The sequence below is a fragment of the Pelophylax lessonae genome (assembly GCF_965119305.1).
Source record: "Pelophylax lessonae genome assembly, chromosome: 11".
Classification (NCBI taxonomy): Eukaryota; Metazoa; Chordata; class Amphibia; order Anura; family Ranidae; genus Pelophylax; species Pelophylax lessonae.
Window position 1 is genome coordinate 214,801,157 of NC_138778.1, and position 60,948 is coordinate 214,862,104.

Below are 60,948 nucleotides of genomic sequence, written 5' to 3' on the forward strand. Positions count from 1 at the left end.
AGTCAAACACAAGGCCAGCGGGCCAAACCCAAATTTCATGTGGCCCTTGCATCTCTCCTGCAGCTGCGGTACCCCCCTTATGCAGCCGTGGAAAGGCTTGTCTCATTCATCAAAGGATAGCAACAATAGGGCATAATTCCCCCACACTGACACCAATGAAGGTGCACTATTCCTCCCACTGACACCAATGATGGGGCACTATTCCTCCCACTGACACCAATGAAGGGGCACTATTCCTCCCACTGACACCAATGATGGGGCACTATTCCTCCCACTGACACCAATGATGGGGCACTATTCCTCCCACTGATACCAATGATGGGGCACTATTCCTCCCACTGACACCAATGATGGGGCACTATTCCTCCCACTGACACCAATGATGGGGCACTATTCCTCTCACTAAAACCAATGATGGGGCACTATTCCTCCCACTGACACCAATGATGGGACACTATTCCTCCCACTGACACCAATGATGGGGCACTATTCCTCCCACTGACACCAATGATGGGGCACTATTCCTCCCACTGACAACAATGATGGGGCACTATTCCTTCAAATGACACCAATGATGGGGCACTATTCCTCCTACTGACACCAATGATGGGACACTATTCCTCCCACTGACACCAATGATGGGGCACTATTCCTCCCACTGACACCAATGATGGGGCACTATTCCTCCCACTGACACCAATGATGGGGCACTATTTCTTCAAATGACACCAATGATGGGGCACTATTCCTCCTACTGATACCAATGATGGGCCACTATTCCTCCCACTGACACCAATAAAAAGGCCACAATTACTTCCTTTGACACTAATGAGGGGGCACTATTCCTTCCATTGACACCAACAATGGGGCACAATAACTTCCATTGACACCAACAATGGGGCACTATTCCTCTCACTGACACCATCAAAAGGACAAAATTCCTTCCATTGACACCAATGATGGCTCACTATTCCTCCCTCTGACAACAATGATGGGGCACTATTCCTCCCTCTGACACCAATGATGGGGCACTATTCCGCCCTCTGACACCAATGATGGGGCACTATTCCTCCCACTGAAACCAACGATGGGGCAGAATTTCTTCCACTGATACCAATGATGGGGCACTATTCCTTCCATTGACACCAACAAAAGGGCACAATTCCTTTCATTGACACCAACGATGGGGCACTATTCCTCCCACTGACAGCAACGATGGGGCATTAGTTCTCTCACTGACACCAAAGATAGGGCATTGTTTATTCCTAATGGATGCCAGGACATTTTCTACTCCCACTGGCCCTAGTTCAGCCACCTAAAGCCTGTAGGACAGTAAACTGGCCCTTTAGTTAGAAGGTTTGGAGACCCCTAATTAGTGCTTTCACTCCTATGCCCTTGTGTAAAATCTTGAAATTTAGCTATAAATGTGCTAATTGCAACCCCTGAGGTCTGTCTATAACTTTGCAAAGAACGCCTGTGTAGAGCTAGCATTCGGGCACTAGAGGGCTCTCAGCACAAGCCAAAAACCATTACCAGCACGGTGACAAAACCTAACTTCCCCACTAGAGGGTGCTCCAGGATTAGTTTTATCATCACCAAGATGACTATAGTTTTCTATAGCTGCAATGTATCCTAAGTGAGAACATCCTTTAAAGTGAAACTAAACTCTGGTTCAATTACAAAAATATCCATTCATGTATCTATTCTTAACTCAGAAAAGTCCCCTCGTTTGCTCTCGGCTTCCTCCAAATCCTTAAATTCCTTTTGTTTTTGCTGCTGTGACATCCTAATAGAGGGTGGCTACGTTCATTCTCCATGGTCCCTCTGTATGTTGGAACGTAGCCATCCTGTCTTGCTTGCTTCTGAGATGGGCTACGGGACGTGCAGTGTACATAGAGCAGTGCACATAACTGCAATTGACTTTTTTACAGTAACTAATTATGGTGTTGTCAAAAGATTTGTCGATTTTCCATCTATTGACAGCCTGAACTTCTCTGGAGTCACTTCCTGCTCAGCAACTGAGGCACACACAGCCAGGCACATGGCATTTTCTTCACTCTTACACTGGCTCAAAGGAACAGTCTAGGGGTGTCTTTATTTTAGTTTTATTGGAACGTAGGACTTGGATGAGGATGAGAGGGGCACAGAATACCCCATAAAACTGAAGAACTGAACATCTTGGGGACTCTTGCTGAACTGTAACAAGAATGTCCCACAGAACCTCTATGCTGATGGTGGCTTTGACTTCTCACATGGACCAAAAGCTACACATCTTCCCTGACTTTCAAGCACTTAGGTCATCTACTCAGGTGGCTACAGGATCATCGGTTGCCTCCTTCCTACATCCACCAGGCTCTTCAACCTGGTGGAGATGCAACCTCACATCACTATAGGTTAGATGGACTTTTTCCCACCAACTTCCTCCTAGCTCTCTCCAGTGAGCTCCTTCAGACCCAACTTGATCCCTGGACTCAAGCTTGCAAACAACCCCCCCCCCCCCCCCAGCTAAGCATAGCTGGGACATCAGTGTCTTCCTAGTGGCCCCTCTTAGTATTTTGCCTCAGGGGTAGAGCCTCCTCCAGCAGGACTAGACCCAGGAATTCTGCTCCCGCTACCCCAGGCCTCTGACTATTTATGGGCTCCCCAACCACCAACTGCGCACACCTCCCCATGGATTCCATAAATATGCAGACTGTGCACCAGGGCTGGCCCAAGACATTGTGATGCCTGGGTCCGAGAATAAAATGCTGCCCCCCAAAAAAAAAAAAAAAAATTCACACCTTCCAAGAGGCCCCACATTCTATAGGACTATGAAAGCAGACAGAGGGGTGCGAGTGTGTACGGAGTGACAGCAGGAGCAGGACAGAGCAGTAGACACTGGGCAGATGAGCACACCAGGCTTTCTACTGTCTATAGTGCCACAGTGCCCTGCAGGGCTGCGGGCATGGTACAGGAGAATGCAGTACTGCGGGCATGGTACAGGAGAATGCGGGGCTGCGGCCATGGTGCAGGAGAATGCGGGGCTGCGGGCATGGTTCATGAGAATGCGGGGCTGCGGGCATGGTGCATGAGAATGCAGGGCTGCGGGCATGGTGCACAAGAATGCAGGGCTGTGGACATGGTGCATGTGAATGCGGGGCTGTGGGCATGGTGCAGGAGAATGCGGGGCTGTGGGCATGGTGCAGGAGAATGCGGGGCTGTGGGCATGGTGCATGAGAATGCAGGGCTGTGGGCATGGTGCAGGAGAATGCAGGGCTGCGGGCATGGTACATGAGAATGCAGGGCTGTGGGCATGGTGCATGAGAATGCAGTGCTGCGGGCATGGCTGAGGAGAATGTGGGTCTGCGGGCATGGTAGAGGAGAATGCAGGTCTGCGGGCATGGTGCAAGAAAATGCGGGGCTGCGGGCATACTACAGGAGATGCAGTGCTGTGGTACCATGCCCGCAGCACTGCATCTTCTGTAGTATGCCTGCAGCCGCGCATAATGACAGGTAGTGTGGCTGTGGAGCAGTCTCACTTACCTGTTTCTAAAGGCGCCTTAGGATTTAAAAATTGCGCCACCCGGCGCCAACACGTCACTGTGCATGCGCCGCCGCTCGGGAAAGCCCGCACATGTTTGGCTTTTTCCAGAAATAGCCAAACGTTTACGGGTTCTCCTGAGCGGCAGCGGCGCATGCGCAGTGTGCATGTGAGGCCGGCCGCAGACCCTTTTTTTTTTTTGCAATAGCCGAAGAAGAGAAGAGGTGGCCGGGGGCCGCCCCTCTCTAAGTGCCGCCTGGGTCCCATGGTCCCACCGGGATCCATGATAGGGCCGGCCCTGCTGTGCACTCTGTTCTTCTACTATAATTCTAGAATCCTCTAAAATACAAAGGAAGGTAATCAGAGCAGCAGCCTGTGAGACACTGAGCAGGCCTGAACAATCAACCCCTGCGCCACTGATTACAGAGGAGCTAAATAAATTTACCTAACAGCCTAAACTACTGTAGGAGGGTGCTACATCTATATATTAAGAAGCACAGATACAGTGTCTCAACACTGAAGAAATGACACTTTGCTACAATGTAAAGTAGTGAGTGTACAGCTTGTATAACAGTGTAAATTTGCTGTCCCCTCAAAATAACTCAACACACAGCCATTAATGTCTAAACCGCTGGCAACAAAAGTGAGTACACCCCTAAGTGAAAATGTCCAAATTGGGCTCAATTAGCCGTTTTCCCTCCCCGATGTCATGTGATTTGTTAGTCTTACAAGGTCTCAGGAGTGAATGGGGAGCAGGTGTGTTAAATTTGGTGTTATCGCTCTCACTCTCTCAAAGCCGCACACTGCATCAAATTGGTCTGCATGGCTGTCGTTCCAGAAGGAAGCCTCTTCCTAAGATGATGCAAGACAAGATGATGAAAGACAAGCAGACTAAGGACATGGATTGCTGGAACCATGTCTTGTGCTCCGATGAGACCAAGATAAACTTATTTGGGTCAGATGGTGCCAAGCGTGTGTGGTGGCAACCAGGTGAGGAGTACAAAGACAAGTGTGTCTTGCCTACAGTCAATCATGGTGGTGGGAGTGTCATGGTCTGGGGATGCATGAGTGCTACCGGCACTAGGGAGTTACAGTTCATTGAGGGAACCATGAATGCCAACATGTACTGTGACATACTGAGGCAGAGCATGATCCCCTCCCTTCGGAGACTGGGCTGCAGGGCAGTATTCCAATATGATAACGACCCCAAACACCTCCAGGATGACCACTGCCTTGCTAAAGAAGCTGAGGGTAAAGGTGATGGACTGGCCAAGCATATCTCCAGACATAAACCCTATTGAGCATCTGTGGGGTATCCTCAAACGGAAGGTGGAGGAGCTCAAGGTCTCTACCATCCACCAGCTCCGTGATGTCATCATGGAGGAGTGGAAGAGGACTCCAGTGGCAACCTGTGAAGCTCTGGTGAACTCCATGCCCAAGAGGGTTAAGGCAGTGCTGGAAAATAATGGTGGCCACACAAAATATTGACACATTGGGCCCAATTTGGACATTTTCACTTATGGGGTGTACTCACTTTTGTGGGATACTGTATATTGGGCACCAAAAATTATCGGCGGAAAATAGGGTTATGAGCGTTTTGCGCCTTTTGTGTACATAGAAAAAGTTTCAGCTCAGGAAAAATGGGGGCAAAAACAAAAGTGTTGCATTTATAATTTTGCTCAGTTTGTATACAGTATCTCACAAAAGTAAGTACACCCTTCACATTTTTGTAAATATTTTATTAGATCTTTTCATGTGACAACACTGAAGAAATGACACTTTGCTACAATGTAAAGTAGTGAGTGTACAGCTTGTATAACAGTGTAAATTTGCTGTCCCCTCAAAATAACTCAACACACAGCCATTAATGTCTAAACCGCTGGCAACAAAAGTGAGTACACCCCTAAGTGACAATGTCCAAATTGGGCCCTAAGTGTCAATATCTTGTGTGGCCACCATTATTTTCCAGCACTAACTTAACCCTCTTGGGCATGGAGTTCACCAGAGCTTCACAGGTTGCCAATGGAGTCCTCTTCCACTTCTCCATGATGACATCACCAAGCTTGTGGATGTTAGAGACCTTGCGCTCCTCCACCTTCCGTTTGAGGATACCCCACAGATGCTCAATAGGGTTTAGATCTGGAGACATGCTTGGCCAGTCCATCACCTTTACCCTCAGCTTCTTTAGCAAGGCAGTGGTCATCTTGGAGGTGGGTTTGGGGTCGTTATCATGTTGGAATATTCCCTGTGGCCCAGTTTCCAAAGGGAGGGGATCATACTCTGCTTCAGTATGTCACAGTACGTATTGGCATTTGTAGTTCCCTCAATGAACTGTAGCTCCCCAGTGCCTGCAGCACTCATGCAGCCCCATGACCATGACACTCCCACCACCATGCTTGACTGTAGGCAAGACACACTTGTCTTTGTGTAGCACTGTCCCCTTAAGGACTGCTGGATTTTCACACTTTCGGGTCCCCCTGGGTTACTGTTAGCAACTTTGACATTCACAGTCTATCATTTTACTTCTTGGCTCAGTCAATAACTAGTCCAGGGGTATGTAGTTGTTTTGTATTTTATTTTCTAAATTAGGGATGGGAGAAGGGAATAGTGGGATACTCCAGATTAACTATGCACAAGGTGTGGAGGACATCTGTCTGTTGATACAGCCAGGCTGTTGATCCAACTTGCCACTTAGGTGGATTTAGGGTTAAGTCTCTTTCCAGATGACTTCATGAACTAATGTTATCTTCAGGACACTCTCCTAGCATCCTCTTTCTTGACCACTGACACCCGTCCACTGACTACCTTACTCAGGTAAGGCCCCCGACACAATCCCCTACACTCACGATACTGTTTTTCTAGGGTCTCCAGTGTCTCCCCCTCAGTCAGCCCTCCAGGACCTCTGGGTTCAGCTCTGTTCCTCTGGCCCTCAGGATGACCTCCTGATGCCATGTGCCACTGCTACAGAGGAGGAGGCAGCCACCACCCTCCCTCCGGGTCTCTGCTCACCAGCCAAAGACCCTGCAGCACAGGTGCTCCTGGCTTTTATACAGTATCCCAGAATGCACAGAGACAGCCTGTCTCTGCCAATCACCAGGACTGTATCAAAGCCTATGTATCCATTGGTCAGGTTTCCTCCCACTGTCCAACATGCCTCCCAATTAGACCAGTGTGAAACACTCTCTAGACTCAATGAATCACATACTGAGCACACCGAGCAGACCTCACTAACAGATCCTGCTCTCTGCTAGATAGAAAGCAATATAGATTTGCCTGCTGCTCCTCTGATAGGCAGACAGAGCCAAAAACTATACTCTCTCATTAGCACCTACCTAGGAGGGTTCTACAGTGCCTTGCAAAAGTATTCGGCCCCCTTGAACTTTGCGACCTTTTGCCACATTTCAGGCTTCAAACATAAAGATATAAAACTGTAATTTTTTATGAAGAATCAACAACAAGTGGGACACAATCATGAAGTGGAACGAAATTTATTGCATATTTCAAACTTTTTTAACCAATAAAAAACTGAAAAATTGGGCGTGCAAAATTATTCAGCCCCTTTACTTTCAGTGCAGCAAACTCTCTCCAGAAGTTCAGTGAGGATCTCTGAATGATCCAAAGTTGACCTAAATGACCAATGATGATAAATAGAATCCACCTGTGTGTAATCAAGTCTCCGTATAAATGCACCTGCACTGTGATAGTCTCAAAGGTCAGTTTAAAGCGCAGAGAGCATCATGAAGAACAAGGAACACACCAGGCAGGTCCGAGATACTGTTGTGGAGAAGTTTAAAGCCGGATTTGGATACAAAAAGATTTCCCAAGCTTTAAACATCCCAAGGAGCACTGTGCAAGCGATAATATTGAAATGGAAGGAGTATCAGACCACTGCAAATCTACGAAGACCTGGCCGTCCCTCTAAACTTTCAGCTCATACAAGGAGAAGACTGATCAGAGATGCAGCCAAGAGGCCCATGATCACTATGGATGAACTGCAGAGATCTACAGCTGAGGTGGGAGACTCTGTCCATAGGACAACAATCAGTCGTATACTGCAAAAATCTGGCCTTTATGGAAGAGTGGCAAGAAGAAAGCCATATCTTAAATATATCCACAAAAAGTGTCGTTTAAAGTTTGACACAAGCCACCTGGGAGACACCAAACATGTGGAAGAAGGTGCTCTGGTCAGATGAAACCAAAATCAAACTTTTTGGCAACAATGCAAAACGTTATGTTATGTTTGTAAAAGCAACACAGCTCATCACCCTGAACACACCATCCCCACTGTCAAACATGGTGGTGGCAGCATCATGGTTTGGGCCTGCTTTTCTTCAGCAGGGACAGGGAAGATGGTTAAAATTGATGGGAAGATGGATGGAGCCAAATACAGGACCATTCTGGAAGAAAACCTGATGGAGTCTGCAAAAGACCTAAGACTGGGACGGAGATTTGTCTTCCAACAAGACAATGATCCAAAACATAAAGCAACATCTACAATGGAATGGTTCACAAATAAACATATCCAGGTGTTAGAATGGCCAAGTCAAAGTCCAGACCTGAATCCAATCGAGAATCTGTGGAAAGAACTGAAAACTGCTGTTCACAAACGCTCTCCATCCAACCTCACTGAGCTCGAGCTGTTTTGCAAGGAGGAATGGGCAAAAATTTCAGTCTCTCGATGTGCGAACTGATAGAGACATACCCCAAGCGACTTACAGCTGTAATCGCAGCAAAAGGCGGCGCTACAAAGTATTAACTTAAGGGGGCTGAATAATTTTGCACGCCCAATTTTTCAGTTTTTTATTTGTTAAAAAATTTTGAAATATCCAATAAATTTCATTCCACTTCATGATTGTGTCCCACTTGTTGTTGATTCTTCACAAAAAATTACAGTTTTATGTCTTTATGTTTAAAGCCTGAAATGTGGCAAAAGGTCGCAAAGTTCAAGGGGGCCGAATACTTTCGAAAGGCACTGTACATGTGTACTCCTCACCTGGTTGCCACCACACAGGCTTGAACCAAATAAGTTTATCTTGGTCTCATCAGACCACAGGACATGGTTCCAGTAATCCATGTCCTTAGTCTGCTTGTCTTCAGCAAACTGTTTGCGGGCTTTCTTGTGCATCATCTTTAGAAGAAGCTTTCTTCTGGGACGACAGCCATGCAGACCAATTTGATGCAGTATGCGGCGTATGGTCTGAGCACTGACAGGCTGACCCCCCACCCCTTCAACCTCTGCAGCAATGCTGGCAGCACTCAAACATCTATTTCCCAAAGACAACCTCTGGATATGACGCTGTGCACTCATCTTCTTTGGTCGACCATGGCGAGGCCTGTTCTGAGTGGAACCTGTCCTGGTAAACCGCTGTATGGTCTTGGCCACTGTGCTGCAGCTCAGTTTCAGGGTCTTGGCAATCTTCTTATAGCCTAGGCCAGTAATGGTGAACCTTGGCACCCCAGATGTTTTGGAACTACATTTCCCATGATGCTCAACTACACTGCAGAGTGCGTGGGCATCATGGGAAATGTAGTTCCAAAACATCTGGGGTGCCAAGGTTCGCCATCACTGGCCTAGGCCATCTTTATGTAGAGCAACAATTCTTTTTTTCAGATCCTCAGAAAGTTCTTTGGCATGAAGTGTCATGTTGAACTTTCAGTGACCAGTATGAGAGAGTGAGAGCAATAACACCAAATTAAACACACCTGTTCCCCATTCCCACCTGAGACCTTGTAACACTAACGAGTCACATGACACCAGGGAGGGAAATGGCTAATTGGGCCTAATTTGGAGATTTTCACTTAGGGGTGTACCCACTTTTGTTGCCAGCGGTTTAGACATTAATGGCTGTGTGTTGAGTTATTTTGAGGGGACAGCAAATTTACACTGTTATACAAGCTGTACACTCACTACTTTACATTGTAGCAAAGTGTCATTTCCTCAGTGTTGTCACATGAAAAGATAGAATAAAATATTTACAAAAATGTGAGGGGTGTACCCACTTTTGTGAGATATTGTGTGTATATATATATATATATATATATATATATATATATATATATTGTTAACAGTTTTCTATATTATGGGCAGATGTGTGCCGTTGATCCTGATTGGCTCAAATCAGAAACTCCCGCTCTCAGTCTGATTTCTGCTGTAAAGGGGATGACGCTATGAAGATAAGGTCACTGTAGTTATACTAGCTGCATTTAAAAATACATGTCTATTTATGTTTTGTTTTGATTTTCTTTAGTGGCCCTGAGCTTGGAGTTTCCTTACATCAGAATGCGGAGAAGGTGGAGCTGCTGCAGGTAGAAGAATTCAGTTTCAGTTTTGTTAGTGATGAAACAGAATAGAAACTGTTTGCAGAGATTACGTGAGCGGAACTCCGACCGAAACACACTGAGACTCAGATGGATGTCAGACTGATACTGGACAGAGCCGACTTACTGCCTGCCCAACTTTCCAAGGTGAGTGGAATCCTCAGCACTTCTCCAGAGGGTGGTAAATCCTGGGCTCCCCAAGTTACCGATCACCCCTTATTATTAGATACAGACCTAATCCTGAGAATGAATGGTTTCTCTTGGCAGTGGCGTAGCGTGGGGGGTGCAGGGGGGGCCGGCCACACCGGGCGCAACATCTGGGGGGGGCGCATCCTGCAGTGTCACTCTGTCTGACATTATATATATTACTAACACGGTGTCATCACACACTGTTTGCGGCTGCCGCCATCTTTAGGCTGGGAGATAGCCGGTGGGCGCCCTATGGCTGGAAATTGCAGGTCGAGGCGGGCAGAGCTTGACTGTGCCTCCCCTGCCCATTGGCGTAGCGTTGCAAGCCAGCGTGTTCTGCACAGCTCAGTCAGCTCAGCGAATCAGCAGCCTTCTTTTCACTTAGCCGCCCGACGCTGTCACAGGAATCATTCATCTCTATCTTTCCAGTTGCCAGCACAGCCTGAAGAGGACTGAAGAGAGAGTTGTGAGACAGTGTAGGTGTCAGTGAAGAAGGGGCAGTGAAGGGGGGCCAGTGTATGTGTCAGTGTAGGTGTCAGTGAAGGGGTCAGTGTAGGGGGGGGGTTCAGTCTAGGGGGGTTAGTGAAGGAGGGGCAGGGAAGAAGGGGGGCCAGTGTAGGTGTCAGTGAAGGGGTTAGTAAAGGGGTCAGTGTTTGGTGGGGGGGGTCAGTGTAGGGGTGTAAGTGTAGGGGTCAGTGAAGGTGTCAGGTAGGTCAGTGTAGGAATCAGGAATGTCAGTGTAGGGGTCAGTGTAGGTGTCAGTGAAGAAGGGTCAGTGAAGGGGGGCCAGTGTATGTGTCAGTGTAGGTGTCAGTGAAGGGGTCAGTGTAGGGGGGGGGGTTCAGTCTAGGGGGGTTAGTGAAGGAGGGGCAGGGAAGAAGAGAGGCCAGTGTAGGTGTCAGTGTAGGTGTCAGTGAAGGGGTCAGTGTGGGGGGGGGGTTCAGTCTAGGGGGGTTAGTGAAGGAGGGGCAGGGAAGAAGGGGGGCCAGTGTAGGTGTCAGCAAAGGGGTCAGTGTGTGGTGGGGGGGGGGGGGGGGGGTCAGTGTAGGGGTGTAAGTGTAGGGGTCAGTGAAGGTGTCAGGTAGGTCAGTGTAGAAATCAGGAATGTCAGTGTAGGGGGTCAGTGTAGTAATAAGGTAGGTCAATGTAGTGATCAGGGTTGGTTAGTGCAGGAATCAGGTAGGTCTGTGTAGTGGTCAGGTAGGTCTGTGTAGGTGTCAGTATAGTAATCAAGTAGGTTAGTGTAGGAATCAGGTAAGTCTCTGTAGTGGTCAGATAGGTCTCTGTCGGTGTCAGTATAGTGATCAGGTAGGTTAGTGCAGGAAACAGGAAGGTCAGTGTAGGGGTCAGTGTAATTGTCAGGTAGGTTTGTGTAGTGATCAGGTTAGTTAGTGTAGGAATAAGGTAGGTCTCTGTAGTGGTCAGCTAGGTCAGTGTAGGTGTCAGTGTAGTGGTCTAGTAGATTTGTGTAGGGGGCGCAAATTACTTACCTTGCCCCGGGCGCTGACAACCCACGCTACGCCACTGTCTCTTGGCTCAGAGTGTGGGGCACACCATGAAAACATTCTGTTTGGAAGGATTGATATCGGGAGTTGTGGTGGGACAATTCTTAAAGGTCATCATACAATCAAACTTCTACTTTCTATTTCAGGTGAAATGGCAGAAGTGTCCCAGGACGACCCAGATCATACACAGAAATTTCCCAAAAAATGTGAACTCACCAAACTACGTGAGTAGACCCAGCTCTGCGTACCTCTGTTACATCAGGAGCATGAAATGTCCAATGTAAAGATGATCATACACGTAAAGATTTCTCTCATTCAGCCCTGTCAGCTAAGAAGGAGAAATACAGTATCTCAAAAAAGTGAGTACACCCCTCTATTTTTGTAAATATTTTATTCTATCTTTTCATGTGACAACACTGAAGAAATGACACTTTGCTACAATGTAAAGTAGTGAGTGTACAGCTTGTATAACAGTGTAAATTTGCTGTCCCCTCAAACTAACTCAACACGCAGCCATTAATGTCTAAACCGCTGGCAACAAAAGTGAGTACACCCCTAAGTGACAATGTCCAAATTGGGCCCAATTAGCTATTTTCCCTCCCCGGTGTCATGTGACTCGTTAGTGTTACAAGGTCTCAGGTGTGAATGGGGAGCAGGTGTGTTAAATTTGGTGTTATCACTCTCACTCTCTCATACTGGTCACTGGAAGTTTAACATGGCACCTCATGGCAAAGAACTCTCTGAGGATCTGAAAAAAGAATTGTTGCTGTACATAAAGATGGCCTAGACTATAAGAAGATTGCCAATACACTGAAACTGAGCTGCAGCATGATGGCCAAGACCATACAGCGGTTTAACAGGACAGGATCCACTCAGAACAGGCCTCGCCATGGTCGAACAAAGAAGTTGAGTGCACGTGCTCTGCGTCATATCCAGAGGTTGTCTTTGGGGAAATAGACGTATGAGTGCTGCCAGCATTGCTGCAGAGGTTGAAGGGGTGGGGGGTCAGCCTGTCAGTGCTCAGACCATACGCTGCACACTGCATCAAATTGGTCTGCATGGCTGTCATCCCAGAAGGAAGCCTCTTCTAAAGATGATGTACAAGAAAGCCCACAAACAGTTTGCTGTAGACAAGCAGACTAAGGACATGGATTACTGGAACCATGTCCTGTGGTCTGATGAGACCAAGATAAACTTATTTGGTTCAGATGGTGCCAAGCGTGTGTGGCAGCAACCAGGTGAGGAGTACAAAGACAAGTGTGTCTTGCCTATAGTCAAGCATAGTTGTGAGAGTGTCATGGTCTGGGGCTGCCGGCACTGGGGAGCTACAGTTCATTGAGGGAACCATGAATGCCAACGTGTACTGTGACATACTGAAGCAGAGTATGATCCCCTCGCTTTGCAGACTTGGCCGGGGAGCAGTATTCCAACACGATAACCACCCCAAACACACAATACAAGACAACCACTGCCTTTTTAAAGAAGCTGAGGGTAAAGGTGATGGACTGGCCAAGCATGTCTCCAGACCTAAACCCTATTGAGCATCTGTGGGGCATCCTCAAATGGAAGGTGGAGAAACGCAAGGTCTCTAACATCCACCAGTTCTGTGATGTCTTAATGGAGGAGTGGAAGAGGACTCCAGTGGCAACCTGTGAAGCTCTGGTGAAAGAGGGTTAAGGCAGTGCTGGAAAATAATTGTGGCCACACAAAATATTGACAATTTGGGCCCAATTTGGACATTGTCACTTAGGGGTGTACTCACTTTTGTTGCCAGCAGTTTAGACATTAATGGCTGTGTGTTGAGTTATTTTGAGGGGACAACAAATTTACACTGTTATACAAGCTGTACACTCACTACCTTACATTGTAGCAAAGTGTAATTTCTTCAGTGTTGTCACATGAAAAGATAGAATAAAATATTTACAAAAATGTGAGGGGTGTACTCACTTTTGTGAGATACTGTACAGAGATCCCTCATCTTTGCAAAACAGTGCAAATCTCCCCGGCGCCCACAGCTGTCAGAATACCCAAACAGTGACTGCATCTGATTGGATGTAATCTCTGTTCGGCCGACCTTTTTTCCCTGCAGTTTCTCAAAGCCTGTTGAGCCAGGTGTTGTTGGTAGGGCCACCCATAGCTCCTGCGATTCTCAGGATCCAGAAGAAATGCAGAAATCTCTAAATCTACTTGCAGGCACAATCTAAGACTAACCTATCTAGCCCTGTAAAGCAAAACCCGCTATACATACCTGTTCTGAAGCCGATCCAGTCCGGTCCCCATCGGCCAAAGCTCTGTAATAAAAACCTGAGCACAACCGAAGAATAGCTGGATACTATATTATCCCTGGAGTCTGTAAGGAGAAATTGATGGAATATCTAGACATTTGGCTGCAGCTCTTCTATTGAGAATATTTGAGTACTTTTGTATACTAAAAATGAAAAAAGGAGGCGCAGCCATCTAAATGCATCAGTTTACCCACCTTCTGCCCACCCACCATCAAATGACGGCGGAGCAGTGCGGCTCTCATTTTGGGACAACGTCATATGAGGGCGCCCCAGAACGGCTGATCTTGTGCGCCCTCGGGGGGTGCACAGCTCCGCGTTAGCAGCCGTGCCATGTTCCTGGGACACGGCATGACCCTAATCTTGGTAAAGAGCCAATGACGCGGCTCATTACCCATGTGATCGGCTGTGTCCAATCACACCTGGTCACATGTAAATGTAGAAGTTCCGTTTATTAGCGCTCCTTGTCTCACACTGTCAGAGTGTGTGATGAGAAGAGCTGATCAGCGGGTCCTCCTCAAAGGGGAATCCAGGACAAGTAATCAGGACACTGATCATCAGTGCCCTGATTACAGTAAAGCCAGAGCAGTGCCCATCAATGACACCAAGCAGTGCCCATCAGTGACACCAATCAATGCCCATCAGTGACACCAATTAGTGCCCATTAGTAAAGCCAGTTAGTGCCCGTCAGTGCCTGCTCATCTGTGCTGCCTATCAGTGCCCTTCAGTGCTGCCCATCAGCGCCACCCATTAGTGCCCATCAGTGACGCCCATCAGTGACGCCCACCAGTGCGGCCTGTCAGTGCCCATCAGTGGCACCTATCAGTGCTTATCAGTGCCACCTATCAGTGCTCATCAGTGCGGCATATTAGTGCCACCTCATCAGTGCCCATCAGTGCCGCCTCATCAGTGCCCATAAGTGTAGCCTATCAGTGCCCATAAGTGCCACCTCATCAGCGCACATCAGTGAAGGCGAAAAACTACTTATGTACAAAATATACTGACAGAAACTAAGAAAAACGTTTTTTATTTTTTCAAAATTTTCGGTCTTTTTTCTTTTCTTTAATAAAAAATAAAAAACCCAGTGGTGACTAAATACCACCAGAAAAAAACACTATTTGTGTGAAAAAAATTATAAAAATTGAATTTGGGTACAGTGTTGCATGACCGCGCAATTGTCATTCAAAGAGCAACAGCTCTGAAAGCTGAAAACTGGCCTGAGCAGGAGGGGGGTGAAAGTGCCGTTATTGAAGTGGTTAATGAGCATTAAAATAAATAAAAATGAATGCACTCACAAGATGAGGCTTGTTTCAGGCTCCCAAGATGTGATGGAGGTCCGGGGGAGACAGAGGAGAGTCTGTAGCTCTCATGCGTGATGCAATGTCCTGGTGTCCCGCTGGGAATGGGGGGAATAGACAGAAAAGCTCCCGTCGGTTGTCCTATGGGATGCATGGAGTAAGCTGGGGCTGCTACGGAATCGGCCCAAAACCATGTTGAGACGCAAGTCAGCTTTCAGTTGGAGCCCAGGAAACATCAGAGTGGAAGTGACATCAGTGAATGGGAGGTAACATGGGCAGGATACATCCGACAACGGCTGTGAATTGCTTGGGAAGTGACGTCAACTATAGACTAACTATGGGGTTTCCGTTGTCGCTGCCACTTCTGCATCCACCTCCACAGAGAAGCCGCCACTGACAGCTCAGTGGTTAATCGGATCAGCTTCAGAACAGATATACAGTATATAGCGAGTTTCGCTTTTCAGGATTTGATAGATTATTCTTAGATTGTGCCTGCAAGTAGATTTAGAGATTTTAGGTTTGGGCTTCCCCTTAAAAGAGTTAGTTCACTTTTAACCACCTGACCTCCAGAAGTTTCACGACCAGGCCATTTTTTTGTGATTCGGCACTGCGTTACTTTAACTGAAAATTGCGCGTTTGTGCGACACTCTACCCAAATAAAATGTATGTCCTTTTTTCCCCACAAATAGAGCTTTCTTTTGGTGGTATTTGAGCACCTCTGCGGTTTTTATTTTTTGTGCTATGAATAAAAAAAGAGCGACAATAATTTAGAGAAAGAAAAATATTTTTTTCTTTGTGCTATAAAGAAACCCAATGAAAAAAATGAAAAAATGAAATTTCTTCATCAGTCTAGGCCAATATGTATTGGGGGCTCGTCCGGGATTTCCTCTGAGTTACAGCAGCGGTTGTTACCGGCAACAGCTGAGTATTTGCCCAAGTAGTGCTATGTCAGAAAGTAATGTCTGTTCTACAGCAACCAGTGAAAGAGTGCTTTTAAGTCATGGTCACAGCTGTGGTTGCTATCGGCAACGATCGGACATTTACCAAATAAACAATATGACTTCTCAAGTAAAGTGCTGGAGTGTGGATGGGGGAAAGATGTGCTGTATTGTGAGAGAAAATTGTGTCTGCTTTACGGTGATCGGTGCAAGTGTGCTTTCAAGTGATTGTCAAGAAAGCAGTGACCTGGTATGCGGGGATTGGCACGTCAGGGGTTGAGTCTGTACATGTACTGTGAAAAGAAAATGTCTGCCTTGCAGCCGGTTACAGTTGGACAATTTCTAACAACAGTAAGGGAGTTTGGTTGGTTCCTGAATGGAGAAGTGCAACTGAAGCTCATGTACAGATAGAAGAGGCAGTTGTATGTGTATCTGTGGCAGGGAACACAATGTGCATCGTAGTACCATTGGTGCAGGTTGGGCAGAGTTATGGCAGCAGCAAAGGCGTTACTGCACCGCACGTGAAAGTGCGCCCTAAAGAGATCTGCCTTGCAAGAGGAGCCAGCTAGTCTGAGGCCGTGGGTGGAGTCGCCATCTGCAGGCTGCCAATCGGAGTAGAGGAAGGGAGCTGAGATGTCACTTCCACCATCGGGTGTAGCTGAGGAGCAGACACGCGTGTGGAGGAGCAAGATGGTTTATGCCGCAGTAAGCCGGAGCGCAGGGGCTACCCAACGTGTTGGCGGAGTACCTGACGAGCAGACTGAGTCACCAAGCTCGACCCTGTGGGACACTGGGGTGCGATTAGTGCCAAAGGGAAACCTTGCCCTGTGCAGCGGAGGGGACATGGAGAATTGGGGACTAGTATGTAGCGATGCCTGAATGCGTCCATGCGGCTGCAGGCATGTGGTCAGTGTGCCCACTGCGGTGACAAGTTGTTGCAGACGGAGAGGAGTGATTGCCAGCCCAGGAGACTGTTTGTAAGCTGGGAGACAGGAATCACACAGGAGTTGTTGACACCCAAAGTGGCGGAAATTACCGAAAGCACCGCTGGGGCTGGGACCAGTGATGCGATCCTGTACCACCATCTGCAAAACCAGGGAGACTTACATTTCAGAGGTGCAGTGTATGCAAATTGTGAGGGCCAAGCAGCGGCCGCAAAATTCATTAGCAACAGTTGCAACAATAAACAGTCTGGTTCTTAAAGAGGCAAAGGGGAATCAATGAGCCTAGAAGTTGAAGGCTTCCAGTTCATCCAGTGAGGAGGAAGCCGGGGCCATTGATATAGGGTCACCCAGTTTCCAAAATCTGTGTGGGTCCCTGGCAGAGGGAATTGACGATTGGAAGTCTGAAGTAGAGACTGAATGAGACTGGGAAACTGAGGGAAGAAGCAGCCCTGCGAGTTCCATTTCCCTCAGTGAAGAGACTGAGGCAGTAGACATCCAAATGCAGTGTGCAGAATTTGGGGTTCTGTGAGGCCTACGCCACAAGGGTCCCAGATCTGTCCCCACCTCGCAACTACGCCCGGGCTCGGGTTCAAAACGATGCTTACGCCAGCCTCATCAAAAGAGTGGAGACCCTATATATCCCACCTAGAGGAGACAGGCAGAAACTTCCCAGGTTCTCCCACTTTCAGCGCCTGGTACAGAAGAAGGTGGCCGTGGAATATGAATATGACTATCCGTACGCTCCTCGGGAGATAATGGAAGAGATCAAGGAAAAGAGAGGGGCTTGGTGTGATGAAGCCGTTTGGGACTTTTTTTATGTCCCTAAACCATACAGAAATCAGTCCAAGTCTCAACTATGGGACACCTTCAAATCTGTCAAGGCAAATTGGAATCTGGGGCGGTCCATCTACATTGACCAAGTAGAAGTCAACCGCCCAGATGGAAAAGGCCATGCCTTCATCATCAGCATCAAAAATCCTGAGGGAAAGATCATCAGCATACCGCATCCTGATCATTACTACTGAAGTGTGTAGAGTTCTTGTCCCTGTCAGGAAACTTGAGTTAATAAAGGAGCTAGCTAGCCTGAAGAGTGTAAATTGTTGCTTGAAGAGAGAGCGTTATAAAAGGGCCAGTGTGCCTGAAGAGTTCTGTTGACATCAAATTTGCTGTTAGGGCGGTGGCTCTATTCCCGAATCCCCTTCCGTTCTATCCTTGCAAAAGAAGATGGGATTCAGTGAAACTGCTACAGTTTCTCCACTTGGGAGAAGGACTTCTGCAACAAAGAACTTCTGTTAAAGCCAAGGGCTGCTACCTGGAGGGGACAAGCCCCCTACTTCACAGAGACTTCCTGTTTAAAGGACTTTTGTAAAGATCTTTTTGGTCTTTGAACCAATGTTGTCGCAAGAAGGAGTGTTTAAAGGACACTTTGCTGAGATCCTTTGGGCCAACTGGCTAGGATAACTACGTGTTGAGAAGGGACACTCTGCGAAGATACTTTGTTTAAAGGACACTTTGCAAGGATCCCTTGGGCCAGTAGGCTAAAGAAATGCTGAAGGAAACTTTTTACGAGTTGCGAGTTGTGAGAGAAGGGTGGTGACTCATTGCATCCTCAGAGAAAGGGATACCAGAATGAAGGATCCCTTGAAGAGTTCTTACAGAGACTCACAAATAAGGCAAGCTTTGCTCAGGCTCCAGCAAATATAGCTTGCCGCCAGGAGAAGATGTGTTGCCTCAGTGTTATAGTGAACACTGTGAACACCAGTTGGGTGGACTCTGCATTTCTTCATCCTAACTAGGGATGATCGAACTTTTGAAAAGTTCGGTTCGACCAGAACACCCGAACTTCACGAAAGTTCGGCCCGGATTTCAGAACCCCATTGAAATCAATGGGACCCGAACTTCTGTAATCAAAAAACACCATTTTTAAGCCCTAAAACCCAATAAATGCCCCTAAAAAGTGCCTAGGGTTCTGGGTCATGCCCCATTAACTATTAATCACACAAAAAAAAGTTCTTAAAAATTGTCATTTTTGATAAAAAAGCCAATTATTTAAAAATTAATAAAAAAAAAAAAAAGAGATTTTTTTGATTTTTACTTTGGATTTAGTATCTGGGGGGTCTAAAAGGTGTGCATGTGAAGTTTCAGCTCTGTAGCATGTCCAGAACCATGAAAAAAAAAAAAGATAATTTTTCAGTAGAACAGGGATGTGGGTCGGGACCCTCCTTTAACTTTAACACCTATATGATCTTTTTTTCTGGTTCTGGACATGCTACAGAGCTGAAACTTCACAGGTACACCTTTTAGACCCCCCAGACACAAAATCACACAAAAAAAGTTCTTAAAAATTGTCATTTTTGATAAAAAAGCCAATTATTGAAAAATTAAAAAAAAAAAAAAAAAAGAGATTTTTTGATTTTTACTTTGGATTTAGTATCTGGGGGGTCTAAAAAGTGTACCTGTGAAGTTTCAGGTCTGTAGCATGTCCAGAACCAGAAAAAAAAAGATCGTTTGTATTAGAAAACTTTAAGCACAGGAATATGGCTTCTCTGCTGTAACACCTTGCCGGTTTAATAGCAGGCATTTTTTTGGGTTCTTTGCAGTCAGGAAAAACATCTGAACTTGTGTATAGTGGTACTGTGCACAAGTTCTGATGTTTTGCCTGCCTCCAAAACCCTCCAAAAAATGCCAGCAAAAACACACCTGGGCATTTTTTTTTTTGACGCTAGCGTTTTTTTGGCATTTTTTGGGGTTCTTTTGAGGCAGGCAAAACATCTGAACATGTGTATAGGGGGTATATATAGACATATATGTCTGAATATATACCCCTAGACATATATAGGTGTGATAGTAGCAGAAATAAATGCTTGCGCTAATGAAATCATTTACAGTAATATATTTCTGCTACTATCACACCTATATATGTCTAGGGGTATATATTCAGACATATATGCCTATATATACACCCTATACACATGTTCAGATGTTTTGCCTGCCTCAAAAGAACCCCAAAAAATGCCAAAAAAACGCTAGCGTCAAAAAAAAAATGCCCAGGTGTGTTTTTGCTGGCATTTTTTGGGGGGTTTTGGAGGCAGGCAAAACATCAGAACTTGTGCACAGTACTACTATACACAAGTTCAGATGTTTTGCCTGCCTCAAAAGAACCCCAAAAAATGCCAAAAAAAACGCTAGCGTCAAAAAAAAAAATGCCCAGGTGTGTTTTTGCTGGCATTTTTTGGGGAATTTTGGAGGCAGGCAAAACATCAGAACTTGTGCACAGTACTACTATACACAAGTTCAGATGTTTTTCCTGACTGCAAAGAACCCAAAAAAATGCCTGCTATTAAACCGGCAAGGTGTTACAGCAGAGAAGCCATATTCCTGTGCTTAAAGTTTTCTAATACAAACGATCTTTTTTTCCATGGTTCTGGACATGCTACAGAGCTGAAACTTCACATGTACACTTTTTAGACCCCCCAGATACTAAATCCAAAGTAAAAATCAAAAAATCTCTTTTTTTTTTTTTTAATTTTTCAATAATTGGCTTTTTTATCAAAAATGACAATTTTTAAGAACTTTTTTTTGTGTGATTTTGTGTCTGGGGGGTCTAAAAGGTGTACCTGTGAAGTTTCAGCTCTGTAGCATGTCCAGAACCAGAAAAAAGATCATATAAGTGTAAAAGAGGGGTCCCACCATCCCTGCTCTACTGAAAAATTATCTTTTTTCTGGTTCTGGACATGCTACAGAGCTGAAACTTCACAGGTACACTTTTTAGACCCCCCAGACACTAAATCCAAAAAAAGTCATGCCTGCCTCCAAAAATGCCCGATAAATGCAAGAAAAAGCGCCGTAGAGAAGCCGTATTCCTGTTCTAATAAAAATTATAAGAAAATGCTAATTTTTGGGGGGTTCTGGACATGCTACAGAGCTTAAACTTCACATGTACACTTTTTAGACCCCCCAGATACTAAATCCAAATATCTTTTTTTTTTTTTTTTTTTTTTTTTTTACATTTTTCAATAATTGGCTTTTTTTATCAAAAATGACAATTTTTAAGAACTTTTTTTTGTGTGATTTTGTGTCTGGGGGGTCTAAAAGGTGTACCTGTGAAGTTTCAGCTCTGTAGCATGTCCAGAACCATAAAAAAAAAGATCGTTTGTATTAGAAAACTTTAAGCACAGGAATATGGCTTCTCTGCTGTAACACCTTGCCGGTTTAATAGCAGGCATTTTTTTGGGTTCTTTGCAGTCAGGAAAAACATCTGAACTTGTGTATAGTGGTACTGTGCACAAGTTCTGATGTTTTGCCTGCCTCCAAAACCCCCCAAAAAATGCCAGCAAAAACACACCTGGGCATTTTTTTTTGACGCTAGCGTTTTTTTTGGCATTTTTTGGGGTTCTTTTGAGGCAGGCAAAACATCTGAACTTGTGTATAGTGGTACTGTGCACAAGTTCTGATGTTTTGCCTGCCTCCAAAACCCCCCAAAAAATGCCAGCAAAAACACACCTGGGCATTTTTTTTTTTGACGCTAGCGTTTTTTTGGCATTTTTTGGGGTTCTTTTGAGGCAGGCAAAACATCTGAACTTGTGTATAGTGGTACTGTGCACAAGTTCTGATGTTTTGCCTGCCTCCAAAACCCCCCAAAAAATGCCAGCAAAAACACACCTGGGCATCTTTTTTTTTTGACGCTAGCGTTTTTTTGGCATTTTTTGGGGTTCTTTTGAGGCAGGCAAAACATCTGAACATGTGTATAGGGGGTATATATAGGCATATATGTCTGAATATATACCCCTAGACATATATAGGTGTGATAGTAGCAGAAATATATTACTGTAAATGATTTCATTAGCGCAAGCATTTATTTCTGCTACTATCACACCTATATATGTCTAGGGGTATATATTCAGACATATATGTCTATATATTCCCCCTATACACATATTCAGATGTCATGTCTGACATCAAACATGTCCTCAAAAAAGCACTGGCAGTGGCAGCCCCTGCAGCATTAAAAAATGCTTGCTGGTGAGAAGCCACATTCCTGTCCCGAAGCAACACAGAGAAATGATCATTTCTCTATAGCGGTCACCCTGCTATGGAAGGGTTTTGTCACCCTGCCATAGCAGTCACTGTCAGTTAACCCTACACTTCACTACGGTCCCCTGACACTTAACACTTTCCCTACAGAAACTAAATTTTTGAAGCTAACTTAAGTGTAAAGGAGCACTCTAACTACACTAGATATCCCTTTCCTCACACTAAAAATAGCTAAATGACACTTTTAAAGTAAAATTAACAGAACTGCTTCCACTCTCTTCCATGTCCAGTATAACAATGCTGGGAATATGGCGGGGGCGATCTTATATACTGGGGGGCGTATTCACTAATGATTGGTCTAGGGACCCCCTAGTCACTCCAATCACATTCCTAGCATTCTCCTGCCCCCTCAATTGGCTTTTGCTAATGGTTCTGGTCCAATCACGGGCTTTTAAAGCCCATTTCCTGAAGCATTGCATTTTGGGCGGTTCTGGTTGCCGAATTCCGAACTTTTTGGGCAAAAAGTTCTAAATTCGGCCGAACCTCGAACACCCAATGTTCGGGCCGAACCGATGGTGGACCCGAACCGTTCGATCATCCCTAATCCTAACTTGTGGGTCTGACTAGAATAGGAAAGTCAGTGCCCTATTGTCTGAGAGGGACCGTGCCTATTACTAGTCAAACATGGTTCCCAGATGGAATCGGTGATAATGTGAAGTTAGCTTGGCAGGATTTGTTCTGTGCACAAGAGAGCGACGAGTCAAGCATGCCCATAGGGGGCTAGCAGTGTTGGAGGTCTCTACGGGAATGTTAGAGCTAGAGATGATGCTGGTGAGAAGGTCGCCTCTACGGAGAGGGCAGTCTCACTGTGAGCATATAGGATGTACACATTGCTGTGTAGTCATCTTTTCCTTTGCAGAGGATCTTCAGGTCTTGGAGAGGCCATTCACTGTCCTCATTGTACATATGTAAAGTCGTCATTGTAGTTTAGTCAGTAAGGATGTTTACCTTTACTTGTCAAGCAGATTTTGGTTTGGCGGGGGGTGCATTGATCCAAATGCACCCGGTACCTTTCTATGTGTAGATATTGTATAGCAGAGATATATATTTTTCATGTAATTTATTGTATTCGCTGGCCACAAATGGGGTTTGCCCCATGGCCCAGTACATATGTTATTTCCCTTTTCCCCTTTCCAAGTTTGGGGATACATTTTTGTAAATTTTTGTACAGGTATTTTTGTAGGGGCGGATGCCCAGAGCCAATAAGGACATGGCTCAGTTTGGCAGGGGATGGATGTAGCACCCTTCTAGGTAGCAGTGTTAATTTTGGCAGCAAATTTCAATTTTGTTTTAGTCTTAGTCTTAGGACTAAAATGGCATTTTAGTTTTAGTCCTATTTTAGTCTTCTGCAAGTGTTTTAGTTTTAGTCGTATTTAGTCGACTAAAACTCCAGTATATTTTAGTCGACTAAAACGCCCTACATTTTAGTCGACTAAAACTAATTTTAGTCATCTATAATCGAATGGGTGTAGTTCAATTGTAATTTGTAATGCATTATTTAAGCATTTCTCTACAATTTCCAAACTCATTATATACTACTGCTGGTCCTGGAGTGAAAAATCTAATATGTTATTATTTATGCTTTGAGCATGCACCAGTGTTAATTTTTGGCAGCAAATTTCGATTTAGTTTTAGTTATAGTCTTTTGACTAAAATGCCATTTTAGTTTTAGTCGTATTTTAGTCTTAAGACTAAAATACCATTTTAGTTTTAGTCGTATTTTAGTCATCTGAATTGTGTTAGTCGACGAAAACGTTTTAGTTGGTTTTAGTCGACGAAATTAACACTGCTAGGTAGGTGCTAGAGAGAAGGTATCGTTTTGGGTTCTGTCTGCTTATCAGAAGGACTGCAGGTAAATCAATATTATTCTCTGTTTACCAGAGAGCAGGATCTGTTAGTGTGGTCTCCTCATTGTGCTCAGGTTAAACTCACTCTGTCTGCAAAGTGTTTCATACTGGTCCAATAGGGAGAGATATTGGACAGTGGGAAGAAAACCTGACAAATGAGTGCACAGGCTTTTGATACAGCCTTGGTGATTTGGCAAAGGGAAAGTGCCTCTGTGCATGCTGGGATACTGTATAAAAGCCAGGAGCACATGTGCTCTGGGTCTTTCTGCTGGATAGCGGAATCCCGGAGGGAGGCTACGGCTACCTCCTCCTCTGTAGAGAGGTTGTGAGGCTTCAGGTGGTCGTGAGGCTTCAGGTAGTCCTGAGGGCCTAGAGAGAAACTGAACCCGGAGGTCCTGTGAAGCTAACTGAAAGGGGAGACACTGGAGGATCTGATTCTGCAGTACAGTGAGTACAGATCTGTGTCAAGGGGCCTGACCTGAGGCGGGTCCAGCCCTGAAGCTAGAAGAGTCAGTGGACGGGTGTCTGAAAAGGGGATGCTAGTGAGTGTCCAGAAGATAATATAGGTTCACCAAGTCTATTGCTGGAGAGAAAAGAGCAAGGAGACTTAACCCTTTCCATACATGTGGCAGTATGGATTAAGCAGTGCAGCTGCTTCCACAAACAACCTGGTGAGGCAAAGTGAGAGTTTTCCTTATCCATTGTGAAAAGTTACAGTTGGAGTATCCACTATTCTCTTCTCCCATCCAAGTTCCAAAATAAACGCTAAAAACCAATACCCCTGGACTAGCTATTGAGTGACGAGCCATTGGGAGTAAGGACGGATGTGTGAACTGTACCTCAAGTGGCTGTGTGCTTGTAATCAGAGGAGACCTGAGAGGTCATCTTACAGAAGGCCCTACAGGGACAGTGCTACATACACTATATAACCAAAAGTATTGGGACGCCTGCCTTTACACACACATGAACTTTAATGGCATCCCAGTCTTAGTCCGTAGGGTTCAATATTGAGTTGGCCCACCCTTTGCAGCTATAACAGCTTCAACTCTTCTGGGAAGGCTGTCCACAAGGTTTAGGAGTGTGTCTATGGGAATGTTAGACCATTCTTCCAAAAGCACATTTGTGAGGTCAGGCACTGATGTTGGAGAGAAGGTCTGGCTCGCAGTCTCCGCTCTTAATCATCCCAAAGGTGTTCTATCGGGACACAGCAAATTTTCGCAGGCACTTTTGAGACAAAGAACAGTCCCTGACTTTGTTTTTATTTATTGAGGGCAATAACTTGGGAGGGGAGGTTATAGGATGCCCATATGACTTTAACAACTTCAAGCGGAGTTCCACCCAAAAGTGGAAGCTCCGCTTATCTGCTTCATCCGCACATCAAGTGCCACATTTGGCACCTTTCAGGGGGAACGGGTACCTGTTTTTGACAAGTACTGGTCGATACTTCCAGGAAACCTGGCTGCGGCAAGGTTCACTGACGGTTTCCCTTACAGGCAATGGCGGTGGCAGCACCCGAGAGCCAATGGAAACATCGGCTGGGGTTTCAACATCGCTGGATTCCTGGAGAGGTACTGTAAGTGTCCTAATATTAAAAGTCAGCAGCTACAGTATTTGCAGCTGCTGACTTTTAATTTTTTCATGGGGGGACGGGGGGGGGGGGGGGGGGCTGGAGCTCCTCTTTCAGGGACAACTCGTCCTATATACAGTCTCTATATACAGCCCCACTTCTTCCTCTAGCACTCTCTTGCTGGAACACTGTGAATACCTGACAGTCACTCTGTCAGATCAAAGCAAAGGCCCATTACAGGCAGGAACCCGAGGCCCCTTTAGTTGTGTAGCAGAGTTTCAGTGTCCAGCTTGCATCACTCCTGTGGCTACTGATCCCGGCACCACCTCTTCAGGCACAGCCAACCCACCTGGCTGTAGCTGCCCCTTCCACTAGCCCTTCTGGCTAACTTCTCCCCATAGTCCTCCAGACTAACACTCACCAGCCCACCCGGCTGAGATCTCCCAGGCGTGCTGACCTGCTCCTGCTGTCCTCTTTTCTTGTTACTGTGCCACTGCCTTCAGGAAGGGTTTTGGGAGGATCCTTCCAGCGTCTGAGTGGGCCCCCCCCCCAGACTAGGGGGCACCCTCAAAGCCACTGACAGCCTTCTCTGCACTCCATCTTCCACCCAACTGCCCCTGTTGGCATGGCTCATATCTATTGATGAGGTGAACCTGCCCCCTTCCAGCTCCTTTTTGCTGGGTATTGGTCGAGGCCCTCATGAATATTTCAGGCAGCCCCTCCTTATTCCCACCCTCCAGCTCTGGAAGTTTCTACAAAGTTCCAGACCACAGGAAAGTGCCAGAGAGAGAGCTGCCAGATTAGTCATCCAGCCCTGACCTGAAGTAACCCTGACACAGCTCAGGCTTAGCCCTGAGCTAACTATGTTTAGCCAACTAACAGCAAACCTATTTACATCCAGCACACATCTAGAGGGTGCTACATACAGATCTGAAGGTAGCGGGCTGTGGGCCCATTCACAAAGGTATGTTCCTACACTTAATGTTGATGGCTTTTATACTGCTCACTGCTATACCCCCTTTTACCTTTTACTGCACACTGCTAGACTCCCTTACCATATGCTGCACCGTGCTATACACCCTTACCTTATACTGCACACTGCTATACATCCTTACCTTATACTGCACACTGCTATACATCCTTACCTTATACTGCACTCTACTTTACATCCTTACCTTATACTGCACACTGCTATACACCCTTATCTTATACCGCACACTGCTAGATCATTTTACCTTTTACTGCACACTGCTAGATTCCCTTATCATATACTGCGCCATGCTATACACCCTTACCTTATACTGCACACTGCTATCCACCCTTACCTTATACTGCACATTGCTAAACATCCTTACCTTATACTGCACACTGTTATATGTCATTACCTTGTACTGCACACTGTTATACAGCCTTACCTTTTACTGCACACTGCTAGATTCCCTTACCATATACTACACTGTGCTATACACCCTTACCTTATACTGCACACTGTTGGACACCCTTACCTTATACTGCACTCTACTTTACATCCTTCCTTATACTGCACACTGCTATACATCCTTACCTTATACTGCACACTGCTAAACATCCTTACCTTATACGGCACATTGCTATACACCCTTACCTTATACTGCACACTGCTTTACATCCTTCCTTATACTGCACATTGCTTTACATCCTTGCTTATACTGCACACTGCTATACACCCTTACCTTATACTGCACACTGCTATACACCCTTACCTTATACTGAACACTGCTAGATCTCCTTTACCTTATACTGCACACTGCTATACATCTCTACCTTATACTGCACACTGCTATACATCTCTACCTTATACTGCACACTGCTATACACCCTTACCTTATACTGCACACTGCTATACATCCTTCCTTATACTGCACATTGCTTTACATCTTTACCTTATACTGCACACTGCTATACATCTCTACCTTATACTGCACACAACTATACACCCTTACCTTATACTGCACACAACTATACACCCTTACCTTATACTGCACACAGCTATACACCCTTACCTTATACTGCACACTGCTATACACCCTTACCTTATACTGAACACTGCTAGATCTCCTTTACCTTATACTGCACACTGCTATACATCTCTACCTTATACTGCACACTGCTATACATCTCTACCTTATACTGCACACTGCTATACATCTCTACCTTATACTGCACACTGCTATACATCCTTCCTTATACTGCACATTGCTTTACATCTTTACCTTATACTGCACACTGCTATACATCTCTACCTTATACTGCACACAACTATACACCCTTACCTTATACTGCACACTGATATACATCCTTACCATATACTGCACACTGATATACATCCTTACCATATACTGCACACTGCTATACACTCTTACATTATACTAAACACTGCTATGCACCCTTATCTTATAATGCACACTGCTATACCTCTACATATTTCTCTAGTAAACATTTGCATAATTTTTGATTCACATAGATTGAAATAGATATTAAAGCTTGGCAACTGCATCAAAGTGAGCCCTCTCTGGCCAGTCCCTGCCCTACTCAGCGCAGAGGATCATTGTGACGCAGTTGGCAGGCTTACATATCTATTGCAGTCTATATGAACCCGACTTGGTTGGATTGGCCATTTAATAGATAGGATAATAATAATGCATTATTAATAAATTATAGTGTTGCTGGTCTCCATTTCGTTTGGTTTAAATCGCTGAAGGCTATCACTCACTGACATTAGACTCTTTTCTTACAGAAGAAGACATTTATGAGCTCTTGCTGAAGGATAAACCACAGAAAGCGCTCGCCATCGCCAAGGCCATAGGAAAAACCTGCGCTAGAGATGTTAATCCTGATTTGTACAAAATGCAAGCCTGTAATCTGCTTGACGTTAATAAGGACAAGCTCTGGAGCATAAAGGCAGAGAGCCTTGCCTCAGGTAGGCAAATATATATATACTGTATACAGTATATACTGAACTGGATAGAGACAATTTGGTGGGCACAAATGTATTAAAATACATAATGAATACAGATCTTTATGAATGTGTGGCCTATACAGTGCATCCGGAAAGTATTCACAGCGCTTTACTTTTTCCACATTTTGTTATGTTACAGCCTTATTCCAAAATGTATTAAATTCATTATTTTCCTTAAAATTCTACAATCAATACCCCATAATGAAAATGTGAAACAAGTTTGTTTGAAATCTTTGCAAATTTATTAAAAATAAAAAACGAAAAAAAAAAATCCCATGTAGATAAGTATCACAGCCTTTACTCAATACTTTGTTGAAGCACCTTTGGCACCAATTACAGCCTCAAGTCTTTGAGTATGATGCTACAAGCTTGGCACACCTATTTTTGGGCAGTTTCTCCCATTCTTCTTTGCAGGACCTCTCAAGCTCCATCAGGTTGGATGAGGAGCGTCGGTGCTCAGCCATTGTCAGATCTCTCCAGAGATGTTCAACCGGGTTCAAGTCTGGGCTCTGGCTGGGCCACTCAAGGACATTCACATTGTCCCGTAGCCACTTCTTTGTTATGTTGGCTATATGTTTAGGGTCGTTGTCCCGTTGGAAGATGAACCTTCGCCCAAGTCTGAGGTCCATAGCACTCTGGAGCAGATTTTTTATCAGGGATGTCTCTGTACATTACTGCATTCATCTTTTCCTCGATCCGGACTAGTCTCCCAGTTCTTGCTGCTGAATAACATCCCCACAGCATGATGCTGTCACCACCATGCTTCACTGTAGAGATGGTATTGGCCAGGTGATGAGCGGTCCCTGGTTTCCTCCAGACACGACGCTTGTCATTCAGGCCAAAGAGTTCAATCTTTGTTTCATCAAACCAGAAAATTTTGTTTCTCATGATCTGAGAGTCCTTCAGCTGCCTTTTGGCAAACTCCAGGCAGGCAGTCATGTGCCTTTTACTGAGGAGTGGCTTCTGTCTGGCCACTCTACCATACAGGCCTGATTGGTGGAGTGCTGTAGAGATGGTTGTTCTTCTGGAAGGCTCGCCTCTTTCCACAGAGAAATGCTGGAACTCTGTCAGAGTGGCCATCGGGTTCCTGGTCACCTCCCTGACTAAGGCCCTTCTCCCCCGATCACTCATTTTGGTCAGGTGGGCCGCTCAAAGACGAGTCCTGGTGGTTCCAAACTTCTTCCATTTAAGGATGATGGAGGCCACTGTGCTCATTGGAACCTTTAATGCTGCAGAAATGTTTCTGTACCCTTCACTAGATCTGTGCCACAATACAATCCTGCCTTGGAAGTCTACAGACAATTCTTTAGACTTCATGGCTTGGTTTGTGCGCTGACATGCACTGTTAGCTGTGGGACCTTATATAGACAGGTGTGTGCCTTTCCAAATCATGTCCAATCAACTAAATTTACCACAGGTGGACTCCAATCAAGTTGTAGAAACATATCCAGGATGATCAGTGGAAACAGGATGCACCTGAGCTCAATTTTGAGTGTCATGGCAAAGACTGTAAATACTTATGTACATACATGGGATTTTTTCATTTTCTATTTTTAATACATTTGCAAAGGTTTCAAACAAACGTCTTTCACGTTGTCATTATGGGGTATTGTTTGTAGAATTTTGAGGAAAATAATGAATTGAATCAATTTTGGAATAAGGCTGTAACATAACAAAATGTGGAAAAAGTTAAGCACTGTGAATACTTTCTGGATGCACTGTATCTCTGCCTGGAGTTTACTTTTTATCTTGTTTCTTTTATTCAGAAAATAAAGCAAAAATGGAGCAACCGAATAGGACTGGACCCAAAACAACCAGCCCATTAACAGAGCAACGTGAGTATCCCTACCGACCGGAAAGTTTTTATAAGATTTGTAAGATAAAAAAAATGGTCTTGTAATAATGGTGGGGCAGTCAGGCTGGGGAGGAAGGAGCTAGACCAGTGGTCTCCAAACTGTGTCACGGGGGCCAGATGTGGCCCTTTGCTGGCTTTTATCTGGCCTTTGGGGCACTGTTCATCAAAGGATAGCAACAATAGGGCACTATTCCCCCACACTGACACCAATGAAGGGGCACAAGTCCTCCCAATGATACCAACGATGGGGCACTATTCCTCCCACTGACACCAATGATGGGGCACTATTCCTCCCACTGATACCAATGATGGGGCACTATTCCTCCCACTGACACCAATGATGGGGCACTACTCCTTCAAATGACACCAAAGAAGGGGCACTACTCCTTCAAATGACACCAATGTTGGGGCACTATTCCTCCCACTGACACTAATGATGGGGCACTATTCCTCCCAATGACACCAATGATGGGGCACTACTCCTTCAAATGACACCAAAGAAGGGGCACTACTCCTTCAAATGACACCAATGATGGGGCACTATTCCTCCCACTGACACCAATGATGGGGCACTATTCCTCCCACTGACACCAATGATGGGTCACTATTCCTCCCACTGACACCAATGATGGGGCACTATTCCTCCCACTGACACCAATGATGAGTCACTATTCCTCCCACTAACACCAACAATGGGGCACCATTCCTCGCTTTGACACCAACGATGGGGCACAATTTCTTCCAATGACACCAACAATGGGGCCCAATGACTCCAGTAATGGGGCACAATTCCACCCAGTGACACCAACGATTGGGTAATTTTCTCCCACTGAAACAAACGACGGGATATTTTTTTTTTCCCCACTGATGTAAGGGCCGTTTCTATCCCACTGGCCACAGTCCAGCCCCCTTAAAGTCTGAAGGACAGTAAACTTGCTATATGTTTAGAAAGGTTGGAGACCCTTAAGCTAGATGATGCTGGATGTCCTCCAGCCAGAAAATTAAGCGGGCTCTCTCTGACTTGCTGCAGCTTCTAATGCAGATTGTGAGAAGATTACAGTTTGCAGTGAAACCAGAGTAAGCCATTTCAGTCCAGAGGAGGTTTCGGAACAACTGTGCAGGACTGGAGAGAACGCCTGGAGCAGGGGCGTAACTACAGGGGTTGCAGGGGTTGCAATTTCAACCGGGCCCCGTGCTCCAGGGGGCCTGTGGGGCTCCCCTGTACACCTGGAGGAGGGGCGGCGGGGGCAGCATGTAGAGAAATCATTGTTCTCCTTTTTCCTCCTGTAGCTGCCCCCGCCACTCCTCCTATCCAGTTCACTTGCGTTCTGCTGTCTCTGGGCCCCTGTGTGCTTCCCTGGTCCCCCCCCCCCCCTTACTGTGCTCCCTCCCCTCTCCTGCCGGCTGCTGCAGGGGATGTGTCACAATAGAGAACCAGGATGGGGTCGGTAAATATGTAATTTACCAGCTCCTTCCTTTTCTGAATGGACAGAGTCATAGTCAGTGACATTGTAAAATATAAAATGAGAAATTATAAAAAATAATACAATTATAATACCAAAAAATAAAAACTACTGACACCAGTGGGTGAACTTCCAGGATCGCAAAGATCACACTTGCAACCGGGCCCTGGAATTCCACCACTGTGGGAAAGCCGCAAGATGGCAGGAAGGGAGCCCACTGCTGAACTTGTGAAAGGGCCCTGCAACGAGAGTAAAGGGCCCCAGGATCAGTGGGAAGAGCCCCAGGCTTGAAGGGAATGGCCCCGGCCAGGGGTCCTGGGGGCCCTTCATGGTTTCTTGCATCGGGGCCCTGAAGGTTCTAGTTACACCTCTGGCCTGGAGTTCAGCTTTAAACACATTTGACTTCTTGGCCTTTGGGCCCAGTATAGTTGCTGATTGATGGTGCAGAAAGTCTCTACTGAGCCTATTGTGAACAATGGTTTTATGTTGAGTTTACTGGTTTGGTGACAAGGGTGGTGAAGCCAGTCAGGAGACAGAAAATAAAGTCTGCAGTACTTGTAATAATGTGTTCTTGTATGACAGAGAGAGAGATCTGTACCTTTCTGGAGAATAACAGGCCAATGAAAGCCACAGACATCGCTAAAAAGCTGGGGAAATCCAGAGCCAAGGACGTCAATCCTGACCTGTACGCCATGAAGAAAATGGACCTCCTCACTCAAAGCGATGAAAAACTCTGGACTGTGAAATGTCAGAACGATACAAGATGTAAAGAAAGGAATAAAGGTAACACTGACTGAGAGACAGGAGCAGAGACCTCCAGCAGTGCAGAGTATTTCAGGAGAGGAGAGTTATAGAGGAAGGAGCAGAGTCCTCCAGCAGTGCATAGTATTTCAGGAGAGGAGAGTAAGGCTCCGTTCACATGTCAGCGTATGGATCGTGGGCAGAACCGCCGCAGTTCCGCCCGCGATCCGGAGATTATTGCAAATCGCGGGACGCCTGTGCATTGCCTGTTGATTTGCAATAGCCCCCCAAATGCTGAGCGATGTTGCCGCGATTTCCGCCTGCCGAATCGCGGTAACATCGCGCAAAAAAAACCGTGGGACGCATTACGCCCAAAAAAGTACAAGAGCTTCTTTGGAGCGTAATGCGTCCCGCGATAGGAGAGTTAGACAGAGGAAGAAGCAGAGTCCTCGAGCAGTGCAGAGTGTTTCAGGAGAGGAGAGTTATAGAGGAAGGAGCAGAGTCCCCCAGCAGTGCAGAGTATTTAAGGAGAGAAGAGTTAGAGGAAGGAGCAGAGTCCTCCAGCAGTACAGAGTCTTTCAGGAGAGGAGAGTTAGATAGAGGAAGGAGCAGAGTCCTCCAGCAGCGCAGAGTGTTTCGGTAGAGGAGAGTCAGATAGAGGAAGGAGCAGAGTCCTCCAGCAGTGCAGAGTATTTCAGGAGAGGAGAGTTAGAGGAAGGAGCAGAGTTCCCCAGCAATAGAGAGTATTTCAGGAGAGGAGAGTTAAATAAAAGAAGGAGCAGAGTCCTCCAGCAGTGCAGAGTATTTCATGAGAGGAGAGTTAGAGGAAGGAGCAGAAGCCTCCAGCAGTGCAGAGTATTTCAGGAGAAGAGAGTTAAATAGAAGAAGGAGCAGAGTCCCCCAGCAGTACAGAGTATTTCAGGAGAGGAGAGTTAGATATAGGAAGAAGCAGAGTCCCCCAGCAGTACAGAGTATTTCAGGAGAGGAGAGTTAGATATAGGAAGAAGCAGAGTCCTCCAGCGGTGCAGAGTATTTCAGGAGAGGAGAGTTAGAGGAAGGAGCAGAGTCCTCCAGCAGTGCAGAGTATTTCAGGAGAGGAGAGTTAGAGGAAGGAGCAGAGTCCTCCAGCAGTGCAGAGTATTTCAGGAGAGGAGAGTTAGATAGAGGAAGGAGCAGAGTACTTCAGCAGTACAGAGTATTTCAGGAGAGGAGAGTTAGATATAGGAAGAAGCAGAGTACTTCAGCAGTACAGAGTATTTCAGGAGAGGAGAGTTAGATATAGGAAGAAGCAGAGTCCTCCAGTGGTGCAGAGTATTTCAGGAGAGGAGAGTTAGAAGAGAAAGCAAAGTCTTTCATGGGCACAGGAAATGTTATTACATTGTGACTCTCTTGTTACATCTGACTGAAAAAACTCCAATTTGTATCTGCAGAATGTGAAGAGCTGAGAAGAAGCACAATTCCTTCAGACAATAATCATACTGGTGATACAACTTCTCTAAATCAGACAGAGACTGAAAACTCGAACAATCAACTCTGTAATGGCACACAATGTAACAATGACACTGGTGAGAAGGACCTGTGCTTTGTGACAGTTCAGGACTGGGGATGAGAGGTGGCGGTTGCCGGTTGGTCTGTACATATTACACTCCATACACGGGATGCATTTTCAGAAGATTAGATACAATTTCTTGCAAACATGTGATATTTGAATATACATAATACATATTTTTTTTCTTTGTTTTTATTATATGGTCAATCGGGTCTTTTTTAAGATTGGGGTGCTCAAAGCGCAGCATTCACTTATTATTGATCATCTGTTCTTGGAGTTGCCTTTCTTTCACAGTAAGTGCAGGAATAGTGTACACCCAAACCACCTCACTTTATATCACTCACATTCTTTGCACCCCCTCCTATCCCCATAGATAAAATAAAAGTAAGGCATACGCCCGTTAGGCCTATCATCCCGAATTAAAACTGTTCTGCTGCTGAGCAATATTACACTGCTGTATCCTCTGCAGTATCTTAATTCTTGTTGTAAAATCCCAGCCTGTGCTCCTTGTTGCCAGTAAATTTGGTCCTAGCCTTGCTATTTAAAAATGTCCTGCTGCCGTCCATCTTTACACGGCTGTGTCATCTGCAGTCTCTGTATTCTCGATGAGAGCTTCATAGAAATTGGCCAGTGGCAGTAGAGTTTTGCTTTATTGAGAGCAGGGACAGCCACATCGATCCACTGGCCATTGTCTATCTGCTGGTCGAAGTGGGTCTATTACTGTTTGATTTTAGGAATGCATTGCTGATAGCACTATCACTGAAATGAATAAGATTGTATGTAATCCAAGAGTCTTTCAGGAGAGGAGAGTTAGATAGAGGAAGGAGCAGAGTCCTTCAGCAGTGCTGAGTATTTAAGGAGAGGAGAGTTAGATGGAGGAAGAAGCAGAGTCCTCCAGCAGTGCAGAGTATTTTAGGAGAGGAGAGTTAGATGAGGGAAGAAGCAGAGTCCTCCAGTGGTTCAGAGTCTTTCAGGAGAGGAGAGTTAGATAGAGGAAGGAGCAGAGCCCTCCAGCAGTACAGAGTATTTCAGGAGAGGAGAGTTAGATATAGGAAGAAGCAGAGTCCTCCAGCGGTGCAGAGTATTTCAGGAGAGGAGAGTTAGATAGAGGAAGGAGCAGAGCCCTCCAGCAGTACAGAGTATTTCAGGAGAGGAGAGTTAGATATAGGAAGAAGCAGAGTCCTCCAGCGGTGCAGAGTCTTTCAGGAGAGGAGAGTTAGATATAAGAAGAAGCAGAGTCCTCCAGCGGTGCAGAGTATTTCAGGAGAGGAGAGTTAGATAGAGGAAGGAGCAGAGTCCTCCAGCGGTGCAGAGTATTTCAGGAGAGGAGAGTTAGATAGAGGAAGGAGCAGAGCCTTTCAGCAGTACAGAGTATTTCAGGAGAGGAGAGTTAGATATAGGAAGAAGCAGAGTCCTCCAGCGGTGCAGAGTCTTTCAGGAGAGGAGAGTTAGATATAGGAAGAAGCAGAGTCCTCCAGCAGTGCAGAGTATTTCAGGAGAGGAGAGTTAGATAGAGGAAGGAGCAGAGTCCTCCAGCAGTACAGAGTATTTCAGGAGAGGAGAGTTAGAAGAGAAAGAAAAGTCTTTCATGGGCACAGGAAATGTTATTACATTGTGACTCTCTTGTTACATCTGACTGAAAAAACTCAAATTTGTATCTGCAGAATGTGAAGAGCTGAGAAGAAGCACAATTCCTTCAGACAATAATCATACTGGTGATACAACTTCTCTAAATCAGACAGAAACGGAAAATCCGAACAATCAACTCTGTAATGGCACACAATGTAACAACGACACTGGTGAGGAGTACAGAAGGATCTTAGGAATGCATTGCTGCTAGCACTAATTAAGGCTTGCTGACGGTTCAGGGCTGGGGGTGAGGGGTGGCAGTTGGTCTGTACATATTACCAGGGCTTTTTTTCTCAGATAATAGGTGCAGGAACTCCTCCTTTCAGAGTTAGCCCTTGTCTCCACCCCCTACCTACCTCCGAGCACTGTTCCTTGGTTAAACCCCCTGCCCACCTCCCAGTTCTGCCCTTTTTTAGAGAATACAGAACCGAGTAACGTTTTGGGTACTAAGTTATTTCTATGGAATTTGTTATTAATAAGAAAAGCAGTAAAATGGATCCTTTGCAGCCAACAACAATAGACCCTCCCAGCAACAATGGGTCACCCGCAAAAAAATACCCCCCAGCAACAATAGACCCCCAGCAGCAACAACAGATCCCCCACAGACAGCATCAATAGACCTCTCCCTCAACAGTAGATCCATCCCAATAACAACTGACCCCCCCAGCAACATAGGACAAACCCAAGCAACAAGAGATCCTCCACCAGCAGCACTAGACCTCCCCAGCACCAAGAGACCTCCCCCTGCAAAAATAGATCTCTTCCAGAGAATAGGTCCCCCAGCAGCAACAATAACCTCCCCACAAAACAGTTTCTCCCCCAGCAACAATAGATCCCCCCCATGACCAGCATCAATAGACATTGTAGCACACCCTGCACACCTTGCCATTACAAACATTTAGTGCTGGAGGTTCCGGAACTGCGTTCCTGCGCGTTCCCCCTGAAAAAAAAACCCCTTCATATTACACTCCACAAACAGGACACATTTTCAGAAGATTAGATACAAGTTTTTGTAAAAATGTGATATTTCAATATACATATTGTACATTTTGGGTGTTTCTTGATTTTTATTATAAGGTGATGGGGCCTTTTTAAAGAGCGGGGTGCTCAAAGCGCAGAATTCACTTATTATTGACCATCTGTTCTTGGAGTTGCCTTCTCTTTACAGTAAGTGCAGGAAGAGTGTACACCCAAGCCACCTCACTTTCTTTCACTCACATTCTTTGCACCCCCTCCTATTCCCATAGATAAAATAAAAGTAAGACATACACCGGTTAGGCCTATCATCCTGAATTGAAACTGTTCTGCTACTGAATAATATTACACTGCTGTATCCTCTGCGGTATCTTAATTCTTGTTGTAAAATCCCAGCCTGTGCTCCTTGTTGCCAGTAAATTTGGTCCTAGCCTTGCTATTTAAAAATGTCCTGCTGCTGGCAATCTTTACACGGCTGTGTCATCTGCAGTCTCTGTATTCTCAGAGAGAGATTCATAGAAATTGGCCAGTGGCAGTAGAGTTTTGCATCATCGAGAGCAGAGACAGCCACATTGATCCACTGACCACTGTCTATCTGTTGGTCGAAGTGGGTCTATTACTGTTTGATCTTAGGAATGCATTGCTGCTAGCACTAATTAAAAATAGCATCTTTTTCAAAATTAAATGAAAACGATTTTGGTGCTTCTACTGTATGTAATCCAAGCTAATGTATAAGAAAAAAAAAATCAATTCCACAAACAAATATGCACTGCTAGTGTATGTTATCTCTAAAACTGTCTGTGAAAATCATACTGTACTGTCACAACCATATACAGCTTTAAAGAATCCCATAGACATGTTTTTTACCAGTTCCCGATCGGCCCATGTACATTTACTGCGGCAGGGCGGTCGCTCTGCGCAGAATCACGTACTGGTACGTGATCCAACACTTCTGGGTGCGGGTCACAGCGTTCAGGACACAAGCAGAACAGCAGGCTGCCTGTGTAAACAAGCAGATTGTCATTCTATCAGAGTGGAAGGTACTGATTTGAGATCGACCGATTATCGGCAAATCCCAAAAAAATCGCCGATCTGCACTTTCCGCGATATATCGGCCCCTGAGGTCACCGATACTGTCGATATTTCGGGAAAGTGCTTATACTGGAGTGATGCCTGCAGCTAGAGGCATCACCCCGGTACCGGAGTCCATAGCCAATGGTCGGCTGTCTTGTAATGACAACCGATGCGGCTTAGTAGCCGCTTGGCTGTCATTCCAAGGAGCAGGAGGGGACGTCCCCCCCCCTCCCTCCAGCCGCCTTCCGCCGCTCGCCTGGATCTCCCGTCCCACCGGGAGACCTGGGCAACCATCCTGCACGGCTGCCGAAGAGAAGACCTGCTCAAAGCCACATTCAGCTCTGATTGGGTCTCCATGTAAAAACCCGGAAGTAATGTCATGACGTCACTTCCGGGGTACTCTGCGCCAAATTAAAAAAAAGTACAGCATTCAAAACAGCCAAACTTGGCGTTTTGAATGCTTTTAAGTGCAGAGGAGAGGTTTGGGGTCTTTTAGACCCCCAGATCCCTCCACAAGAGTACCTGTCAAAAAAATAAATAAAAATAAATAAATAAAAAAATTCACTTTTTTTTTAACCACTTAAGCCCCGGAAGATTTTACCCCCTTCCTGACCAGGGTTCTTTTTGCGATTCGGCACTGCGTGACTTAAACGGACAATTGCGTGGTCGTGCGACGCTATACCTAAACGAATTTGACGTCCTTTTTTTCTCACAAACAGAGCTTTCTTTTGGTGGTATTTGATCACCTGTGCGATTTTTACTTTTTGCGCTATAAACAAAAAAAGAGCATCAATTTTGCAAAAATAACAATATTTTTCACATTTTTTTATATGAAATTCCCCCCTCAAAAAAATGTAAAAATCTAATTTTTTTAACATTTTAGGCCAATTTGTTTTATGCTACATATGTTTGGTAAAAAAAAATCGCAAAAAGCGCATTTTGATTGGTTTGCGCAAAAGTTATCGCATTTTTTTTTAAACGCGTAATGGTGGAGATTTGCGTTTTTTTTTGCGGTACTGCGACATTGCGGCGGACAGATCGGACCCTTGACTGACATTTTTGACACTTTTGGGGGTACCAGTGACATTACTACAGTAATCAGTGCTATATATATGCACTGTTACTGTAAAAATTACACTGGCAGGGAAGGGGGTTAACTTTATTGGGGAAGGAGGGGTTAAGTGTGTCCCTAGGGGTGTGCTTCTAACTGTGATTGGACATGGCTACTGGTGTAGGAACAGTGATCAACTGTCCTACATAGTAGAACCGTATGATCACTATTCCTACACAGGGGAGAATGACAGGCGGCTTGTTTACATTAGCCGCCTGCCTTTCTCCCTCTCCACCGACGATTGCCGAGTGACCGGCGGACATCGGGTCCGCTGGTCACGTGCACGGACTTCCTAGGGAACGCGCCTCGGCGAGCGCGCGCTCGCCCGCTATTGGCTCACAAACTAGTGACAGGCAAGTGACGTACCGGTACGTCACTTTGCCTGGCCGAGGCTGACCTCCGCAGTATATGTACTTGCGGCGGTCGGCAACCGGTTAACGTACGAAAATATCGGCCAATATCGGCCGATACCGATATGCGATGACCAAAATATCGGTATCGGTATTGGCAATAAAAAAACAATATCGGTTGATCACTAAGTACTACTAAACCCATGGTCCTAAGCAGGAACACCGATCTTTGCTTTCCCCTAGTCAAAGCACCTCCCCCACAGTTAATAAGCACAACTTAGGCATATATTTAACCCTTTGATCGCCCCTGTTCTAAACCCCTTCCCTGCCAGTGTCATTAGTACAGTGATAGTGCTTATTTTTAGCACTGGTCCCTGTATTAGTGTCACTGGTTCCCACAAAGTGTCAGGCGTCCAATGTGTCTGCCGAAATGTCGCAGTCCAGCTATAAGTCGCTGATTGCTGCCATTACTAGTAAAATAAAAAAAAATATCCCAGTTTGTATAAGCTATAACTTTTGCGCAAACCAATCAATATATGCTTATTGGGATTTTATTTTTACCAAAAATATAAAGTAGAATACATATTGGCCTAAATTAATGAAGAAAATTTTTTATTGGGTATGTTTTAAAGCAGTAAAAAAAATATGTTTTTTTTTTTTCAAAAAGTTCGGTCTTTTTTTGTTTATAGTCCAAAAAAAAAAAAAACAGAGGTGATCAAATACCACCAAAAAAGGTTTATTTGTGGGAAAAAGGGAAACAATTTTATTAGGGTGCAGCTTCACATGACCACGCAATTGTCAGTTAAAGTAACGCAGTGTCGTATCGCAAGAAATGGCCTGGTCATGAAGGGGGGGGGGGTAAATCTTCCGGAGCTGAAGTGGTTAAAGCATTTGCGTATTTTCAATGTTGCCCTTATAGTCACATGAAAAGACTCACCTTCTGCTGTACAGTATTTTTAACTTTTTTTTTACTTTATTGGACAATTGGTCCCCCATGGCAGTGCCCAATGTCCCATGACTTTTTTTTTTCGACAATAGTTTGCCCATTAGCCATGATAAAGGCCAAAACCTATTAGCAGGGTTCACATCCCATAGACTTCAATAGTTTTTGCTGCTTAGTTTGGTTAGGATTTTTAGCTTTTTTTTATTTATTGGACAATTGGTCCCCCATGGCAGTGCCCAATGTCCCATGACTTTTTTTTTTTTTGACAATAGTTTGCCTATTAGCCATGATAAAGGCCAAAACCTACTAACAGGGTTCACATCCCATAGACTTCAATAGTATTTGCTGCTTAGTTTGGTTAGGATTTTTTACTTTTTTTATTTATTGGACAATTGGTCCCCCATGGCAGTGCCCAATGTCCCCTGACTTTTTTTTTTTCGACAATAGTTTGCCTATTAGCCGTGATAAAGGCCAAAACCTACTAGCAGGATTCACATCCCATAGACTTCAATAGTTTTTGCTGCTTGGTTTGGTTAGAATTTTTAACTTTTTTTATTTATTGGACAATTGGTCCCCCATGGCAGTGCCCAATGTCCCATGACTTTTTTTTTTGACAATAGTTTGCCTATTAGCCATGATAAAGGCCAAAACCTACTAACATGGTTCACATCCCATAGACTTCAATAGTATTTGCTGCTTAGTTTTGTTAGGATTTTTTACTTTTTTTATTTATTGGACAATTGGTCCCCCATGGCAGTGCCCAATGTCCCATGACTTTTTTTTTTTTTTGTTTTTTCGAAAATAGTTTGCCTTTTAGCCATGATAAAGGCCAAAACTTACTAACAGGGTTCACATCCCATAGACTTCAATAGTATTTGCTGCTTAGTTTGGTTAGGATTTTTTACTTTTTTTATTTATTGGACAATTGGTCCCCCATGGCAGTGCCCAATGTCCCATGACTTATTTTTTTTCGACAATAGTTTGCCTATTAGCCATGATAAAGGCCCAAACCTACTAGCAGGGTTCACATCCCATAGACTTCAATATTTTTTGCTGCTTAGTTTGGTTAGGATTTTTAACTTTTTTTATTTATTGGACAATTGGTCCCCCATGGCAGTGCCCAATGTCCCATGACTTTTTTTTTTTGACAATAGTTTGCCTATTAGCCATGATAAAGGCCAAAACCTACTAACCGGTTTCACATCCCATAGGTTTCAATAGTATTTCCTGCTTAGTTTGAGTTTTCACATTTCTAAGCAGAATTTGCTGAGCCCCCGGGGAAATTAAACCCAGGCAGATTCCCTCATTCCTACTCTAAATTAAGTATATATATAGTTTTTTAGTTAAAAAATGTAAATCAGTTCTTATTATTGCTAAAAACAGATTCATCTCACATTAAGAATGTTCACTGTCTTTCAGCACTGATAGAAGCTTCCTCACCGGATCAAACATTCGTGGGAGGTCAATGTCCCATCCAAATTCCAAATGGCTGGAGCAACGTACAGAACTGTGAGTTCCTTAAGTCGCTTAATTTGTGCTTATTTCATGGCACATCATGCTAAATTTTGACCAGAACTGTATTTAGGTATCAATTTTTATCCCATAAGCTAAAGGTAAGAAAAATATTGCAGTCTTCCCCTTAGACACCAATCAGGTGCAAGCTTTCACAAGTCGTAGTAGTAACAGTTGCTGCCGCCAACATTCTTTTTTGGTTGTGCTAGTAAACCTGTAGCCACATCTTTAATGTAGCGTTGCAACAAACTTTTCCCATCATTGGAAGACTTTTTTATTGTGCCAAACCATTTCCTACTGGCTTTTTTTATTTTAAAGCCATGGCAAAAAGTTAAATCTCCATTCACACTGGTACGACTTGTCAGGCGACTTGGTGAGCCTGACAAGTCACGCACCGTCGCGTCCCATTGTGTAGTACAGGACCGGTTCTAATAGGAGCGACACAAGTCGCTCCGACTTAGAAAAAGGTTCCTGTACTACTTCGGGGCGACCTGGAGCGACTTGCATAGACATTCATTTTATGAAGTCCGTGCAAGTCGCGCCGAAGTCGCGCTGCATGCGACTTCACAGGTCGCCCCATAAGTCGGAGCGACGTAGTGTGAACCGAGACTAAAAGAGAAGTTTGGGATTAAAAAAAAAAAACGAAAACAAATTTACATACTCACCTAGGTGGATACAAAATCAGCCCTCCGTCACCTGTTAGACCAAGAATCGAAAGATCAAAGACTGCTTCTTGGATCGCTTAGGTCTTGGTTTTAAGTGAGCAGAGAGCTGGTGACTGTGTGCCCTGCCCCTCCGGCGCTCTGAAATGGAGTTCCGGGCTGTGAGGGGGTGGCGAGGGTGGTGGGGGTGGCTGTCTCAGGTTCTCAGCGGGATGCTGAGACCCCCGAGCCAGCTGCCAGTCAGGCATCTGGGTGGATCCTGAGATTACAGTCGGGATCTCTCTCCAGCGCCTGGACTGGCTCAGTAATGTTTAGCCCTCTGTTGACTGATAATGGGTCACAGGAGTGCAGAATGAAGTTTACTCCTGTGACCCACAGGAGAATAAGGGCCAAAAAAGCTTTGGTCATACTTCTCATTTAAAGGCTCTGTCAACTCAAAAGTGATTTTAGTTCTACGGAGCCAGGTGGGCTGAGTCAGCGTTTGACTTTTTATATGTTGGGGGTACTCCAACAGAATGATCTGACATAATTCTTAACTCTGTTCCTGTCAATCTGGAAGTTTTTGGTGTCCCCCTGGCCACCTTTGTGTGTCCTACATTACATTCTGATATACCAGCAGGGTTGATGGAGGCCCCTCAAAATGGACACAGAGGTAGAAGATATTGTCAGAAGGTTAAACTCTTCAGCATCCACCAAACACTAACTTTGGATGGATGGATGGACTGACCCTTTAGGCAGATGTTTTTGAATTCTACCATCAACCATCCAAAGCTGATATATTATTAGTGTGCCGATACTCGGTGGTGCAAACAGATTCTTCTTTTGCCTCCATGGGTTGTAAACTCTTGTGGCCTTACCAAGCCAAAAACCTTTGTCTAAACCAAGTTTGGTCTAAAGCAGGGCTCTCCAAACGTTGTAAACAAAGAGCTAGTTTAAAATCCTTCAGACTTTAGACCGAATGGTGGCCAGTGGGAGTAGAAAATGTCCTGGCGTCAAAAACAATGCCCCATCATTGGTATCCATGAGAGAGCTAGTACCCCATCTTCGATGTCAGTGGGAGGAATAGTGCCTCATTGGTTTTGTCAGAGGAATAGTGCCCCATCATTGGTGTCAGTGAGAGGAATAGTGCCCCATCATTGGTGTCAGTGAGAGGAATAGTGCCCCATCATTGGTGTCAGTGTGTAATGTTCTGGTACCTTTGGTACCCTAATTCCACTTTTCCTAAGTGTATGCGCCCCACCATTCTCTTTTGGTAAGGTGCGCATACACCTTTAAGACCGATGCTGTCATCACTGAGCGCCGCTGGAGAGGCTATTTCAACCTCCGGCGGTCTCACTCACATGTTCGTTCAACGCCGCATAATCTGCCTTGAAGCATTCATGCTTGCAAGCATACCTCGCTATTGGAACCACGCTGCTGATCCCTGTATCCCGCTACCGGATCATCCGCTCTTGCCGAACCTCTCCTCTACTACATTGCTACCAGTGATAAGTACCCCACAGGGGAAACCTCTATAACCTTCATACTAAAGCTTACACTATCTAGCTCTGCATACTAAGGACTATTACTACATCTGCATTAACTAAGATTGCTAGCTCTTGAGCCTAATACCATCTGCTCTTGCACTGGGTTGGTCTATCCTGTATGTTCACCTGCTACTCTATCATCTGCTACCATACATGATTGCTTAACCTATCTGCATCCCATCTGCTACTATCTTACTTTCAAGAACATTCCTTTCAAGTGTCTGTCATCTACCATCTCTACCCAACCTGTCTCTTCAGCCTATCATCACTATATTACTATACATATAAGTCACTCTAGGAACATCTTATTGAGTGTGTGTATCTACTTGCTGAATTGAGACTATCCACACATGATGAGTCTTGGGAGTTGGGATTGGTGTCTCGGCGTTTCTCTACATGACTACTGAAGTGGAATATTTCTGCAGCTGTAAATCCACATTATACATAAAACGCAGGAGCGTTACAGATTGAACGAACCTCAAATGGATTCAGCAGAAATAACCACTCAGGTGACACAATTAAAACAGCAAGTAACTGCGTTAATACACGCACTTGCTGAATTAAGAGAAGAAAATCAGGCTCTGACGCAGCAGGTAACCAGACTGACACAACTTACCACTGCTCAGTCCCCTGAGCCCAAAATAAATCCTCCTTTGGTATTTACAGGCGATCGCAAAAAATTTCGCGAATTTAAAAACGCATGTGAGTTACTTTTCTTGCTAAAACCCCGTACCTACCTTACTGATCACATTAAGGTTTGTACTATTATTTCTTACCTAACAGGCGATCCTCGGGCCTGGGCAGACTCTCTTTTTGAGAAAAACGATCAGCTTCTCAAATCCTATACCTTATTTCTAGCAGAACTTACTAGCCTATATGATGATCCCAATAGGCAGAGTACTGCCGATCTTCAATTAAGGTCCTTGAAACAAGGTAGGAGACCTGTGGAAGACTTTGTCGCAGAATTCAAGAGATGGACCCTTGATTCAGAATGGAATGATGCATCTCTGAAAACTCAATTTAGGCTTGGCCTATCAGAGGCCGTTAAAGACGAGCTCGCCCGAGCGGATCTACCAAAAACCCTGGATGCATTGATACAACTCAGTATCACCATAGATAGAAGACTACGAGAAAGAAAGGCTGAAAAAATGGGAATGCCATTATCCAGTTCTTCTCGGATTTCGGCCGATGACCCCACTCCTATGGAGGTAGGAACCATACGCCCACCTCTATCAACTATGGAAAGAGCCAGAAGACGATCTGGTAATCTCTGCTTGTACTGTGCATCCCCGGATCACAAGATAAACGTCTGTCCCCTAGTCTACAAAAAGAAGGGTGAGTGTTCACATGTCCTCCTAGGGGGATTGACAACTTCAATTACTAACCCTTACCTTTTTGTTTGCTTAACATTACAGTGGGACCAGAACAGGATTACTACTAAGGCCATGATTGACACAGGATCTTGTGGAAATTATATTGACATACGTTTTGCTGCTTTAAATAAAGTCCCTATTATTTCTAAACCTAAACCTGTCTCAGTGAGTCTTATTAACGGTGTTCCTTTATCCTCTGGTCCGATCACTGATCAGACACAGGCACTCCTAGTCACTACTAACGGGTCTCATATGGAGACCACTACCTTCGATCTAATACCTTCACCCCACTTTCCCATTGTTTTGGGACTTCCCTGGTTACACACACATCAACCAACCATAGATTGGAAGGAACGGACCCTGGCCTTCCTCTCTTGCTATTGCGAGGGTACGTGTAACCTCCCGTCTTCCGGGAAGATCCTGTCTGTGGTGACAGATGAGATTGCACCACTATGTTATCAGGATCTCTCTGAGGTTTTTCTTGAGAAAAATGCTCAAGCACTACCTCCCCATAGAGACTATGATTGTAGTATTGATCTACTCCCAAATAGAAAATTGCCGTTCGGTCATGTTTATCCTCTTTCACAGGATGAACTTTCCCATCTCAAAGAATATTTGGATGAGAATTTGAAAAAAGGTTTTATTAGACCTTCCACTTCTTCCACAGCAGCAGGACTCTTTTTTGTCCGCAATAAGGACTCAAGTCTCAGGCCTATCATCGACTATAGGCAATTGAATGCTATTACAATAAAAGATCGCTATCCTCTACCGCTTATCCCTGAACTCATTGAGCAGGTGCGTGGAGCTACCTATTTTTCAAAATTGGACCTGAAAGGGGCATACAATCTCATTCGAATCCGTGATGGACACGAGTGGAAGACTGCATTCAGAACTAGATACGGATTGTTCGAATATCTTGTAATGCCATTCAGGCTATGCAACGCCCCTGCAGCCTTTCAACGATTTATAAACGATATTTTCAGAGACTTACTAGATGTCTGTGTTGTGGTATATCTGGACGATATACTTATATATTCACGATCCTTGTCTGAACACATAAGACATGTAAGACTAGTATTATCGAGATTGCTTGCACACAACCTATACGTGAAACTGAAAAAATGCTTGTTTCATAAAGAAGAGGTACTGTTTCTAGGCTACATCATATCCAAAACAGGAATCAAGATGGACATGAGTAAGATATCCTGCATTCAGGATTGGCCTACACCAACCACCCGCAAGGCGCTACAGCGATTCCTTGGATTTTCTAATTTCTACAGGAAATTCATCAGGAACTTCTCTGCCATTGTGAGACCCCTCACACAGCTCACTAGCATTAAGAGACCATTCAAATGGTCAGATGAAGCAAATAAAGCTTTTCACCTGTTAAAGACAAGGTTTACTTCTGCTCCCATACTACGCCATCCAGACCCATCCCTCCAATACATTCTGGAAGTAGATGCGTCAAACATGGCAGTAGGAGCAATACTCTCCCAACGACCAACTAACACTTCACCACTCCATCCAGTCGCCTTCTTTTCTAAATCCTTAAGCAGTCCAGAGGTAAATTACCCCGTGGGTGAAAAGGAACTGCTTGCTATAAAATTGGCTCTGGAGAATTGGCGAAACATCTACTCGAAGGCACTCGATTACCAATACTTATATACACGGACCATAAAAATCTTCAATATCTTCAGACTAACAAAACTCTCTCTCACCGACAGGTACGATGGTCACTATTCTTTCTAAGGTTTAACTTCCTAGTGACCTACACACCTGCAGATAAGAACAAAAAGGCGGATGCACTATCACGACTAACTGAAGAAAACTACTTCGAAATCCCTTCCGTTCCTATAATACCTCACAAGCGTATTATTGGAGTTGTCCGTTCTTTGAAGGAAGAGGTTTTGCATGGTATAAGTTTGGATTCACCCCCACCACAACTAAATACCGATGCAGAAGGCTTCCTCTACTACAACGACAAACTTTACATACCACCTACCATGCGCACCAAGATCTTGGAATTATCGCATGATGTGCCTATGGCAGGACATATGGGTATGACAAAGACACTTAATCTGATTACCAGACAATTCTGGTGGCCTGACATGAAAACATCTATACAAAAATTCGTCTCTTCATGCAATGTCTGTGCCAGGTCCAAAATTGACACTACGAGACCATCCGGTCTACTATGCAGTCTACCAATACCACAAACTCCATGGGAAGTTGTGTCCTTGGACTTTTTTTTAGTAGAACTACCTCCTTCCAAAGGATTTAATACCATCTTGGTGTCAGTGGACCATCTGACAAAGATGGCACATTTCATTGCTATTCGCAGACTACCTTCGTCCAAACAAACGGCAGAACTCCTGATGAAACATGTCTTTAAGTTACATGGTATCCCAAAAACTCTTCTGTCTGACCGTGGATCACAATTTATTTCCAAGTTCTGGCAAGAACTATGTCACATACTATGAATTGAGCGGAAGCTCACTTCTCCTTACCATCCGCAGACCAACGGACAGACTGAAAGAGTCAACCAATGCATCGAGCAATATTTACGTTGTTACACTTCTTACCAACAGGATGATTGGGTGGATCTTCTCCCTCTGGCAGAATTTGCCTACAACAACGCAACCCACAGTACGACCAAGCAGAGTCCGTTCTACTTGAACTATGGGTTTCATCCCTCTATTCTTCCACCATGCATCCTTCCTTCAAATAACCCAGTAGCCTCAGACTATCTTACCCAAATAAAGGACTCTCTGGGTTTGCTTAATACTACCATTGCACACGCTCATAGTCAACAAAAGAAGTACTATGATCTTCGCAGAAGACCTTCTCCTCAGTATGCTATTGGGGACCTCGTTTGGCTCTCAACAAAAAATTTAAGACTGAAAATCCCTAGCAAAAAGCTTGGACCTCTCTTCTTGGGACCTTTCCCAATCAAGAAACTTATTGGAAAAGCTGCAGTACAGCTTACATTGCCAATAGACCTCAAAATACATCCCATTTTCCACGTGAAGCCCCATGTTCCTGACCAAGGAATAAGGCCTACTATCCCACTTCCTCCTCCTGTACAAGTTGAAGGTGGAGAAGAATATGAGATAAAAGAGATTCAGGATTCTCGTATCCACAGAAGAAAACTTCAATACTTAGTTCGATGGAAGAACTATGGGCCCCAAGACGACACCTGGCTAAACACCTCTGACATACATGCCCCTAGATTAATCCGCAACTTTCATGCGAAGTACCCAGACAAACCAGCTCCAGAGGCCTTCAGGAGCCGGCCTTAAGGGGGGGGGTACTGTAATGTTCTGGTACCTTTGGTACCCTAATTCCACTTTTCCTAAGTGTATGCGCCCCACCATTCTCTTTTGGTAAGGTGCGCATACACCTTTAAGACCGATGCTGTCATCACTGAGCGCCGCTGGAGCGGCTATTTCAACCTCCGGCGGTCTCACTCACATGTTCGTTCAACACCGCATAATCTGCCTTGAAGCTCTCATGCTTGCAAGCATACCTCGCTATCGGAACCACGCTGCTGATCCCTGTATCCCGCTACCGGATCATCCGCTCTTGCCGAACCTCTCCTCTACTACATTGCTACTAGTGATAAGTACCCCACAGGGGAAACCTCTATAACCTTCATACTAAAGCTTACACTATCTAGCTCTGCATACTAAGGACTATTACTACATCTGCATTAACTAAGATTGCTAGCTCTTGAGCCTAATACCATCTGCTCTTGCACTGGGTTTGTCTATCCTGTATGTTCACCTGCTACTCTATCATCTGCTACCATACATGATTGCTTAACCTATCTGCATCCCATCTGCTACTATCTTACTTTCAAGAACATTCCTTTCAAGTGTCTGTCATCTACCATCTCTACCCAACCTGTCTCTTCAGCCTATCATCACTATATTACTATACATATAAGTCACTCTAGGAACATCTTATTGAGTGTGTGTATCTACTTGCTGAATTGAGACTATCCACACATGATGAGTCTTGGGAGTTGGGATTGGTGTCTCAGCGTTTCTCTACATGACTACTGAAGTGGAATATTTCTGCAGCTGTAAATCCACATTATACATAAAACGCAGGAGCGTTAAACAGTGAGAGGAATAGTGCCCCATCATTGGTGTCAGTGGGAGGAATAGTGCCCCATCATTGGTGTCAGTGAGAGGAATAGTGCCCCATCATTGGTGTCAGTGGGAGGAATAGTGCCCCATCATTGGTGTCAGTGAGAGGAATAGTGCCCCATCATTGGTGTCAGTGGGAGGAATAGTGCCCCATCATTGGTGTCAGTGGGAGGAATAGTGCCCCATCATTGGTGTCAGTAGGAGGAATAGTGCCCCATCATTGGTGTCAGTGGGAGGAATAGTGCCCCATCATTGGTATCAGTGGGAGGAATAGTGCCCCATCATTGGTGTCAGTGGGAAGAATAGTGCCCCATCATTGGTGTCAGTGGGAGGAATAGTGCCCCATCATTGGTGTCAGTGGAAGGAATAGTGCCCCATCATTTGTGTCAGTGGGAGGAATAGTGCCCCATCATTGGTATCAGTGGGAGGAATAGTGCTGAACTGTTAGTGTCAGTGGCAGGAATTATGCTCCATTATTGGTGTCAGTGGGAGGCATAGTGCCCAATCATTGGTATCCATGAGAGAACTAGTACCCCATCATCGATGTCAGTGGGAGGAATAGTGCCTCATTGTTTTTGTCAGAGGAATAGTGCTGCACTGTTGGTGTCAGTGGGAGGAATTATGCTCCTCTATTGGTGTCAGTGGGAGAAATGATATCCCATTATTAATGTCAGTGTAAGGAATAGTGTCCCAAGGGCCAGATAAATGAAAGTAAAGGGCTGCATCTGGCCCCCGGGCCTCAGTTTGGAGACCACTGGTCTAAATCATTACCACAACCTTTTTATCTTGCTCGCCCAAATGACCATAATGATACATGTGCCGCCACCATAGTGGTGATCTTTACTTAACTAGCGCCACCAAAGAGAAGGCCTAACAAATGGTTACCCCAGGGCTGAGTGCAGTTATGAGAGTCATATCTTTATTGATCCTCAAAAATATAATCTGTAGCAAATATATAGATAAACATCCACATTTCCATCTCCCAAAAGAATGAAAATGTTGTCATCAAGAAAAAATCCCTCATCATCTGCACCTCACTCATACAAGGCCACAGTTTCTAAGAACAAGTGACATTGTTGGTCCCTAAATAGAGCAAATTGTCCCACAATCCAATTTCTTATTCCATCAGACCTAATGAGAAGTGCACAGCTGTAGGGACACTAGATCCGAAGCCATTTTAAATATTTTTGATATAGCATTTATAACCACACTGAACGACAGATTTTCTTCCTCTCCCTCCTGTAGACATTCAGCGGCTTCAGGAAGGAAATGGAGGACAATAATTGCTATATATGCAGCCCTCGCCACCTCTCTATTCCTATCCTGCTGCCCCGGCCCCCTGTGTGTGCTCTATTCATCATCCTAATGGTCGGTAACGATCACTAACTCGTTTTTTTTTTCATTCACAGTTGAGGCATAGTAAACTGTGTTTACTATGCTTCAGTTTATGAATGAATGAAAGCTCTGTATAACCGCACTCCTGAGATAAGCATCTGTTAAAGTGGAGTTCCACCCAAAAGTGGAACTTCCGCTTATATGCTTCCACCCCCCTCTGGTGCCACATTTGGCATCTTTCAGGGGGTAGGGGGGAATGGGTACCTGTTTTTGACAGGTACCCTTCCCCACTTCCAGGAGACAGTGCCGCCCCTCCTTCTTCCTCCGCCGCCGGGCCAATTAGAAAGTGCAGTGTGCTTCATGCATGCACAGTAGGGAACGAGATGTGAGGCCAAAAGGCTTCACTGCTGGGGTCCCTTACCCTGCATGGCGGCGGCAGCACCCGAAATCCGCTTCGGGTGCCGAAATTGCGGGAACCCTGGACAGCTGACTTTTCATTTTTTTCCTGGGGGGTGGAACTCCTCTTTAACTATCGCTTTGGTGGCCCTAGTTTAGTATTGGAATTGAGGTTATGGGCTGGCATCAGGGGTACAGGGGTCGTGCAGAGCGAACATCAATGGATAGCTCTGCTATACAAAACTATAATAATCGCAAGCATGTAACCTTTGGCAATCTGTATTGGGAAAGTCGATTCAATTGCTGGCAATTGTGGTAATAATAATAATATTCATTTATTTTACAGATACCCATATGGCAGTCCATCCTCCTGTGATTAAATATTACAACATTTCTATTCTAAACAGTCAAAATTTTACAGTAGGCGATAACTTGGTGAACGGTGGAGACAGCCAGGATCTCGGCTACCTAACAGGTAAAACCTTGCTGTATCACCAGAAACAAACAAGTGCCCAAGTGGCGCATTAAGCCTAGATTAACACTGAATGTGGGTGAGAAATCATGCAAATTCAGCTGAACTCGAGCGATTTCAAACCGGAGTTTCAGTCTGACTTTGGGACAGAGACATCTGTGCGGGTTCATGCGCAGATGTCTATTGAAATCGGTCCCAAAGTCGTCAAAAGTAGTGCAGGAACTACTTTTGGGAATCGGTGCGGCGCTGCAAAGTCGGCGTTGCACAGATTCAGACGGTGCCTTTGCCGGCTATAGACTGTGATTTGGCATGTCAAATTGGCCCGATGTGAACAGGGGATTATAGTACTCTTTGTGGCAGTGGCGGCTGATGCATTGGGGGCACAGGGGCACCGCCCCCCTATCCATACGTCCTGCCCCCTAATCTACATGTGGGGCGCCGGACGCATGGATTCCAATGGGGTTTTTTTTTTTTTTGAAGCACGTGATTAGAGCCAGAGGCTCTAATAGGCTTCAAAAAAGGGTGGGCTCGGGGCACAGAACACTGCGCCATTAGCCCACCCAGTTGTGTGACAATAGCAAATAAAAATTCGCTATTGCCATACTGATTCTTCTCCTTGCCAATCAGGAAGTGTGTCCTGAGACCCGTTTCCCGATTGGCCGAAAGGAAAAGCCATGCTATTGACCAAGTAGCGGAGGAGGAGAGGAGGAGGGAGGAAACTGAGGGGGAAGCTGCCGCTGCCTGCCCAGGGTGAGTGAGACGGCGACCAGGGGGGGGGGGATGGGGGACAGTGCGGGCTGGAGCTGGTGCGGTCGGGGGGGGGTTGTATGGTGTGGTCCGTCTGCCGCACCCCCCGGCCCCTGGAGCACCAGCCACCACTGCTTTGGGGTTGATTTGCTAAAACTGGAGCGTGCAAAATCTGCTGCAGCTCTGCATAGAAACCAATCAGCTTCCAGGATTTAGCCTAGGTTCACACTGAATGCGAGTTTGAATTTGTGCGAGATCAGCTGAACTCGCACAATTTCAAACCATCATTTCAGTCTGACTTTGGGGGCGATTTGGGAGACATCTGTGTGGGTTCCTACAGCTGTAAAAACTTCTGACGCTCCTAAAGGCTGCTTAATTTTGCTTATACAGCGTTAAGCCACGTCATACGTTTTTCCCTACGGAAGCCCATTGATTTGAATAGAAGTGGCATCCAAGTCGGACTTGTGGTGCGACTTGCGTTCTGAGGATCTTGAGGGGGAACTCCACCCCGAAATGGAAAAAAGACCAGCGTGAGGGGTCCCCCTCAGTTTCCAAACCAGGCCCTTCGGGTTTGGTATGGATTTTGAGGGAAACCGCACGCAAAAAAGCGACGTATTTTTTCCATTTTGGCGTGGAGTTCCCCCTCAAGATCCTCAGAGCGCAAGTCGCACCACAAGTCGGATCATCCGAATTGGATGCGACTTCCATTCAAATCAATGGGCTTCAAGCCATATCAAAGACGGCTCCTAGGCAACCATTGATTTTGAATAGAGGCAGAAAAACGCTGCTAAAAGCCAACGTGGCTAAACGTGCAATAACGCCAATGGGAAAAGCTACTAAAAGTACGTTTTTACAGCTGCTTTTTTCTGGCGTTAGTAATGGCTCTGCAGCTCGTTTTTTCTAACGCCCGTGTTCATGAGGCCTAAGAGTTGGTAACATGGTAGTGTTTTCTTAGTTTTGTCACCTGACTGGCTTTATCAAACCTCTACACCAGTGATGGAGAACCTTGGCACCCCAGATGTTTTGGAACTATATTTCCCATGATGCTCATGCACTCTGCAGTGTAAGTGAGCATCATGGGAAATGTAGTTCCAAAACATCTGGGATGCCAAGGTTCGCCATAACTGGCCTATACCAATAAGCAATATGTGGACTATGGAGGTTGCATCAGCCTTTTCAGCTATGATCAAACAACCCAAGCATTAACCACTTAAGCCCCGGAAGATTTTACCCCCTTCCTGACCAGGGCCTCTTTTGCGATTCGGCACTGCGTGACTTTAACGGACAATTGCGCGGTCGTGCGATGCTGTACCTAAACGGATTTGACGTCCTTTTTTCCCACAAACAGAGCTTTCTTTTGGTGGTATTTGATCACCTGTGCAATTTTTTTGATCATGCGCTATAAACAAAAAAAGAGCGACAATTTTGCAAAAATAACAATATTTTTCACATTTTTTTATATGAAATTCCCCTCAAAAAAATGTAAAAATCTAAATTTTTTAACATTTTAGGCCAATTTGTTTTATGCTACATATGTTTGGTAAAAAAAAATCGCAATAAGCGTATTTTGATTAGTTTGCGCAAAAGTTATTGCGTTTAATAACTAAGGGAAAGATTTTTGTGATTAATGTTGTTTTTTTTTTTTTAACGAGTAATGGCGGCGATCTGCGATTTTTTTTTTTTTTTTTTTGCGGGACTGCAACATTGCGGCGGACAGATCGGACCCTTCACTGACATTTTTGACACTTTTGGGGTTACCAGTGACATTACTACAGTAATCAGTGCTATAAATAGGCCCTGTTACTGTAAAAATGACACTGGCAGTGAAGGGGTTAACTTTTTGTGAGAGGGAGGGGTTAAGTGTGTCCCTAGGGGCGTGTTTCTAACTGTGATTGGTTGTGGCTTGAGGTGTAAGAACAGTGATCAACGGTCCTACATAGCAGAACCGTATGATCACTATTCTTACACAGGGGAGGATGACAGTCGGCTTTGTTTACATTAGCCGTCTGCCTTTCTCCCGCTGTAACCGGCAATCGCGAGTGCCCGGCGGACATGCCGGGCACGCACGCGGGGGGGTCCGTGAGCGAGCGGGAGCGCGCCTCCGGCGGCGTGCGCTCGCTCCCTAGAGCCTCACAGGCTAGCGACGTCACTTTGCCTGTGAGGGGCTGACTGCCGACGTAAATAGTCGTTGGGCAGTCAGCAAGTGGTTAATGGGGTAACTCCGCTTTCGTGAGAAAAAATTGCATTACATTTTTATTGAATACAGAGCTGCAATAAGTTGTGTGTTTTTATATCTGTTTGGGTTTGGCAATTTTTTTTGTTCAGAAAGTTGTAGTTCTTCCTTTCATCCCACCTTTTTTGTTTGCAAAGGAGATTCAGCTGTTCTGACGGATGCCTCCGGTGCGCAGGGCGCAGTGCAGGGGGCGGAGCAACTGCCAGCCTTGGAGTGGGCCAACAGCAGTCAAAGTGAAGATGGTTCAATGAACGTCTCCGATCTCTCGATGGCTGAAGGTGAATAGTTATGGCTTATTATTGGTTTAAACATCTCCAGCCACACTGTGATGTCACAGGTTTCTGGGTACATACGCCTTGGCAGATATAGAGAGAAAATGTAGCTGTCAGTGAAATGTGCCTTTTGAAAGACCATATCAACTGGGAGGAACCTGTAGCAAAAAGTTTGAGATCTCGGGGAACCCCTGAAATTGTTTATAGATCTGCAGCTCTTGTAACATTAGTGTGCTCAGTGATTCATTGATGGTCAGTGGCAGTGCTATTTAACACATTCCTCCCCATTGGTGGTCGTTGGAGTGTTACTTAACCCTTTGTGTTGCATTAGTGGCCAGTTGCAGTGTTTATTAACTCCTTCATAATGCAGCAGGAAGGGGTTAATTAACACTGCCACATTCTTTAGGATAGGACTAATTAACATTGCCACTGGCCACCAATGCAGCATGAAGGGGTTAACTATCACTGCCACTGGTCACTAATTCATCAGGACATGGTTAAATAACATTGCCACTGGTCCCCAATGCAGCATGAAGGGGTTAAGTATCACTGCCACTGGTCACCAATTCATCAGGACAAGGTTAAATAACATTGCCACTGGTCCCCAATGCATCATGAAGGGGTTAATTATCACTGCCACTGGTCACTAATTCATCAGGACATGGTTAAATAACATTGCCACTGGTCACCAATGCAGCATGAAGGGGTTAATTATCACTGCCACTTGTCACTAATTCATCAGGACATGGTTAAATAACATTGCCACTGGTCACCAATGCAGCATGAAGGGGTTAATTATCACTGCCACTGGTCCCCAATGCAGCATGAAGGGGTTAATTATCCCTGCCACTGGTCACTAAATCATCAGGACATGGTTAAATAACATTGCCACTGGCCACCAATGCAGTATGAGGGGGGTAATTATCACTGCCACTGCTCATTTTTACAACACAAAGGGGTAATTAACACCGCCACTGGTCAGGAGAGGCCTGGAGTTTGCTGAATGCTGAGACCAGGGGAGGTGGAGATGAGGGGGTGCCACGGTTGCACACAGAGGCAGAGGATCTGTAGGAGGAGTTCTGTCCTCCTCTCTGCTGCTGACACCGGGAGCCAGAGTTGAGCTTCTCCACACGGAGAGAAGCGCAGGATCTGGCGGAGGAGTTCTGTCCTTCTCTCTGCTACTGACAGCTGTGACAAGGTGAGGGGTGGAGATGAGGGGATGCCGCAGCTGCAAGAGAGGTGCGAGGGTGTATTTGGCCCGCAGTTCTTGTGTTTGACAGATGCGGTGTAGAAGGAGGTGTGTCCTTTCCTTCCACTCAGGTCTCATATTACACTTGGCTCTCTGCTCTGAGCTGTGCAGTGTGTGATGTCAGATCCCTGCCTTCTGGAAGTTCAGAAATAGCCTTTGATCTGTTTACTTTGGAAGGGTGTAGGAAGAGGAGCAACAGATAAACCGGTGCAACTTATGTGGGAGGATTTGTTTTATCTCTGTGTATCACAAGAGGCCAGTCACTTTATTGGGTATATGTAAGGGTTTACAACCAACATAAAGTATGTATAAATTATAGCGTAAGTTCACCTTTACAGAAAAACTGAAAATGTGAGTTTACACTGGACCCATATTTGCACATCTCAGAGATTTTCTACACACGTCATCAGTGGGACACATTCTCTGGAGGAGGTGGAGAGTGCAGTGTCACCATGCTGATCTCCCACCTTGTCCAATCAGAGAAGGTTTTGCAAGGCATTCTCTGAATGGCGCCTGTAGCAGTTGGCTGACCTCCTGTGTTCAGAATGCAGTAAGGGATAGGACCTAGAAGCCAGTGGGGATCACTGGAGTAGTGGTGTCTATTACAGTGATTTCCAGCTTCAGGAGGGATCTCCGATGTATGGTATAAATACGCTATGTTGTCAAAAGTATTGGGACGCCAGCCTTTACACGCACATGAACTTTAATGGCATCCCAGTCTTAGTCCGTAGGGTTCAATATTGAGTTGGCCCACCCTTTGCCGCTATAACAGCTTCAACTCTTCTGGGAAGGCTGTCCACAAGGTTTAGGAGTATGTCTATGGCAGTGATGGTGAACCTTGGCACCCCAGGTGTTTTGGAACTACATTTCCCATGAAGCTCATGCACTCTGCAGTGCAGTAGAGCATCATGGGAAATGTAGTTCCAAAACATCTGGGGTGCCAAGGTTCGCCATCACTGGTCTATGGGAATGTTTGACCGTTCTTCCAGAAGTGCATTTGTGCAGTCAGGCACTGATGTTAGACAGGCTCCAGTCCATATCTTTATGGTCCTTGCTTTGTGCACTGGTCCAAATCATTTGGTGGAGGGGGGATTATGGTGTGGGGTTGTTTTTCAGGGGTTGGGTTTGGCTCCTTAGTTCCAGTGAAGGGAACTCTTAAGGCGTCAGCATACCAAGAAATTTTGGACAATGCTCCCAACTTTGTGGGAACAGTTTGGGGATGGCCTCTTTTTGTTCCAACATAACTGCGCACCAGTGCACAAAGCAAGGTCCATAATGGATGAGCGAGTTTGGGGTGGAGGAACTTGACTGCCCTGCACAGAGTCCTGACGTCAACCCAATAGAACACTTTTCGGATAAATTAGAGAGGAGACTGCGAGCCAAGCCTTCTCTCTACCTCACAAATGCGCTTCTGGAAGAACGGTCAAACATTCCCATAGACACACTCCTAAACCTTGTGGACAGCCTTCCCAGAAGAGTTGAAGCTGTTATAGCTGCAAACTCAATATTGAACCCTACAGACTAAGACTGGGAAGCCACTAAAGTTCATGTGCGTGTAAAGGCAGGCGTCCCAATACTTTTGACAATATAGTGTAAATGTTGAGAGGTGAACTGGCTTGGCCAAGACCACAAAGCTTTTACTAAGGTGTCTCAATTCTTTTTTTCTAGACTTGCCAGAGCAAGTGTATCTTTGGACCCATGGGCTGTTTAGTATACTCCTAAACCCAGTGCTGTATTTTGGCCTAAGCCAACAAGGCCCAGGCCTAGGGCGGCACTTTGCAGGGGGGGCAGCAAAAAAGCTGCTCCTCCTCCACCTGAGACTCTTTTTGCCACTGGTTGCTAGAGCCGCCTCTCCCACCTCTCTCTCTCTCACCCCCCTCCTCTCTCTCTCTCTCTCTCTCACCGCCCTTCTCTCTCTCTCACCCCCTCTCGCTCTCTCTATTTCTCTCACCCCTCCATTCTCTCTCACCCCCCTCTCACTAAACCCCTCCTGTCTCATACCCCCTCTCTCTCACCCCCTCTCTTTCTTTCTCTTTCTCTCTCTCACCCCCTCTCTCTCTCTATTTTTCTCACCCCTCCTTTCTCTCTCACTCCCTCTCTCTTTCTCTCTCACCCCACTCTCTCTTTCTCTCTCACCCCCCTCTCTCTCAACCCCTCATGTCTCATCCCCCCTTTCTTTCTTTCCCTCTCTCTCTCACCCCCCCCTTTTTCTCTCACCGCACCCCTCAACCCCTCCTGTCTCATCCCCCTCTCTCTCTCACCGCCCCCCCCCTCAACCCCTCCTGTCTCAACCCCCTCTCTCTCACCCCCTCTTTCTTCCTCTTGTCTCATCCCCCCTCTCTCTCACCCTCTCTTTCTCACCCCTCTTTCTCTCTCTCTCTCCCTCGCTCTCTCTCTCTCCCTCTCTCTCTCTCCCTCTCTCTCATCCCCCCCCTCTCTCTCTCTCATCTCCCCCTCTCTCTCATCCCCCCCTCTCTCTCTCATCCTCTCTCTGTCTCTCATCCTCTCTCACCCTCTCTCTCATTTCCCCCCTCTCTCAGCCCCCTCTCTCGCTCTCCCTCCCCAATACCCTCTCTTTCTCCCACCCCCTCTCACCCCCCCTTTCGTGAGATCTCAGGGGTTCATGCTGGGAATTTTGGAGGGAGTCACATCAATTAAAAAGGAAGGAGTGGGGCAAATTTACATAGGATGGGGAAGGGGGGCGCCCAATTTTAGTCTTGCCTAGGGCAGCACAAAACCAAAATACACCACTGCCTAAACCCCCGCAGCACATTTACATGTATGATTATGTTGTACTTTAGCTACCTGTGCCATTCTTAATAATTCTCTGTTCCCCTGATGGGGCCCCTTTCCTACCCCGGGCCCCATAGCAGCTTCATGGGCTACTATGGTTATTTTTACACCATGGATTATTCCAATGTATTCAAAGTCAGGTTGAAAAAGAAGGGGTGTAAAGGTTGGAAGAATTCCAATAGCTTTCCATAGACCCACACCATGTGTTATATTGGATTTGTTTTAAATTCAATACAAAAAAAATCAATCAAACAGAGAAGCATCAGAATCAGTGGCAATTTTTAAACTACAAAGAGCTAGCACTTCAGGTTGCAGATGGTATATCTGCCCCTCTCCCAGTGCCGTGAAAGGAGGATACGTTCGTTCTTATCTCAGAATGAGTAATTTCAGCATCTGCACTGAAAATGAAATCCTGATTTTCCATGAGATTATTATTTTTCTGTAGAAATCAAGGAGCGACCACCACGAACGTCTTCCCCTGCCGACCCCAATCAATCCCAGCAATATTTAAACTTCACCATCTGCAATGGGATCGAACAACTGGATCTGGAAAAGCAAGACGACCATCTTTCGTGAATCTGTCGCCTCGTTGTTTAAAGGGAACCTTCAACTTTAAAGTGTAACCCCCACCTCTATACAGATTTATTTGGCAACGCCATAAATATCTTGAATCTTCAACTATTCTGCTTCTTTTAATGTTTACAAGCCAGCTGGAAACGTTCAACTTTCTTTTATCTCTGAGGGATATGTAGGCACATGAAATGCTGTGTCTAGGTCACAGTCCTTGGACAGCTCCACGCTGATTTTTATTAGCAAACTGAAACATTTTAAGAAGTTTGGGCAGCCAAATTGGAACACTTGTAGTGAACCCTTCTATTTAAATGCCTCCTTTCCTTTGTAGTTCATCACCTACCTCCATGTACAGCGGACAATACAGCGTCAGAAGCCATTTGGATGGAAGAGCAGTCATTATTTCCCATCAGATATACAGACTAGTATGAATTTTGTGTTTTTTTTTAAATAATGGGATATGGGCAAAATTTTTGTGACTTTGTACAATAAACATCTCAACAACCCTCCCCTGTGTCTGGTTGTTATTATCAATTAAAAAAATGTTTAATTAAAGTAATATTAAATTTGCCTGTTTTATTCTCCTGTGGTCGGTCCCCAAGCAGCTGGCTCTCCCGGGCCTGATTGTGGGTGTCTCCTTTGCCAGCTGGCTGCTAAGGGGACACCCATGCGTGCACGCTCCCAGCTGGTGCTGTCTGCATCCATAGACACACACAGCAGCTGGCGATGCCTCTACTTCCTTCCACCTCCCAGCAATTTGACTGATGCCCTCTGTACCCCTTTCTACAGCCTGGACAACCGCAAAGTGGCAGAGATCACCCTGGAGCTGGCAGCGGTGATAGGGGAACACAGGTGAGTGTTTAGGGATGGGGGAGAGAAGAAAGGAAGAAAAAAGAGAGAGAAAGAAAGGGAAAGGGAGAGAGGAAAAAAAAGAGAAAAAGAGAGAAACAGAAGGAGAGAGAGAGAGGGAAAGAGAGGGAAAAAGAGAGAGGGAGAGAGGGAAAGAGAGAGGGGGAGGGGGAAAGAGAGAGAGAGGGAAAGAGGGAGAGGGGAACGAGAGAGAGAGAGAGAGAGGGAAAGAGATAGAGAGGGAGAGTGGGAAAAGGGGAGAGAGGGAAAAAGGGAGAGAGGGTAAGAGGGAGAGAGAAAAAGAGGGAAAGAATGGGAGAGAAAGAGAGGGAGAGCGATAGAGAGGGAAGGGGAAAGAGATAGAGAGGGAGAGAGAAAGAGAGGGACAAAGAAAGAGAGGAAAAGAGAAAGAAAGAGGGAGAGGGAAAGAGAAGGCTAGAGAAGAGAAGGGGGGAAGGAAAGAGGACGAGAGCGAGAGGGACAGAGGAAGAATGAAAGTTAGAGAAAGAGAAAGGATAGGGAAATGGAAAGAGAAAGGGGAGGAAAGGAAAAGAGAAGGAAAGGGGAAGAAAGAGAAAGAAAGGGGAAGAGAGGGAAAGGGAAAGAAAAGGAAAGAGA

At 45.4% G+C, this 60,948-nt stretch overlaps 1 protein-coding gene across 1 annotated transcript; it reads left to right on the top strand.

Annotated features, from left to right (window-relative positions):
• The first annotated feature begins 9,817 nt into the window (after nucleotides 1-9,817).
• On the top strand, nucleotides 9,818-59,536 carry ZBP1 (Z-DNA binding protein 1). Its single transcript, XM_082272883.1, has 11 exons — nucleotides 9,818-9,985; nucleotides 11,679-11,756; nucleotides 28,279-28,461; nucleotides 30,267-30,335; nucleotides 32,401-32,601; nucleotides 33,990-34,124; nucleotides 35,773-35,907; nucleotides 41,610-41,699; nucleotides 51,492-51,620; nucleotides 54,735-54,875; nucleotides 59,357-59,536. Exons 2-11 carry the CDS (start codon nucleotides 11,684-11,686, stop codon nucleotides 59,485-59,487), a joined length of 1,287 nt encoding a protein of 428 aa, XP_082129009.1. The 5' UTR covers nucleotides 9,818-9,985; nucleotides 11,679-11,683; the 3' UTR covers nucleotides 59,488-59,536.
• Nucleotides 59,537-60,948: the final 1,412 nt, after the last annotated feature.

Bases quoted from the DNA above. Each gene is read 5' to 3' on its own strand.
- ZBP1 (XM_082272883.1), top strand. From the start codon at position 11,684: ATGGCAGAAGTGTCCCAGGACGACCCAGATCATACACAGAAATTTCCC. The intron at 28,462-30,266 runs GTAGGCAAATAT...TCTTTTATTCAG, and splicing joins GGCAGAGAGCCTTGCCTCAG to AAAATAAAGCAAAAATGGAG. The intron at 34,125-35,772 runs GTGAGAAGGACC...TTGTATCTGCAG, and splicing joins ACAATGTAACAATGACACTG to AATGTGAAGAGCTGAGAAGA.